At 35.0% G+C, this 72089-nt stretch overlaps 2 protein-coding genes, 1 long non-coding RNA gene and 1 pseudogene across 3 annotated transcripts; 1 reads left to right on the forward strand and 3 right to left on the reverse strand.

The window, feature by feature from the left end:
- Positions 1–17982: 17982 nt before the first annotated feature.
- LOC136200478 (stilbene synthase 4-like) lies at positions 17983–31922 on the reverse strand (annotated as a pseudogene).
- An 8541-nt stretch (positions 31923–40463) lies between these two features.
- On the forward strand, positions 40464–43207 carry LOC136201062 (uncharacterized). Its single transcript, XR_010673668.1, has 3 exons — positions 40464–40896; positions 41422–41501; positions 42564–43207. It is a non-coding gene; the product is annotated as an uncharacterized lncRNA (long non-coding RNA).
- Positions 43208–47792: 4585 nt separating this feature from the next.
- On the reverse strand, positions 47793–51480 carry LOC136200913 (uncharacterized). Its single transcript, XM_065991417.1, has 2 exons — positions 51430–51480; positions 47793–50902 (listed from the first exon to the last, which is right to left on the reverse strand). The coding sequence occupies exon 2, from the start codon at positions 50895–50897 to the stop codon at positions 49881–49883; it is 1017 nt and encodes a 338-aa protein (XP_065847489.1). The 5' UTR covers positions 50898–50902; positions 51430–51480; the 3' UTR covers positions 47793–49880.
- A 13033-nt stretch (positions 51481–64513) lies between these two features.
- Positions 64514–69477, reverse strand: LOC136235551 (ubiquitin-fold modifier 1). Its single transcript, XM_066025285.1, has 4 exons — positions 69337–69477; positions 69152–69249; positions 68718–68750; positions 64514–64841 (listed from the first exon to the last, which is right to left on the reverse strand). The coding sequence occupies exons 1-4, from the start codon at positions 69405–69407 to the stop codon at positions 64765–64767; spliced, it is 279 nt and encodes a 92-aa protein (XP_065881357.1). The 5' UTR covers positions 69408–69477; the 3' UTR covers positions 64514–64764.
- Positions 69478–72089: the final 2612 nt, after the last annotated feature.

A 72089-nucleotide genomic window follows, 5' to 3' on the forward strand; every position in this document is an offset into this window, starting at 1 on the left:
AATCACAAACTAGGGTAGCTATTTAGCCAGTATCCCCGCAGTCGTAAACCAGGGTAGCTATTTAGCCATTATCCCCGCAGTCGTAAACCAGGGTAGCTGTTTAGCCATCATCCCGGCAGTCGTAAACCAGGGTAGCTGTTTAGCCATTATCCCCGCAGTCGTAAACCAGGGTAGCTGTTTAGCCATCATCCCCGCAATCTTAAAATAGGGTAGCTATTTAGCCATCATCCCCGCAATCTTAAAATAGGGTGGCTGTTTAGCCATTATCCCCGCAGTCGTAAACCAGGGTAGCTGTTTAGCCATTATCCCCGCAGTCGTAAACCAGGGTAGCTGTTTAGCCATCATCCCCGCAATCTTAAAATAGGGTAGCTATTTAGCCATCATCCCCGCAATCATAAAATGGGGTAGCTGTTTAGCCATTATCCCCGCAATCTCGAAACTAGGGTAGCTATTTAGCCATTATCCCCGCAGTCGTGAACTAGGGTGCGGCCCGAAGAAGTCAGAGGACAACGCCGGAGCGCGCAGCGCAAAGGTCAGGTATGTTCCCTCCTACTCGTTACGTGTCTTTTACTTTTATATGTTTTACATTGCATGTGTTACGTTAGCAAAAAACGTTTTCGAAACACACACATCACTGTCAAAATAGAAAAGTAGGGGCAACTGTAGATACCGAGTCGGAGGACCTGTGACGAAAATCTAAAAACAAGACGGTCGAAGCGATTGATTCCGGAAGTTTTGAAAAATATATAAAGAATAATAAGCGGAGGAAAATTAACGGCACGGCGCGGGCGCGCAACGGCATCCCGCACGCGGACGACGATGGTCGAACGCCCGCTCGACGGCTCGAGACGTGCGCGCGGCGTCCGTCGGACGCACCGCGAGTGGCACGCTCTCGACGTCCGAGCGACGCCTGGGACCGCTGGCGATGCGCGCCCTCGTGGGCCGTTGAGCGCACGTGCCTGGCAGCGCGAGGCGCGCGTTCGGCAGCCGCGACGTGGAGCGTCCGGTAGCGCGGAACGCGCGCTCGGCGGCCACGGAGTGCACGCGTCCGACGGCACAGGGCACGCCCCGAGGGTCGTCGGGCGGGCGCCCAACCACGTCGGGCGAACGCCCGACCTCGCGTTGGGCGCTCGCCCAACGCCGTTGGGCGACCGCCCAACATTGTTGGGCGCCGCCCAACCACAATGGGCGACACCCAAATTTTTTTGGGCGTCGCCCATTGTTCCGGGATCCGTGGGCCTATATAAGGCACGGATCCCAAGGTGGAAAGGGGAGGCTTTTTGGAGGCCTTTTTTGGGAAAACTTTCTCACTCTAAACATTTTTAGAGAGAGAGAGTGGATTTTTTTTGAGAAAAATATTTTTTTCTCAAAAATTCCAAATTTCCTAAGTTCAATTTTTACTAAATTTTTATTAAAATCGGGAGCTCGCGGTTCGTGGAATCAATCGGCTTCGACTGTCAGATACCGAATCAAAGGTATTATCCGAGGACTAGACTCTTTATTTTATTTAATTTATTTCTCTCCTTCTATTTATTTTTTATGCTATAGTTTTTATTCCTTTAGTCATTTATTTATTTTGTCACGTTTTATTTAGTTAGCGTATTTATTTAATTTTCGTTTCGTGTTAAATAAAATTCGGTTTTGTTTTAAGATAAAAACCTCGTTTTGGATATCCCAATACGAACCGTGATCCGATAAAAAGGTAGTTCGGGTATCGAAAATGTTGTAATTATAAGTTTTTTTTTATTTAAAAGAGGTTTCCAAATAACGTTTTAAAATAAAAACATCGTTTTAGGAATTTCCGTTTTCGACTATGATCCATCTTTGGTAGTTCGGAAGTCCAAAACGATTGAATTAGATTTAATTTAATGCTTTTGAATAAATCTGGAAAATGTTGGAGTGCTGCTGTAATTTGCCAATTCTGTCACTAAAGGCTGTTTACCGACGGATTTTCCGTCGGTAAATCTGCCAGAATGTAAGAAATGCCATTTCGGTCCCCTTTTCTTAACTTTTAGACTTTTAATCCTTAGTATATATATATATATATATAATTATGTAATATATGATTTTCAAATTGTTTTAGAATTTTAACATATATAATTATTTTAGAAGAGTGGTGTTCCATTTTATTTTTATATATGTATGTATTATTTTCTCTTTTTTTATTATTATTTGTTTAAGTCACATTAAAATCTATTTTAAACGTTATTTACTTGGGTATTTTGTGAGACAATTAGTAGATATTAGGGGATAAACATATAGTCTTTTTGACATTAAGATTATATTAGTTATGTATATATATATAGTTTCGGAGTATATTTGGGTTATGTTAATTATTGATAAATAGAGTTATTTTGAGTGATAAATGCTATTTTCTTATTTATGAATTTCATCTACTATTTTCATATATTTAAAGTATAAATATATTATTTTCATTACTCTTTCTTATATATGTATTGGATAGTATACTTTCTTTTACTCTTATTTTATGTCTTTTGGGCTAAAATGTGTAAATATATATCTATATTATTTTCTTTATCTCTTTTGGCCATTTATGAGTCCATGTTTCTAATGGGCTTCACTTTGAAAAATTAATTTTGGGCTTAAATGTGGTTATTATCGTAACTACAATGGGTAAAGATTACATCAAATAAAAAAGGGAAAATAAATCACAAAAAAGAGAGTTTTCAATTGAACTATTTAAATTAATGAGTTTTTTTTAGATTTCTAATGTAAATAAATAGAGTCATTCTTGTTAACATTTCAAACTGTTTCTCAAAACACCACATTTTAAAACCTTAGTTCGTTCCAACGACGGATTAAGCGAACATTGTAATTAAAATCGTTTTCTATGCGAATAATAGAGTTTTGAACCATTTTCTTAAAGAATTTGTACCAAATAAAATTGACTTGTATGTTTAACCATGTTTTCTCATTAAAAGGTTTTTGTCTCAAACGTTTTCAAATACTCGAGTCGTTCCAACGCCGATTCGGGTAAACTTCATCAAACGGGGTTTTAAAACGCACCTGAATCGTTCCAACGACGATTAAGGTGCGAACCATGTAAATAAATCCGCTTTGGGGAAATAAGTTAGAGTAGAATAAACACATAACATAACATTTAATACGGTTGTAAATAAATCACTTCTTTCTTCCCCCCTCTCTGTGTATGTATAAACATAAATGGGTGATTCTTTACTGATGTGGCTTTTCAATATCATATGCTCAAAACGGTTTCTAAAAAGAGAAAGAAAAGGGTTTCAAATGAATTTTAAACTTAAAGAGGTATACGATTAGTCCGTTATCGCCTAACATGCTGAGTAGGAGGCCGGTGGTTCATAACCGGGCGATATCGGGGTGCCTAGTAGCCTTTCTCCGGAAAGGAGCTAGCCTTCTCGGCTCGTACCTAAGTTTTCCGAACCCACACCGGTCTCCCGCAAGGGATCGGTGTTCATTTTCCCATTCGTGGGTGGCGACTCTTCCATATCTCCGAGCTCCGGTCCTGCCGAGCAGCTTGATTCCACGATTGGTTGCTTTCGGCGCCAATCACCGCTTACGTCGCCATGAGGTTGTCCACCCCCCGGTCCGCCCGGGAGATTAGGCCGCGGCACCTCGTCTAACACCGGCACCAAAGAAGTGAGAGGGTTTCTGGGGCAGGTTCAGTATATCAGTCGGTTTATAGCGAGACTCACCGCAATCTGCGAGCCAATCTTTAAGTTGCTAAGGAAAGACCAACCCGCTACTTGGAATGATAAGTGTCAGCAAGATCTGGAGAGCGTCCGGAACTATTTGTCTAATCCGCCAGTGCTGAGACCGCCTAAACTGGGAAAGCCGCTTCTCCTTTATGTAGCAATTGAGGAGCGATCTACTAGGGCAATGTTGGCTCAAGAGGGAGACACCGGTGTGGAGCACGCGGTGTATTATTTGAGTAAGAAATTCCTGGAGTACGAGCTCAAGTACAACATGATCGAAAAGACATGTGTGGCAGTAGTATGGTTGACAAAGAAACTGCGGCACTATTTCCAATCGTATAAAGTGATCATTATTTCTCGGATGGACCCCGTGAAGTACCTATACCGAACTCCCTCCTTGACGGGGAAGTTAGCCAGATGGTTGTTGCTTTTATCCGAGTTTGACATTGAATATGTGACGAAGAAGGTTATCAAAGGGAGGGCCGTGGCAGAATTTCTGGCCAACCAACCCCTGAATGCAGAAGAGGAAGAGATAAATTATGATTTCCCCGATGAGCACTTAAACGCAATTGAAGTTATACCATGGAAAATGTTCTTCGACGGAGCAGTTAATTCGAATGGAGCCGGAGTTGGAGTACTACTTATTTCACCAGAAGGAGAAAGGATCCCGATGGCCAAGAAGTTATCCTTCCCTCTCACCAATAATATGGCCGAATATGAAGCGTGCATTTATGGTTTAGAGTCATTAGCGGCACTGGGAGCGTCATATGTCGAAATTTGGGGTGACTCAAAGTTGATCATGGAACAGGCACAAGGAAACTGGGAGGTAAGAGAAGAAAGACTACGTCCGTACCTCGATCAGCTAGAAGGGTTGGCACAAAGATTCAAAGAATGCCGTTTCTATCATATTCCTCGAGCACAGAACCAGGCGGCGGATGCCTTGGCCACTTTGGTGTCAGTTTGGGACAACCCCCGGAACCTTGCCTTGAAACCGTTGGTATTGAGGAGATCTCACAAACCATGCTACGAGGACGTAATGCTGTTAGAGGAAGATGAAAAACCGTGGTATTTCGATATCGTGAACTTCATGAAAAATGGAACATATCCGGCAGAGTCAGAACCTAGGGATCAAGCTGTGATTAGAAGGCTAGCTCGTCAGTTCGTCATCCATAATGACTTACTTTACAAAAGGCACATTGATGGGTTACAACTAAGATGCTTGGATGCGGGAGAAGCCCGCGAGGCAATGGAATCAGTACATTCAGGAATTTGTGGAGCCCATATGGGAGGAGCAGTACTAGCTAAGAAAATTATTAGGCAAGGCTTCTATTGGCTCACCATGGAAAGAGATTGTAATGAGTATGCGAAGAAATGTCACGGTTGTCAAATCCACGGCGATTGCAATCATCTTCCGGCCATGGAATTACATGTGTTAGCACCTATTTGGCCATTCGCTGCCTGGGGCATCGACATCATCGGCGAGGTAAGGCCTAATGCTTCAAATGGATATAAGTTTATTGCAGTCGCCATCGATTATTTCACCAAGTGGGTAGAAGCAGAGTCGTTTAGCAAACTGGGATCCAAGCATATGAGAAAGTTCATTGAAAAACACTTGATCACCAGGTTCGGAGTGCCTCATCACATGATTACGGATAATGGGGTCCAGTTTCAGGGGGAAGTAAGAAATCTTTTTCGAGAATATGGCATTGAACATCACAGGTCTTCTCCGTACCGGCCACAGGCTAATGGGGCAGTAGAAGCAGCTAATAAGAACCTTAAAAGGATTCTCGTAAAGACGGTGGAATCACATCGGAACTGGCATGAGCACCTCCCACTCGCGTTGTGGGCTTATCGCACGATAATTAGAACCTCGACGGGGGCAACGCCATTCTCCTTGGTATACGGAACAGAAGCAGTCCTGCCGATTGAGATCGAAAAGCGATCATTGAGAATCGCAGTGGAGGCAGAAATTCCCGAGGCGGAATGGGTGAAGAGGCGATGTGAGCAGTTGGCTCTAGTTGACGAAAAAAGGATGGAAGCGCTTTACCATGTACAGTTATACCAGAGAAGAATGGCTCGGGCTTTCAATAAAAAAGTCAAGACCAGCCCTATCAAAGAAGGAGATTTAGTGCTGAAACAGACCCGTGTGACGCACACCGACCCAAGGGGGAAGTTTAGGCCTAACTGTTAAGGGCCATTCGTTGTGAAGAAGATACTAAGCAAATGAGCGGTGAAGTTAACTACAATGGACGGCATGGAATTCTCCGAACCTACCAACCTGGATAGGCTTAAGAAATACTTTTCGTAAAAAAAAAAAAAAGAAAAAGAAAAATTCCCGATAGGTTGAAAACCCGCAAAGGGCGACCTATGCAACAATAAGGGAAATCCCAATGGGTGAAAACCCGAAAGGGCACTCATTTAAAAATTCCGGGATAGTAAAAGGAGAGGAGAAAAATCACCGGGATCCGAAAACCGAAAGGCGGGTCCTGGTAACAATAGTTATGACTTAAGCAATTACAAAAACAATGTATAAGAGACTAAGTATTTCTGTTGTTTGTAAATAAATAAAGGCATGAATATATTTGACGAGAATGATTGGAATCATCATAATCTACTGAATGCATGGTAATATGAATCACGAGTTGTACATTTCCTATCCTACTTTTCACAAAAAGCCTACCTACTATCCACCCCACTCCCTATACATCAGCTATACAGCGGGGAAACTCCAATAAAAGCTACAAAGCAATAATGAAAGCTACAAAGCAATACATAACGGGCCTAATACGGAGGGAAATCCCAATAGTCCTCAAAATCTCTCAAGTGGGATGCCCGCTCCGCAGATAGTGCCTCCTCAGCAGCTCGCGCTCGCTCATCAGCAACTTATGCTCTCTCCTCGGCAACTCGTGCTCTCTCCTCGGCAGCTAGGCGTTCAATCGTCTCATCACGTGCTCTCTCCTCAACGGCAAGGCAACCCTCGATCTCCCTCCGCATCACCTCCGACCAGTGGTCGTTCCGCTCTTGGTACACCTGGCCAACCCTGGCATCGGCCTCCTGCACCGACTCACTCCGTCTCCGCTCATGGGCGTGAAGATCGCTCTAAAAAAAGAAGAAAAACAGATGTGAAAAAAAAAGGAAAAGAAAAAGAAGCAGCATAGGCAAGAACAGAAATCATACATACATACATGCATTCCACTACACTAAAATAAGGCAAGGATACATACCAGGTGGTCGGCACAGCGCAAGCTGAGGCGGTCTCTTACACCAAAGTCGTAGTTTTACTATTCACGATGCATATAGCGCACATTCTTACACAAAAGTAAACAAGTGTTACTTGTAAGTGAAGAAATTCATGTTTTCTAGCTAAAGTCCTCTAAGGCAATCTAAAAGTTAGCATGCAAATCATGTTCGGATAGGAATACTAAAGCCTAGCATTTGAATCAAACAAAAGTGAGAAATCACTTACCTCGTTGCAGCGTGTCCGGCTCAGATGCGTCTCAGGGTCGTTGAAAGGGTCCACTCTATCTAGGTTCACGTAAACCTCATCCATGCCTCTCGTGCCATCGCATTCATCCAAATCCATCACGAGGATAATCCAAATCAAAGTCTAGAGAGAGAAAGAAGAGAGAGAAGGTGTGGGGTTGAAATGAAACCCCACCACCTTATATAGGAAGAGGGAATGACATTCCCGTAAATAGTGAAAAAAGTACGATTTGACATAAAGGTAAAAAGTAAATAATTAATTACTAGGCGCACAGACCTCCGATTCGCAGTCCATTTCAGCCTGCATTTCTCCCAGACATCAGCCAATATTGTCAAGATATGAACTCCAGACAACAGTCAATTTTTACAGAACAGTGACACCAGTCAAAATACAGACGACAGTCAACAGAAAAACAATCATTAGTCTATATCAGTCCAGACCAAAACACGTTCCCATTAAACCTCCAGGACACTAGCTCCAGTGAGAAAATACAGACAACGGTGTTTTAAAAGAATTCAGAAGCGTTAGAAAGAACCTTTTTGCCCTTGAGCCACCTTACCTACGGTTCACGACCAAAGTAGCTTTTTAGCCATCTTACCTATGGTTCACGACCGAGGTAGCTTTTTAGCCATCTTACCTACGGTTCACGACCGAGGTAGCTTTTTAGCCATCTTACCTACGGTTCACGACCGAGGTAGCTTTTTAGCCATCTTACCTACGGTTCACGACCGAAGTAGCTTTTTAGCCATCTTACCTACGGTTCACGACCGAGGTAGCTTTTTAGCCATCTTACCTACGGTTCACGACCGAGGTAGCTTTTTAGCCATCTTACCTACGGTTCACGACCGAGGTAGCTTTTTAGCCATCTTACCTACGGTTCACGATCGAGGTAGCTTTTTAGCCATCTTACCTACGGTTCACGACCGAGGTAGCTTTTTAGCCATCTTACCTACGGTCCACAACCGAGGTTGCTTTTGAGCCATTCTTACCCATAGTCAACGTACGCTAGATTCCGAGAGAAAAACATCCACCGACAGCCGATTTAGAGGCGACGATGGAAAGAATCGGAGAACGACACCGGAACGCGCAGCGCGAAGGTCAGGTATGCTCCCTCCTACTCTTTACGTGTCTTTTACTTTTATATGTTTTACATTGCATGTGTTATGTTAGCAAAAAACGTTTTCAAAACACACACATCACTGTCAAAATAGAAAAGTAGGGGCAACTGTAGACACCGAGTCGGAGGACCTGTGACGAAAACCTGAAAACAAGACGGTTGAAGCGATTGATTCCGGAAGTTTCGAAAAAAATAAAATAAATAAGTTACAGTGGGTCGCTGTTGTGATATGCGTAGTGCGAGTGCTTAGCGGCAGCCGACGCGCGTTCGACGACAGTCGGACACCCGCTCGACGATGCAAAGCGCGCGCTCGACGCTCGTCGGACGCACGCGTCCAACCACGAATAGCACGCGCTTGACGTCCGAGCAATGCACGAGCTTGGCAACGCGGGGCGCGCTCTCGTAGACCACGGGGCGTGTGCGCCCGGCAGCGCGAAACACACGTTCGGCGGTCACAACGCGTGGGCGCCCGACGGCGCGGAACACAAGCCCGGCGGTCATGACACGTGGACGCCCGACGGCGCGGAACATGAGCTCGACGGCCGCGGGGCATGCACGCCCGACGGTGCGAGACGCGCCCCGACGGCCGTTGGGCGAGCGCCCAACCGCGTCGGACGGACGCCCAACGACAGTTGGGCGCGCGCGCCCAACCTCGCGTTGGGCGACCGCCCAACAATCGTTGGGCGGTCGCCCAACAATGTTGGGCGGTAGCCCAACTCGAGGTTGGGCGGCCGCCCAACAATGTTGGGCGGTAGCCTAACGCAAGGTTGGGCGGCCGCCGAACATGCTTTGGGCGGCCGCCCAACCCTTTGGGCGACGCCCGATTTTACTCGGGCGTCGCCCATTGGTCCGGGGACCCGTTTGCCTATAAAAGGCACGGATCCCCATGCATTTGAGGGGGGGAGAATTTTGGAGCCTTTCTCACTCTAAACATTTTTAGAGAGAGAAAGTGATTTTTTTTGAGAAAAATATTTTTTTTCTCAAAAATTCCGAATTTCCCAAAGTTAAATTTTTACTAAAAAACACAAAAAACCGGAAAATCACGACTCGTGGAATCAATCGGCTTCGACTGTCAGATACCGAACTTGAGGTATTATCCGAGGACTAGACTCGTTTTATTTTATTTAATTTATTTCTTTTCCTTTATTTATTTTTATGTTATAATTTTATTTATTTTGTCATTTATTTATTTATCACGTTTTATTTAATTTTTCGTATTTATTTAATTCCCGTCTCGTGTTGAATAAAATTTGGTTTTACTTTAAAATAAAAAACCTCGTTTTGATATCCCAATACGAACCGTGATCCGATAAAAAGGTAGTTCGGGTGTTAAAAACGTTGTAATTATAAGTTTTAATTTAAAAGAATTTCCGAATAATGTTTTAAAATAAAAACGTTGTTTTAGGAATTTCCGTTATTGACTATGATCCATTTTTGGTAGTTCGGAAATCCAAAACGATTGAATTAGACTTAATTTAAAGCTTTTGAATAAATCTGGAAACAATTGGAGTGCTGCTGTAATTTTCCGTTTCTGTCAGTAATTGCTGTTTACCGACGGATTTTTCGTCGGTAAATCTGCCAAAACGTAAAAAATGCCATTTCAGTCCATTTTTCTTAACTTTTAAGCTTTTAATCCTTAATATATATATGTATAGTTATGTAATATATATTTTCAAACCATGTTAGATATTTAGTGTATATAATTATTTAGGATGTTTGTATATCATTTTTTATTCAATTTTTTAAGCATAGGTATATGTATATATATATTCTCCTTTTTTATTCATTTGAGTTATATTAGATTCTATTTTAAAAGGTTATTTATTTGGGCATTTTGGGAACTAATTAGTAAGTATTAGTATATGGATATATGTTATTTTTGGTATTTAAAACTATATTAGTTGTGTATATATATAGTTTTGGGATATTTGGGTTATGTTATTGTTTATTATATGAAACTATTTTGGATAAATGTTATTTTCTTATCTAATAAGATTTATTTACTATTTCCACCTCTTTAAAGTATAAATGTATTATATCTAGTATTTTCATATATGTATTATATAGTTTCTTTTTATTAACTTTTATTTTCATATTCTCTTTTTGATTTGAATGTATATATATATGCTTAAATTATTTTCTTTATTCTTTTGGACCATTTATGGGTCCATGTTTCAAATGGGCTTTATTTGGGAGTGAATCTTGGTTTAAATGGGTTTATTATTATAATTATAATAGGTAAAGAGTCCATTAAATAAAAGGAGAAAATAAATCACAAAAAGAGAGTTCTCAATTTAATTATTTAAACTAATGAATTTTTAGAGGTTCCTAACGTAAATAAATATAGTTGTTTTGTTAATATTTCAAATCGTTTTCAAAACACCACGTTTTAAAACCTTAATCTGTTCCAAAGGCGGATTAAGTGAACCTTGTAATTAAAATCATTTTCATTGTGAATAATCGAATATTTTGAACCATTTTCTCAAAAGAATTTGCACAAAATAAAATGGACTTGTATGTTTAACCACGTTTTCTTACTAAAGGTTTTTATCTCAAACGTTTTCAAACACTTGAGTCGTTCCAACGGCGATTCGAGTAAACTTCACCAATCGGGGTTTTAAAACGCACCTAAATCGTTCCAACGGCGATTAAGGTGCAAACCACGTAAATAAACTCGTTTTAGGGGGAAATAAGTTAGCATAGAATAAACACACATCATGACATTTAAATAAAGTTGTAAATAAATCACTTCTTTCTTCCCCCTTCTCCGTGTATGTATAATATAAATGGGTGATTCTTTACTAATGTGGCTTTTCAATAATATATGCTCAAAACGGTTTCCAAAAAGAGAAAGAAAAGGTTTCAAATGAATTTTAAACTTAAAGAAGTATACGATTAGTCCGTTATCGCCTAACATGCTGAGTAGGAGGCCGGTGGTTCATAACCGGGCGATGTCGGGGTGCCTAGTAGCCTTTCTCCGGAAAGGAGCTAGCCTTCTCGGCTCGTACTAAGTTTTCCGAACCCACACCGGTCTCCCGCAAGGGATCGGTGTTCATTTTCCCATTCGTGGGTGGCGACTCTTCCATACTCCGAGCTCCGGTCCTGCCGAGCAGCTTGATTCCACGATTGGTTGCTTTCGGCGCCAATCACCGCTTACGTCGCCATGAGGTGTCCACCCCCCGGTCCGCCCGGGAGATTAGGCCGCTGCACCTCGTCTAACAGCTATGTTCAGGGTACATCAGATTTTGGCATAGTCATGTCTGTCAAACCAATACAGCACATCCACTGCTACTCAGATAGTGATTGTGGAGGGTGTCCTGATGATCGACGATCCACGGGTGCCTTCTGTGTCTATCTTGGATCCAGCATTGTATCGTGGCAGACCCGCAAGCAACCCACAATAGCCAGATCCTCAACGGAGAGCGAATACAAAGCAGTAGCAAATGCCACTGCCGAATTGCTATGGCTCAAATCTCTTCTCTCGGATCTCGGATTTCCATTACCCACCCCGGTTCAGTTATGGTGTGATAATGTTGGAGCAATCTATCTCACCTCAAATCCAGTGTTTCATGCTCGCACAAAACACATTGAGCTAGACTATCATTTTGTTCGTGAACAAGTTCACAGAGGATTTCTCAGTGTCAGATTTATTCCAACCGATGATCAGGTTGCAGACATACTCACGAAGCCGCTAGCTCCGGCCCGTTTCACGATGCTACGCTCCCGCCTCTTCGTTCGTGCCCGCCATCGGCTTGAGGGGGGGTGTTAGAGATAATATTCTAATTATCCCTGTAAATAGATTCCTATCTAGTTAGAGTTTTACTCTGTCTATATTCCTAGCTAGGTAGAGTTCTAATACGACTATACTTATGTATTGTATTCCTATACAAACTATTATTGGCTCACTATAAATACAAGGCCTCTGAGTCAGAATCATTAAGCTGATTCAATTCATTATTGTGCCTATTACTTATCTGTCTATCTCCATAATTCTCTCATCTATCTAACCCTAGATTCAACATCGACATGTTCGTTCCAATGCTAATTTTTTTTAGTGATTTCTTAGCGCCAGATTATTTGGCAACGATTCTTTGTAAATCTAGTTTGGTTTCAAAAAAAACAAAAAAAAACCACCTGTTAATAAGAGTTGTTTAAGAGTGCTTTAGCTTTTATCCATCCATGCATTTTCATCTGCAAGGTGCTATTATACCTTCCAATATATATGAATGATTGTAAATCCTTTTTTCCCCGGTCAGGTAAAAAAATGCATCATTTTAATTTGTGTAGAGGTAAATTTATTTTTAAGCCCAATCTATATAAACCGAATTATTTTTTATTTTTTTTTGCACGCCAAGCAGTTAAAAATTGATTTTACTATTTATGTCCAAAATTGCTCTATAATAGCAATATTGAGTACGATTTTACAATTTATTAATGTTAGTAACAAATTTCAATCACCTCTTTCTAATTATTAAGTATTTTAGTAGCCATAACAATACTATTGTAAAATATGGAAATTTACAAAGAAATTCAGATTTGAAAAATTATTTACAACTATATCAAGTTTTAATTTAAATAATGGGAAATTAAAATAATCATTGTTTTTCATATATTATTAAGGATAAATTTCAAATAAAATCCATGTGGTTTCACTAATTTTCAGATAAATGACTGTTGTTTACTTTTTTGTCAAAATGGGGATTGAGGTTTCGCATTTTTAAGAAAATAAAGACTTTTTGGATTAATACTATTAAAACCATCTTTAACGACTTGAAAATGAAATTTTTTAGGAATTAAAGTTGTTCAATGTCATATTTGCTATGGTGCTACATTTTCGATTTTCGAAAATCATCTTTTTGGAACTTTCTCTCTCTAAACATTAACTTTCTCTCTCTTTACCAAACATCATCTAAATTATCTCAAAATAAAAAAGTTGAAGAATTAAAGTTGCTTAGAATATTAATAGTTCTTAAAATATGTCATTTTTAAAGTCGTCAAGGGTGATTTTAATAGTATCCATCGAAAAAGTCCTTAGTTTGCTAAAATTGAAAACCTCAGTCCTTACTTTGAAAAAAAGTAAATCACAGTCATTTATCTGAAAATTAGTGAAACCACATGGGTTTTATTTGAAATTTATCCTATTTTTAAAAACTATGTTTTATGAATTAGGGGTCTAAGATATATTTTTTAAGGTTTAGAATTTATGAATTGAGATCTAAAATTTATAAATTAAGGTATAAAATCATACTTTATTTGTGATATATAGAATGTAATATGATTTAATTGTGATTTTATAATCATATACGACTTTGAGGAAATTACATGAAAAATCAGATTTTAATTTTTATTTACAATTATGAAAATCGTTTTTATGTATTTTTATCATTATATGATTTTAAATCTTAAAATATCATAATATCATAACTTTATTTTTGTTTTTGTCAAATTTTCAGTTAATGAGTTGTAGGGGGAAAAAAGAGTTTTAAAAAACCCACCAAATTTAACATTGAAATAAATTTATTTAAGAGTTTGAGACACCTGTAAATAATTTATTAATCCTGACGATCGTGTAATTTAACCGATAATTTTCAGGGAAAATTACACAGAAATTCATATTCTAAAAACTATTTACAACTATATCAAGTCATAATTTTAGATTATTTCAAACTAGTAAAATCCGTAATTTTAATATATTTTAAGGATCAGAATTTATAAATTAAAAGTCTAGAATATATTTTCTAGGATTTATGATTTATGAATTGGAGTCTAGACTTTTTAAATTATAGTGTAAAATCATAATACATAGAGAAAAATGACATATTAAGAATTAAGTTTGGTGATATGACTTAGTTGTAATTTTGTACTTAATTATGATATTCATGTATTTGACCCTAATTTTCATGTAAATAGCCCTGTAAAATAAGACTCAATTTGAGCCCAAGCCCAAATTCTAACAAAACACATAAAATCAGTTTTGAATTTTTTATTATACTTTTATCACATATGTAGTTATTTTATTTTTTGGAATTAAAAAAAAATAAAAAAAACCAATTTCAACTGTGAAACTCCACCAAACCAAGCCTTTTTTTTTGTTTTTTTAATATGCTAAAACCCCTTTAATTTTGAAGTACTTGACATTTTAAGAAATTCTTTATAAATATAAGATAGTTCTAAATAATTAGATTAATCATGACTAATATGTAACTTATCCAAAAGAAAACTCTTAAGTCCAGGCCCAAATATCAGCAAAACACTCAGGTCCCTTTTATTTCTAATATTTAAACGTATTCTCAATTCTCGAATATAATAAGCCATTGATATGTTCGTAAATTTTTATTTTTGTCCCAAAAAACCACAGTATATAATAAAATTTGTATGTTTTTAAAAAAAGTATATATAATTTGGATTGAAAGATGAATTTTACTCATGCGAATTATAAAAGGTGAATTTAAAACATATTTACGGGAATTAAGGGTCAATTTGATCTTTGAAGTTGGCAAACAGATTAAGTTTAGTCTAAATCGAAATTTAGATATTAACTCATTCTTAAAGTTTTCAATATTTAATAAATTAGTACAAATAAAATAAATTTTAATATCTAAAAATTTATTAAATTTAAATTAATTTGCCAATATTAGCAACTTCATAGCTTATGATATCTATGTTTTAATTTAAATCAAAATGAATCTTTCTGAGACTTTTAGGGTCAAATTGACCCTTAATTCAGGAGAGTGCATGAATCAAATTGATAGGACTCTTTTTATTTGTTAAAAGTATAATCGATTATAAATATAGGTGAGGTGCACTGTTAATTTTTGGTGGATGCATTATTATCTTTTATCTCAATAATTTAATAAAATTGTAAAATTATTATATAATAATAGATTTTCAGTGTACGGTTGGCTTTATGCAATAATCACTGTATCTTCTTTTATTGTTTTTTTAGTTCATATATTTTATTGGAACATTTTATCTGTTTGATTGTATCTGCTCTCTATTATTCTGTCGTTTATGCTTTTTTTCGGATTTAACAAGAGCGAAAATGATTTATCTTGTCCTTGAATCAATAAATCTACGTGGTTGCAATAAAAAAGGACTTAGATCCGAATGTTCGGTATAGTCTAAAAGATAAAGTTTGGATTGGAGATATCTTTCTACAGAATTGGATTTACGAGAAGTATATGTTTTATTATTGTTTTGTATTTTTTATGCCTTTTATGGATTTCTTGTTTACTCTTTGTAGTCATTTTCATCCCTTCGTGAATATTTTATTTTTATTTCTTACATTTTACTTGTTATACTATTTTTTTCATCTAATAAAATAACAAGCATTTTCCTTTAAAAAAAAATTCACATAGCCATGTGCAAATACTTACTAAATTTGGGCTTAATTTACTTTAAAAGGTATCTAAAAATGTGTCCCACGCCTCTAAAAAATTAGGGCAAAGTAAAAAACAAAAACAAAAAACCCGCAGTTTACTTTATTTGTAAATATAAGTATATGGTTTAAAAGTTTGTAAATAAAGATATGTGATGTATTTTTTACAAAATAAAATATTTGAAATTATAACGTTAAGTTAATCAAAAGTATTTTTATCTTTAAAAAAAATTACATTTACATATTGATAAAATATATTTCTCCAAATTGAATTGTAGTTGTGTAAAATGAACGTAAACATCATTTTAGTTCATAAACTGTCTAATTGTACATGTTTGATCTGTTTACCAAAGCTGGTTTTAAACAAATCTATTTCGATCCAAAATCACACACTAGACCCATGTCGTTAAAGGAAAATCTTATATATTTTCTATGAATTTGCACCAAACGCGGCATCAACCTCGCCCTTCGTGATGTTCGTAGAAGTGATCCTTATGTCGAACTCAATATGGCAGCTAAGTTAATTTCTTAATTTTGTTAATTTTTCATATTTTTATTCAATTGGTTAGAATTTAGGGTTTTCATTCGATCACACGGTTAATAATGAATGAAATGTTGATTTGATTTATTCTTTAATCAACTTTCATTTTCTATCAAATTAAAATTTTCTTACATTTTGTTTGTGGTCTTGAGTTTAAGTTTTAAGGACAACAACATGGAAGCATATAGTTTGAATATTTGATAGTGATTAGAAATTGGGTTCTTCCAATATGCTAATTCTCAAACTCTAACAATAGTTTCAGTTTAGATTTATAAAATATAAAGGTCTCATTTGATACGTTGTAATGAACGTTGTAATGGGATGCCCTACAATAAATTTTCATTTCCATGTTTGGATTAGTCTATTGTTTTTGTCGTAATGGAATCACAATTACATCACTTAATTTTTTTTTTATAAATTTATGTAATAGGGATTACATAAAAATGGGCATGAATTCTCACTACGACTAGCCCAAATATATATTTTTATTATTCATATTTATTATCCACAATTCTTATTAAACGGTAAAACATAAAATGAGAAAAACATGAAAAATACGAAGAACGGAAAAAATATGAATACGGAAAAACATGAAAACACGAAAAATAGAAAAAATGGAAAATGTGAAAAACGAGAAAAAACATGAAACATGAAAAATGAAAAAATGAGAAAAAACGCGAAAGATTGGGAAACATGAAAATGCGGAAACGAAAAATGGAAAAGACGTGAAAAACTAAAAACATGACAGAAAAGAAAAATGCAAAACACGTGAAAACGTGTAAACAGGAAAAACGAACAAAAGTTAACAAGTTTCTAACATTTATATGATATTCCCATGCATATGAAAATTTGAGAATAATTGAAGTTTCTAACTACATTTGACGAAACAACCATAAGTATTGGAATAATAATTAATATTGTAATAGAATCATTATTATATTCTATTACATTAAAACTTTGATTACATTACATTGCATTACATCCTATAAAACGGGATCAAAGTATATTAAACTATACTATGGCGCCATCAAGATATAAATACTCTATTAAAATATTTACTGCCTCTTTCTGATTTTCTGTCATGTATCCTCTTTCTAATTTTCTATGTTGCTTCGGTTCAGAACTTCAAGAAGCAAGAAACTTTTTAGTTATACGTATATTTATTTACTGTTAGTAATGCTTTTACACCAAAACTTATTTATACTTATAGGTTTTTACTATCAGTAATGATTTTGCCCCAATGAATTGTTATTCAAACATTTGGGTATTGAATTCTTACTTAACTATTTGGATCCAAATCAAGATTTGTAGGGCATTTCACAAACGGAGGTCCACATATTCATCAAAATTAACTAACAAAATAATATTTGCACGAGTTTTCAACTAGTCAATCTTTACTAATAGAATTTCGAATTTATTTAGTCATATAAAAACTGGATACATTAAAAACAAAAAAAATGGATATATTTATTATAGATATACCCAATCACACTTTTTATTTTAATTAATTTCAGTCTAAAAAAAGCAATGAAAAACCAAGCAGATGATTCAATCCAAGTAGTTTATTTATGCATCAAACGGCGGATAAAATATACCAACGATCATTAAAATTTGGAGTTTATTTTAAAAATATTATTGATTTTCACTTGTTAAAAAACATTAAACTTCACATTTAATATGAAGTTAATTGATTTTCTTCAAAGAAAATAAGTTTCAATTACTTTTGTAAAATATATCCAAACTTGAATGATCGTTGTCCAAATTTACCCATCAAATGGCAATGCTGCGTAAAACAATGGTCTCAATGGTAATACCAGGCCCAAATGCCAATAAAATGCCAAAATCTAACCCTTGTCCAGTAGTTGTGTTTCTTTCATTTAGTGATGTTTTTCTCATCTCATCAAGTACGAAAAACACACTTGAACTCCTCGTATTTCCATATTCACTTAGTATGAACACAAAGAAGAAACTGGAAGTTTTATTATCAAAACTCTTAAAAAACAATTAACTAAGAATCACTGCTTATATAGTAAGTGAAATTAGTAATCTGTTACAAAAGAAGAATGAGCCAAAATGCAGTTACAATCTAACTGATTTAGCAAGTTGTTGAAACAGAAAAGAAAGAGAAAAATACACAGTTGTACAGCTGCTCCAACACGGCCCCCTCAAGAAGAATCGAGTTGAATACTGCGAAGATTCATCTTGACCAGAGCAGGAACCATTTGAGAGTGGCTGAGTGTTTTAGTGAACACATCAGCAATCTGTGAGTGTGTTGAGACATGAACCAATTTGATAAAACCTTGATTGACACATTCCCTTGCATAGTGGCAATCAATTTCAAAATGTTTGGTTGTATCATGTAAGACTGGGTTTTTGGCAATTGAAATAGCAGCTTGACTATCACAGGAAACCAGAATAGGAAGTTGAAGTTTGAACTTAAAGTTACTCAACAAGTAGGAGATCCACTTTAACTCAGCATATGTAGCAGCAAGACTTCTATATTCAGCCTCAGCTGAAGATTTACTCACAACACTTTGTTTTTTTTGTTTTCCATGATATTAAGGATTCTCCAAGGAATATGCAGAAGCCTGTTAAGGATCTTCTCATTATCTGGCACCCTCCCCAATCTGAATCACAAAAAGCCTGTAGAATATGTGTTGTATGAGAAGGATAAAAAAGGCCAATGTAAAGAGTGCCTTTTAAGTATCTAAACACATGTAGAGCTGCATTAAGATGATGGACATAAGGTCTCTGCATATGTTGGCTGAGTTGTTGAGTACAATAGGCAATGTCTGGTTTGCTAAAACCAAGGTACAGCAATCGGCCAATAATTCTTCTATAGAAAGCTGTATTAGAAATTTCTTCTCCTGTCATAGATAAGTTGATTCCTGATGGCAGAGGGCTATAAGCAGGTTTAGCATCCATCATACCTGCATCTTTAAGCATATCAGTAATATACTTAACCTGTGATAGCATCATTCCAGATGAAGTTTTGGCTATCTCAATGCCAAGGAAATAAGTGACTGATCCCATATCTTTTAAAGTAAAAAGACTATGCAAGAAAGTTTTGACATCTGAAATTTGTTCATCACTAGAACTGGTTATAAGAATATCATCTACATAGATGATTATGGCTGTAAGAAAAAATCCTGAACTGCTTTGCTTAATAAACAAGCAGTGATAAAAAAACAGAACGAACGAACCCAAATTTCTCCAAATTAATCGACAGTTCCTTGTGCCATTGCCTTCCTGCCTGTTTTAGACCATACAAAGACTTAACTAGTCTGCAGACTTGACCATTTTTAGCTTTCGAATACCCTTGTGGTGGAACCATATAGAGCTCTTCATCAATGGTACCATGTAGGTAAGCATTGTTAACATCTACTTGATGAACATTCCAGGAATATATAACAGCAATAGCAAGAAATAGTCTTACTGTTACTGTTCTTGCAACAGGGTTGAAGGATTCATGAAAGTCAATGCCCTGAACTTGATTGAATCCTTTTGCAACCAATCTGGCTTTAAACTTATCAATTTCACCACTTGGCTTGTATTTGATTCGAAAAACCCATCTAGATGCAATTGGCTTCTTTCCTTTTGGTAACTCTGTAAGTATCCATGTATCATTTTTCTCTAATGCTTCAATTTCATTTTTCATAGCTTGTATCCAGGCTGGATTTGCAGCTGCTTCCTGGTAAGTTGTTGGTTCTTTGTGTTGAACTAAATTAACAACAAAGGCTTTATGGTCTTTTGAAAAAACTGCAAGAGGAAGTAAGGAAGTTGAAACTTGTGAAGTATCAACTATAAGAGCATTAGCATTAGAAAATTGAGTGTCTGCACATAGATGGACATAATCAGTCATCCAAGCAGGTTGTTGTCTACGCCTTTCTGACCTGCGCAGAGAGCTATGTGGTATTGTAGGTGAAATATCAGAATTTGAGTGTTCATTTATATCATCAAAAATTAGCAGTCTAGAGGTTCCAGGCATAACAGATCGAGGCTCATAAATTGTACTTTGCGTATCAGCCGTGCTTTTCTGCAAATTAGAATAAGGTAATATTTGTTCAAGAAATGTCACATCTCTAGAAGTAAAAATCTTACCAGCCTCCATGTTGTACACCTTATACCCCTTTTTTCCAGGAGTATAGCCTAGAAAAATACCTCTTACAGCTCTCGCATTCATTTTATCAGATGAATTTGGATCCCTGTAGAAACAAAGGCTGCCAAAAATGTGAAACAGAGAGTAGTCTGGCTGAGTATTATGAAATCTGAAGTATGGTGATTGCCATCCCAAAATTCTGCTAGGAAGAGCATTGATGATTGTAGCTGCCATCAAAACAGCTTCACCCCAAAATTCCGCAGGTAGACAAGCATGAAGAGTGATAGCCCTTGCCATTTCAAGGAAATGCCTGTGTTTTCTTTCAACCACTCCGTTTTGTTGTGGAGTGTAAGAACAACTCCTTTGATGAATGATTCCTTTTAATCTGAACAATTCACTACATTGATTATTCATGAACTCTCCTCCATTGTCTGATCTAATAATCTTCACTGAGGCATTATACTAGTTAGATATCATAAGCAGGAAAGTTTCTATAGCTTTGTAAACTTGAGACTTCTGTTGTAAAAGCACAATCCAAGTTACTCTAGTGAAATCATCAACTATTGACAGGAAGTATTTAGCACCAGTAATTGCAACTGTATTGTAAGGCCCCCATACATCTAGATGAAGTAACTGAAATCTTTCTGTACTTTTAATTTCACTTCTTGTAAAAGAGAATCTATGCATTTTTGCACATGGACAAGTCTCACAACTTGTGGAATTTGATTTCAACTCAATGGCTTCTATGTGACTTAAGGAGTCAAAGGAAGCATGCCCCAATCTTAAGTGCCACATATCAACACTATCTTTCAGATTTTGTTCATCGGGTTTTACAGAAAAGGCTTTATGCACATTGCATTTTAGAAAGCTGTCAATTACCTTTTCTGAGAATGAAGTGTCATCTAAAAGATACAAACCATCAATCAACCATGCTACTGCAAGCACCTGATTGCTCTTAGATTGTTGTAAGGAACAACAATTATCATAAAAGGTTATCTCAACCTCAGATTGTTTAAGGAGCTGACCTACAGATAGTAAATTGTATTGAAAGCCAGGTACATAAAGGACATTATTTAATGTCAAATCTTTATGCAATAAAACTGAGCCTATATCACTAACATTCTGTAGTGATCCATTTGGAAGAGTTACACTTTGTGAAGATGTAACCCTTTGCAACTTATTGAACCATTTTCCATTTGAACACACATATGGGAAGTGGCTCCACTATCTATGATCCAGTAAGAAGAATTTGCTGTAGTTAAACCATTCTTATTTGCACATCCAGCAAAAGCATTGAAATCGAAGTTCTGTAAAGGAGAATCAGTAGAAACTTTACCTTTCATGAACTTGTACATCTCACTAACCATTCTGGCCATTTTTTTGGAATCCATCTCCTCTTCATCTGAACTGTCATTTCTGCTAGAGCTGGCTCCAGAAACAGCATTAGCTTTTGCATTCTTCTTCTTGTTCTTCATATCTTTCCACCAATCTGGATATCCTACCAACTTAAAACAAGTTGATCTTGAATGACCAGATGTATTACAATGATCACAGTGCTCATTTTTCTTGGATTTGTTGTCTCTAGCTTTAGCTTCCCAAGAACCATTGCCATGAGTTTTGCTTAAGCTTGCAATCTCAATATTTTGACTGTTCATAACCTCTCCTTGTTGTTCTATTCTAAGAACCATGGAATAAGCTTTATGAATGTCTGGTAAAGGATCCATTAAGAGAATTTGGCTCCTCACATGATCATAGTGATCATTTAGCCCCATTAAAAACTGCACAAGCTTATCTTCATCATTTATTTCTGCAATTCTTTGAAAAGCATTACAAGCACAAGATCTAGCAGCATTACAAATGCATCCTGGCACAGGCCTAAGCATGGACAATTCATCCCAATTTTTCTTCAATTTACTGTAGTAAATCATAAGGGAAAGGTTACCTTGGTTAAAAGCACCAATTTCTCTTTTGATTTTGTAAAGCATAGGGCCATTACTTTGCCCAAATCTTCTTTTCAATTCTTTCCACAAATCACGAGCTGATGTGATGTAGAGGAATCCTTCTGCCAAATCTTTAGAAATTGTATTCACAATCCATGAAGATACAAGACAATCCTTCTTCTGCCATTTCTTGAATTCTGCAGAACCCGAAACAGGGATTTCATTATCCTCCAAGATGTACTTGAGTTTTCCTTTTGCAGTTAACACTCGAACCATTGCGCTGCTCCAAGCCAAGTAGTTTGTACTTGTTAGAGCGATGTTTATCAACACCAACCCAGGGTTCTCTGATGAAAATGAAGGAGAATTTCCTGAGTAATTTCCAGAATTTGCAGAAGCTTTCTCTCTCGTATGAGAAGAATCGGAAACGTCTTCTTCGTTAGAATCGCTGGGAATATCAGAAACTTCATCTTCTTGGTTATTAGATCGAGTGAAATGTTTTTTCTTTGCAATATGCTTCTTCTTTGCCATGATCGAACCAGATTTACTGACCTAATTCTCTGATACCATATGAACACAAAGAAGAAACTGGAAGTTTTATTATCAAAACTCTTAAAAAACAATTAACTAAGAATCACTGCTTATATAACAAGTGAAATTAGTAATCTGTTACAAAAGAAGAAGGAGCCAAAATGCAGTTACAATCTAACTGATTTAGCAAGTTGTTGAAACAAAAAAGAAAGAGAAAAATACACAGTTGTACAGCTGCTCTAACACTTAGCACATGTCGACTTACCCTAAGCTTCTCTTTATCCAAACCAAGTTTTTCTTCCATCCCTCGAAGTATACTTGGACCCCCAGCATGAGCTACATAAAACAATGAATTCCAATCTTTAACTCCAATTCCGTCACAAGTTTCATTCATTATTCCCACAATATGGTCTCCTATAATCTTTGGTATTGCACGTGATAAATAATACGATAAACCCATTTCGAGAGTCTGTCCTCTTATTGCATCCTCTGAGTTTGGAATAGTTGTTTGAAAAGCTGAGATAAGTTGAAACAATGGACGTTCAATATTGATATCAGGATCTGCACCAACTATCACAGCTCCAGCACCATCACTGAAAATGGCAGCTCCGACAAGAATGTCCAAATGTGTGTGTGAAGGAGCATGAAATGATACAACTACATGTTCTGAACAAACAACGAGAACTCGGGCATTAAGGTTGTTTTCGGCAACATCATTAGCCAGACGAAGAACGTTTCCACCTCCAGAGCAACCTTGTTGATAAATCATGAATCTTTTGATGGAGGGTGGAAGGCCGAGTTGCTTCATTAATGCATAGTCTGCGCTAGGCATATTTACGCTCGAAGATGTGCAAACAATAAGGTGTGTGATTCTTGACATTGGTTGTCCCCATTCTTCTATAGCCTTTAATGCAGCTTCTTTTCCTAATCTAGGCACTTCAGGAACTAGAATTTTTTGACGCACATCTAAAGATGGAGCATTGTAGATTCCTATATTAGGATATTTCTTGATAAGATCTTCAGAAAGATGGAGATAACGTTTCTTTATTTTTTATTTTTCACCTGTACATCACATGAATTACTAATGACCAATAATATCGCATTTATAGTTATGTAATGATTCAGTAATTTATTTTCAAACTGGATGTCGATTCTCAACTCATCCAATCTATAAAAAATTATTTTTGTGGGTCATAATGAGTTAAATGGGTTGAATGAGTTCGTAAGCTTATAATGAATGGTCTAAAATAAACTATCCAAAAACTCATATAACCCATCAACCCGTTTAAATTCTCAATTCACTCATATTTTGTTCTTAACTACTCCAGCTAAAATTTAAGAAAGTACTGCAAAGATTGAAAAACATTAAAACAAAAATGAAGAAAAAAAATCGAAAATGCATTAATAATTACATAGTTTTTTTGGGCAAAAAATATAATTAAGCTCATGATCAATTATTTTTTTCGTATTGAATCCGTGATCATTGATTCTGTAAAGAATCCAACTCTAATTTAACTTTTCCGTCGAGTTTTGGTGGCACGCATCATTAGGGTGATTCGGCCTATTGACGTGGACAAATAAAAATAAGAGTTTATTGACTAGGATATATAAAGAGAATAAAAAGAAATTACACAAATCAATTTCTAGTAGGTTCTTCTAAGCTCGATCTTCTCCTTTCCCATTTCACGATTTCCAACATTAGAATCGCTAAATTGATCTTCTCCCCTAATACCAAAATCTGTTTCTACCAGGTTGTTCCAAGCTCGATTTCCATCTTGAAAGAACCTAGTGGAAATAAATTTCTGTAATTTCTTTTTACTTTTTACTTTCTCTTTCCTAGTCAAGAAAATTATTTTTTTATTTGTCCAGATGGAAGTGAAAATATCAACATCAACAGGTTGAATCTCTCATAGGCTCGTGTTGCCCAAACTCGACGGAAAAGTTAAATAAGGGCCGAATCCATAACAAAATTAATGATCAAGAGCTCAATATGGAAAAATAATTGATCAAGAGGTTTGATCCTTAAAACATACAAAGTTCAAGGGCTTAATTATGCTTTTTGCCTTTATGAATTAGTACTTGTGGCTTTTGTTTCAAAATATGGGTTCGTGGTTGTTTCTGTTAACAGAATTGATGAATTTACCCTCATATCGTTAAATAGCTGAAGTCGCACAAGGACTTTTTTGTCCAAATTTTTCTCTCTCTCCTATTTAATATTGTGAGGATAAATTCCTCAATTCTATTAACGGCAACAACCACATACAATGATTCTAAACAAAAATCACAAATACCAATGTAATCATATAAGGTTTTTTAAGCGAAAAGTACAAAAACAAATCTTGTGGTTTGACCGATTTGCAAAGATAATCCTCGCGGTTTAAAAGTTTGAAAACATGAATTTATGCTTTTGCAGTTTACAAACTGAATTATTCTGTCAAAAATTATTGTCGTGACTATTTACCTCAAAAAAAGCGAATTGGAGCAATTAAAAAGACGGACTTTGTAAATTATCCAAAATACACATTCTAACTTTGCAAATTAACTAAGTCACAAGTATTATTCGACCGAAAAATTGACTCACATCCAAATCCACAAAGTATATACCCCTATTCACAAACTTTTAAAACAGGAGAATTGTTTTACAAATGGAACAAATATACAGAAAGTAATTAAATATAACTTACAGATACGTTTGAACTTGTCTTTTAAATCAATCAAATGATCACTTTGAGTGACTTTGAAATAGAAATCAGGATAATCTGATTGGTAGAAGCAATTGGGTGGAGTTGATGTGCCAATAGCAAGAATTGAAGCAATTCTCTTGCTTTTTTCCATATTTTCTTTCCTCAATTAGAAAAAAAACAAATTGATGTATTATCAACTTCAATCCCTTCAATTATATATATGCATTCCTGTAATATGGAGAGGGCTCATGTGAGAACCCTTTTTTAGGTGAGGACACTTCCTTATGGTGAGAACACTCAAAACTACATAGTTTTGAGTATAAAAATCACAAAAAATCATTGCTGATGATGAGGGGATTCGAACTTGGGACCATTTATCTACACTCCACACTGCTTACAACTAAGATAATTGCTTTTCTTATTTATTGTGGAGCGCGCTGATTAATATACCATTTTCCATGTAACTTCTATTGTTTAATATTTGACACATGCACTTATTAATATCGACTAAATGTGTATAATAATAAATTATTAATGGAAAAAAAGAAATGTGCATAATAATGAATTATTAATAGAACAAAAAAATCCAAAAACATGCTCCAATTTTTTATTTATTTAATTCCTCTATATTTTTTGTAATTTATGTTTTAAAATGTTAAGGACGATGTTCTAAATAATGTTACATATGTTCTAAACTTTATAATTTGTGTTCTAAAAATTAAGTATAATGTTTAAAAAATCAGTAAATATCTCGATCATTTTTGCATTTGTTCTATAATATAATTTATAACTCATGTTCGAAAAAACGTAACGCATGTTCTAAAAAACATAATGTATGTTCTAAAGTTTATAGTTTGTGTTCCAAAAATTAAGTATAATGTTATAAAAAAAATCAGTAGATATCTAGATCGTTTTTTCATTTGTTTTATAATATAATTTATAACTCATGTTCGAAAAAATATAACACATGTTCTAAAAAAAACATAACGCATGTTCTAAAAAATATGTCGTACGTTCTAAACTTCATAGTTCGTGTTTGTTCTATAATATAATTTATAACTCATGTTCGAAAAAACGTAACACATGTTCTAAAAAACATAACGTATGTTCTAAAGTTTATAGTTTGTGTTCCAAAAATTAAGTATAATGTTCTAAAATTATCAGTAGATATATGGATCGTTTTTTCATTTGTTCTATAATAATTTATAACTAATGTTCGAAAAAACATAACACATGTTCTAAAAAGACATAATGTATGTTCTAAAAAATATGTTGTACGTTCTAAACTTCATAGTTCGTGTTTGTTCTATAATATAATTTATAACTCATGTTCGAAAAAACGTAACGCATGTTCTAAAAAATATAATATATGCTCTAAAGTTTATAGTTTCTGTTCCAAAAATTTAGTATAATGTTCTAAAAAAATCAGTAGATATCTGGATCGTTTTTTCATTTGTTCTATAATATAATTTATAACTCATGTTCGAAAAAACATAACAAATGTTCTAAAAAAACATAACGTATATTTTTCTTATATAACATAACTTACAAAAATATAAAGGAATTAAATAAATAAGAAATTGGAGCATGGTCTTGTATTTTTTCTATTAATAATTCATTATTATGCACATTTCTTTTCTTTTTTCTATTAATAATTCATTATTATGCATATTTAATCGATATTAATAAGTGCATGCGTCAAATATTAAACAATAAAAGCTACTAGTATATTAAGCAGCGTGCGTGATATAATATACAAGGGAAGTAATTGTCTTAGTGGTAAGTAGAGTGTAGTACAAGTGAAGTGGCTAGGGTTCAAATCCCACTAGTAGCAATAGGGGAGGGATCAAGTGAGAACCCTCCCTTAGGTGAGGACACTTTGATAGGTGAGAACCACCTAAAACTACGTCGTTTTGAGTAGGGAAATTAAAAAAACGCTACTGCTCAGGGGGTTTGAACTTGGGACTCTTAATCTACACTCCACATTGCTTACCACTGAACCAATTGCTTTTTTTGTGTGTATTATGTTGCGCGCTGCTTAATATATCATTATCCTTTTAGCTTCTATTGTTTAATATTTGACGTATGCACTTATTAATATCGATTAAATATGCATAATGATTAATTATTAATAGAAAAAAAGAAATGTGCATAATAATGAATTATTAATAGAAAAAAAAAGAAATGTGCATAATAATGAATTATTAATAGAAAAAAATCCAAGAACATGCTCTAATTTCTTATTTATTTAATTCTTTTATATTTTTGTAATTTATGTTATATAAGAAAATATATTTTTTAAAACATATGTTAGAACATATATTTTAACTTTCAAAACACAAACTATGAAGTTTAGAACGTACGACATATTTTTTAGAACATACGTTATGTTTTTTAGAACATGTGTTATGTTTTTTTGAACATGAGTTATAAATTATATTATAGAACAAATGAAAAAACGATCCAGATATCTACTGATTTTTTTAGAACATTATACTTAATTTTTGAGACACAAACTATATATTTTTTAAAACAAACGTTAGAACATATATTTTAACTTTTAAAACACGAACTATGAAATTTAGAACGTACGACATATTTTTTAGAACATACGTTATGTTTTTTAGAATATGTGTTATGTTTTTTCAAACACGAGTTATAAATTATATTATAGAACAAATGAAAAAACGATCGAGATATCTACTGATTTTTTTAGAACATTATACTTAATTTTTGGAACACAAAATATAAACTTTAGAACATACGTTATGTTTTTTAGAACGTACGTTATGTTATTTAGAATATGAGTTAGAAATATATTATAGAACAAATGTAAAAATGGTCCATATATTTACTATTTTTTTAAAACATTATACTTAATTTTTAGAACACAAATTATAAAGTTTAGAACATATGTAACAATCGTCCTTAACATTTTAAAACATAAATTACAAAAATATAGAAGAATTAAATAAATAAGAAATTAGAGCATGTTCTTGGATTTTTTTTCTATTAATAATTCATTATTATGCACATTTCTTTTTTTTCTATTAATAATTTATTATTATGCACATTTAATCGATATTAGTAAGTGCATGCATCAAATATTAAACAATAGAAGCTAAAAGCGCAATGGTATATAAAGCAGCGCGCGACATAGTAGACAAGAAAAACAATTGGCTCAGTGATAAGCAGTGTGGAGTGTAAATGTAGAGTCCCAGGTTCAATCCTCCAAAGCAGTAGCATTTTTTTTTAATTTTTCTACTCAAAACGACGTAGTTTTGAGTGTTCTCACCATAAGGAAGTGTCATCACCTAAAAAATGGTTCTCACAAGAGCCATCTTCTTTTATTATATATTCCACAAATCACATCATTCAAAGTGACAATTGTATGGGTAATTTTTTTTATTATATATTGTACAAATTGATTTAGATTCAATAATTGTTGGATTCAATAATTTGACCACACAATCAACAATTTAATGATACATAATATATTTTAAAAATTATATTTTAGGGTATAAGATTTATTTTTTAAAGTCTATAATTTGATATAAATAATTAAGTAAAGAATATTTAATTAATTGCACAATATTAGTAATTTATTAATTAGGATATGATGTGACACGAAATTATTAGTTTGACGTATTAATTAAGATCATGCCATCTATATATTAGACAATAATTTATATTGTCGATTTAATTGTGCAAATCAATCTTATAGAGTATCTGAGATTAGTTATTTGTTCATATTTGATGGGTTGAGGATCCGAGCAAGTGAAACCGTAAGGCAATAAGATACTTTTCTAAGACATTTGTAGTCTGTTGTCATCGTGGGAATGATTATGAACTAAATACTAGCATGTGCCTTGCTTGTTGATGGTGTTTCACTGGTCAATGACATTAGATGTCAGTCAAGGGCATAAGGGCTTATGAAATAGTAAGAACTCGATCAATGTTATTGCTCATTCGATCTTATCAGTTAAGGGCATAAGGTCATCGTCCACTTGATTAGTGAAGCTGAAAGCGTGTGGGCACACCAAATGAGACAATAAGTGTTATTGCTCATTCAATCTTATCAGTTCACTTAGAGATCAAGAATGTTTGAGCACTATATGAGGGTGACAATGTCGTGCTTCATGTTGGACTAAAAATCGAATAGTAAGGATCAATTTAAGATTACTATTAGGTTCTAATTCTTTTGACATGAGATATCTTTCTAGTTTGGGTTGTCATAACGGCTTGCTAGAGTTTGCTTATGACTTGTAGGAAAAAAGTATCCTTCGAGCCCACTATCAGGATTAGATAGACCTACATGATCGCACATATAGAAAGTCTGGTTGGAATGCACATTCAGGGTGGCTTGGAATATATATAATAGTTATATACATTTAAACAGATATATATCAATGATAAGTCGGACTTGAGTGAACTAGAGTTTAGTCGGATTAAAATCCACTCACTACTAGAAAATAGTTGACCTCTGACAGAAATTCCCATCAGAAATCAAACCATTTCTGTCAAAAAGAGGTTTACGGACGGATTTTGCAACGGAACCTGAACGTGGCAGATTCGTTCGACGCAAAACTTCTTTCACGTTTCTCCTGACGGGTCGGTGACAGAATTTTTGTCACCATGTAAGTCGGAATTGCTGGCGGAAAAATACATCACAATATGGTGACGTTTTGTAGTGACGTTTTTCCGTCACATAATCTGAGGGAAGCTGAAAGACAGAATGAAAAACGTCAGAAGAATTGCTCCGTACAAATCTTATATAGGACGGAAATATTCATCAGAAAACACCAAACAAAATTATCCCAATATCACGTCAGAATGAATTAGTTCTGTAACGTAAATATTTTTTTAATTATATATATACACACACACACTAATACAAGTAGATGGAACATCAATATAAATTTAATTTTACAAACATATATAGTTGAAGCATCCATATAAATCCAAAATCATAAGAAAATTAATCTAATTAATTAGATAATATTAGTAAAATAAAAAGTGATTAGGTCCGATATAAAAAGTGATTAGCTGAAACATCCATGTAAATGGAGGAAATCAAGATAGTGATATGATGGTCAACAAGCAAATAAACGACATGTGATCAAGTTAGATAAAAAAACGACAGTGCTAGCACAAGGAAGTGACAAATGTCAAATAACTACCAACACATGTTATTTTAGGCTGATTTGAATCTAAATACTAAGCTAAAAGACAAAATCGATACCCAAACTTAATTTTAGTTAACTTCCAATACTAAATTGATCCCTTTATCAACTGAATGAACCATTTGCCCAATAAATACATGAAAAATGAACATCTGAATGCCTACAACCAAAAACAAGAATCTTCTCCCACACCCATCACACACAGTAGACACAATGATCAACCAAAGATTAGCAGATCCCAAAATTATAGCAGCAATAAGAGCAGAATCTTTCCCAAACCTAACCGATTGAAAAAGAATAGGAGCATAAAAAGCAATAACATTAAACAAATGACAAGTTCAAATAGGAGTTTAAAAAGATACCCTGCGAACATATGCCATATTTAGACAGATGAATTATGTAAAATTAAAAAATCACATAAGATCCAAGGCCTATTTGTACTCCCACAATGTTGCTTCAGTTTCATATTTTAAATTCAGCGGATACAGACTACTTTACCATGGTTCTAGTACACCATAATTACAAGTTATAATTAAAATTGAAGCTCCTTTTGCAGTTAAATTCATCAAGAAGCATCTATAGTGTATGTATTTTTATTACTTGATAGAGAAAAGCAGATCAACATCAAACAATATTTACTTAGTCCTTATCCAAGGATAAACTCCTAGCCTTATCATATCATATTTACTCTTACTTATCCCATTTTCTATACAAGTGTGAATTTGATGAGTGAAAAAGCCATTGTGTCAAAGTACAATATAAAAAATTACCCACACTATAAAGGAATAAATATGGAATGGTCAGTAGTATATTAAAGTAAAGTAATGAGACGAAACTAATTAAAATTTAAGATCAAATTCCACAATAATAAGCAACAAGGTAAGAGAAAAATAATTAAGCTAAATTCATGCAAACTCTCATATCTCAATGGTCCATTTGTAGCTTTAAAAATAAACAATTATATGAATATTCTACAGAAGACTAAGACTATCAAATCAAATATAAATATTGAAGATGACACAGTCCCTAGAAAAAAAATTTAAATCTTCATTTCTATTTCTAGATAACACCAAATGAGTTTTATATTGCCTTTCAAATATAGTCAAAAAGGCAAAGCAGATTTGGCGATTTCACTAACCTTAATAAGGTCACTAAGTTCATTATCAACTTGTTCAATTCCTCTTACTTTGATTAGAGATTTTCTTGCTAGTTCAATTTTCCCTTGTTCTAAGAGGCTACATGGTGCGTCAGGGATGAGTAATGCACCTAGTGTCATTATAGATGCAAAAGCTATGGCAAGACCGAGAGAAAGACGCCAGCCAAGGTGAGTTTGGCAGTGGCGAAGTTAATGAAATTGGCTAATAAAACACTTAAAGACCCAAATTAACCATTGGATAATGTGCATATGTTCAATTCATAAGGAAATTTTAGAAAATAAAAACATTCGATGATCTCAATCATCAACACACTATTAGCGACCACGAAGAAGATAATTACCATGCACCACTCAACTATAACATCAATTAATCATGCAATTAAAATCAACCAAAAAAGGAAACATTATGATCCAAACAGTAAGGAAACATCCATTTGATCCCCATTTTTAGCTTATGTTAATTACTTTCACTCTGATTCTTTTTTATAGTTAAGAATATTGTACCTTTTCTAATTGGTTCAGTCCTGAGATACTCGTAGAATCTTTTTTACATCTTTAGCATCAGCTTATTGTATTCGCCTCGATAAGCATCAACTCAGCACTTAAAAAAGTTGTAATACTTGCAACTAAAAAGTACTTAATTAGATTGAGATGCATCCATCACAACTGGAATAAAATAAAACGAAGCAAAGGTGAAACACTTCAATTCAACCCAAAGACATTTCAGTTTAGAATTTATATATACTATCAATACTAGTGTTCTAACTTGCCAAATTAAATACAACCTTAACTTTAATCGGGATTCCCTATATCTACTTGTCAATTGTAAAGAAGCCCAATTTTTAGCAGTCATACATGATAACATGATATGGTCTTTACTGCTTGATGGAAACAATCTGATCATTACCATGATTCATTCTAAGCTTCTTGGTCACATCCAGCTATCAACCATAAATAAGTTCATGGTACCTTAATTAGGACTGGAGAACATATCGAACTCCTGATAAAATACACACAATTAATGCTTTTCAGAATATGTACACCTGCAGAACTATCAACCAGAAATAAGGTCATCTTTTAATCTGGCCATTAAAAGATGAGACAGAGAAAAAGAAGAGAAATTCAACATTATATAACTGTAACAAATGAACAACATTTAATAGGAATAAGCAACATCACAATAAGGCAATGACATGTTTAATTTCCCAATATGTGTTCCATAAATAAGAGCTACTCAGTATGAAGCAAAAGCTTCGGAAACATAGCACTTCAAAAATAAGTGTATACAAAGCATGTCAATGGGATTACTGATTAAGCTTGTTGCTCATACTAATTTTCACAGACTTGCAGTTTTAACAGGTTATTACATATTTTCAAATATAACACACTTCCTACCTTATGAAAAAAAAATAATAAAAAACAAATATATATAATTTTGGTTCAAAAATTTCATACACTATTGAACGAATCCCTTCCATCAGCACTTTCCTTAGACATCACCATGTGAACTTCAAGATTTATCCCACCACATGCCTTTACTTGTACAATCCCATTATTAGGCAGTGAAATTCCATTTTCCCCTTTTGGCTTCAAGATCTGTAAGCCCTCCACACCAACCTACATACACCTCATACAATCACAAATCGCAATAAGAGACAAGGAGACACAAGTAGATTATTGACGTAACAGGACCTAAGTTTAGAATCATCAAGATGCTAGTAAAATATTAGAGGGAATTACCTATGTTGTACTGTGACACCAACCACAACACAATCAACCAACAATGAAAATATAGTTGACTGAAAGGCGTTGTCGTCCAAGCCGAGAACTAGAGTCATCATCGGAGTTAAGCAAGGGGCGCCACCCATCACATAAAAAAGAAAAGAGGAAGAAATAAGGTTTGAGAGAAGAGAGAGAGAGAGAGAGAGAGAGGGGGGGGGGAGGGGCGGAACATCAATAAGAGGAGAGAGAGAATCAACTCCTTTTATATGCAAGAAGATAGGGTTTTAAGTTGGACCATCCGATCAAAGATGAATTAACGGTCTAGAAATAGTCTTCCAAGTAAAAAATTATATTTTTACCCCTCTATCATTAGCAGAATTATACATTGAAATCTTTCTTATTGTTTTCCAATTGTTACCTCACTGATTATAATTAACATTACACTAACTTTTCGTTATCATACTATTATTTACATAACATAATAACTTCTAATATAAATTAAAATAACATAAAATAAAATACAAAAAATATATAAAATATAATTATTATATAGTTATATTAGTATTATATATATGTAATTTTTTGAGAGGATATATGTATTATTAATGTTGTATTAATTTATATTTTATATATATTAATAAAATTACATTTATAAAAAATTAAACGAAATAAATACATATTCTGATTCCAAATTTAATACCAAATTTAACCTATTATATGTATTTAATAAATATAATAATATATTTTCCTTTCCATTTTTCACCCATAATTTTATATATATATATATATATATATATATATATATATATATATATATATATATATTAATTTGATAAATATAATAATTTATAATTTCTTTTACTTATCGGGTTTTAATCGCTAGATACTGATTATATAACAACTAGATTCCTAAAAAGACCACTCGCTCGTGCTAGTCCCGGTGAGCCAATAATTTAACCATCCATATTGAGAAAAATATATTAAACTTTAAAAACATAAGAGAAAAAAAATTGGTGTAATTTCCTCAAAATGTTTCTATTTTCCTTTTAAAACAAATATATATAATAACTTTGATGAACATATTAAACGTTACAAAAACAAGAAATAATATTTTCAAAATAAAATATTAACATCCAATTATTTAATTATAATTGATATACATAATAATCAAAACCCTACGAGGTATTTTTATTGGATTCAAGTTATATATATATTAATGTAATTTTAGTAAATAAAAAAATTATTAAACACCTCAAGAATAAGAAATAAATTCAAGTAAATACATTTATTTTCATAAAAATAAACATTTACATTAATACAAACATTTAATTTCTGACGGAATTCCGTGGTAGATGCTAGTGGAGTTTATTTTCCGTCAAAATTTCCGACACAGAGCTGACGAAATAAGTTTTGTCAAAACATTCCATCCTCGAAAAGTGGTGGGAATTTTCCCGCCATACTTTTCAGACGAAATTTTTATTCCGTCTGCAACATCCGTCAGCATTACAGACGATTTTGATTTGTGATGGAACTCCGTCTGGCATTTATGACGGAAATGTTTCCGTCAGAAATAAAAAAATTTCTAATAGTGACTTCAGCCCAAGCCTAGTAAATAAATATCAATAGGGGAATTATCTGATAGGAAATTACAGTTCAATTGGTTGAAGCATAAATAAGATAATAATATTTACAATATTGGATAATATAAATAAGAAAAGAAAATTATACTTCAACCAATTATATCTCTTTTTAAGAAAGATACTAATTAGGCATTAGAGAGTCCCATGTCGTCCATCGATATCTCTATTGTTTTGTAGTAAATAATCGTACTTTGAGGAATAACAAGACATCCGACCACCAAAAATCTACGAGATTTATCATATGATAACCAAACTAAATCTATTTCAAAACCGAACTGAACAAGACTATAGAAATAATCAAACAAAACTATAATTTTGGTTCAATTATCGGTTATCACCGACTTTGTTCACCCCTACATATGTGTGATAAGTATAGGCAGTATGTAATGGACTAGGACTGGTAATGGACCAGCAGTTTGTAATGGACTAGGACTGGTTATCTTAGCTTGTAGCAGTCCATACGAACTCAGATTCCTACGGTGTTGGGGTATGCCCTAGTCCCGAGACTTCATATTTAATGGTATCATTAAGAATAAGGCAATAATATGTTAAGTCATACTTACTATTGCAAGATGATTAACAGAGTATCCAAGATTAGTGATCTGCACATGTTTGGCGGGTTGAGGACCTGGTCAAGTGAAGTCGTGTGGCAATAAGATACTAATCTAAATATCCTTGCTCTATTATTATCGTGGGAACGAAAATTAACTAGTTTGTGCCTTGGTTGTGATGGTGTTTCACTTGTCACAAACATGGAGTGTCAAACTAAAGGCATTAGGGTTTATGGAAGTAAACTCTAGATCGATCCGTTATGAGAACACCACATGGTTATCAATGTCACATGTGGTTCTCATCTAACAGTCTTAGATGAATCCTTAGACCCAAAATCACTATGAGACCTAGATGAGACACTACATACTTTTGTTATCACTTAACAGACCATGGGTGAAGTGCATGGATTGATACTTACCCGAGGGAGAGCAGATATCACCGTCCATTTGATTAGTGGAATTGAGAAGAGTGTGGCCACACCCAAATGAAGCAATGTATATTGCTTATTCGAACTTATCAGTTCACTAAAAAATCAAGGAATGTCTGAACACTATATGAGGATGGTTGTATCTTGCCTCATGTTGAACATGATATCATTTAGTAAAGGATTATTATGAGGTTACTATTAGGTTATGAGTCTTTGAACACGAAATTAATATCTGAGTTGGATAGTCGTAGTGGTCAGCTAAAACCTACTGATGACTAGAATAGATGAACTGGAGGTTCGGTCTAACCACCACCTCTAGCTATACCTATTTGGATCTGTCGTGGAATGGAACTACTATGGAATCAAGTTTTTGCTTAAGAATGGATAGAATAAAGAGGAATTCAATTAGATTGAATTCAGTTTCGGTCTGGTCCAAATGGGAGATCATAGGGGCAAGTTCAATCTAAAGTTTAGTTTTCAATTTAATTAGATTAAATTGGAAACGTAAATTTAGAATATATATATATATATATATATATATATATAGTTGTATATACAATTAATATTATAGTTAGAACTTTATAATATAACATTAGATGTTACATATATAATTCTAATATAATATCTTAGTTTAAAATTAAATAATATTTATTGGATATTATTATTTTCTAGTTTTAGTAATTAAATACATGTTTAATCAAATTGGATTTGATTAAAAGTATTTGGATTAAGGGCCCACATAATCCATGTAGATTAATACTGCATATTAATTTGCATAAATTAATTTAATACATAGTTGTACGTATATAAGTTAATTAGATTATATTATGTTAAATATTTTGGATAATTAGAATATAAAATAATTTTTTTGGTAAAAGGAATATAAAATAATTGGATTATCTTAATTCTAATTAAAATTCAAAATATTTATAAATGGAATTAAGGGATAATGGAGTGAGATTTTTAAGGAAACGAAACGACCCACTTCTTATCCCATAACTGAAATCTTCGGCCATCTCTCGCGTAACTCACATGTGAATTCATTTTTCACAGACACAGAAGAAAAGAAAAGCTAAAAACACTTTGTTCTTAATTCAAGAAAAGCAAAATCAATTCATGTACCTGCAGATTTGAGCTAGAATATTGATTTGAGTATGAAGATTTGATTCTTGTGATTAGCAATCTATTGTTCCTATTCTGCGAGTGACGAAATGGAGGGAATTCGCCTTTCAACTCCTCAATCTCGTTCAAAGGGACATTCTTGCTCCATCCTTTGATGAAAGGTATTTTTCTTAACCTTAATCTTAACTGCATATGGTAGATCCTTCTGGATCGGTATTAATTTTATGCTATATGTGTTTTTAAAACCGTTAAAAGCATGTTAAAACTCCATCAGTGGTATCAGAGCTGATCGTATGCTAGTTTTGATTAGGTTAAAATTGGATTTGTTTTTAGTTTTATAGGGTAAATCTGTTTTCTGAAAAATGCAACAATTCATTTCAAGAAAGTGTTGTCTTAAGCTGTTTTAATGTTGTTTTTGGACAGATTATTAGATTCTAAAAGTGTTGCATTAGTTCTGATGAAAAAATCAAGTAGTTAAATCTAAGACTAATTTAATTAAGGTTATGTTTTATTTTGTTTGGGAAACAACATAAAATATAAATAACTTTAAATATTAAATTTAATATATATACATATGGTATATAAATATTAAATTGTAATATTATGATTTTATCAATATAAGTTTATATTAATTTATGCAATTTCATAATTAAATCACTCATGAATTATTATATGTAATTAAAACGTTTTTTTATATGATTGTTTCACTCATATTTTAATTTGGACCAATTTCGTAATTAATCTACTTAAGTTGGCCCAAATTGGTAAAATTAATAGAGTTGGGGGCAATTAGACAATTTAATTTGGCTTGGATTTGATATTATTTTGCCAATTATATCTTTTTCGTCAAAATGTGTGAGAAATTGGAAGTATTGGGTCGATTTGGTAATTTGCCAATTATTCTAGCTGAATTGGATAATTAGCTAATTAAATCAATGATGGAGCTGCACAAAAATCGTGGAAGTTGGAAAGTGGGGTATTGGAGCTGAAATATGGGTTAGTGGATGAAAGCAGTTATGGACATTCATTGCTGAGCAGTTACAGAACTTCCTTGCTGAAACGTGCAACTTTCTTTTTAGATAGTTTCCAACATACTTTTTACAGTAGAAAAATATAATTCAGCAACAAAAATAGTTAGTGGATGAGAGCAGTTACAGAAGTTATTGGAACTTCCTTGCTGAAACGTAGAACTTACTTTGCTGGACAATTACTTACTTATTTTTGTAGTATAAATACAAGTTTTGGCAGCAGAAAAAGGGATCCAACTCAATCAACAAACAAAAATACAACAATCAACCAAACAAATCTCAACAAGACTCAAAAGTCTCAGAAAAATCTCTACTACTAGTAGACTCAATTTCTTTCAATTTTCAGTTGTCTTAGTTCTACACTTTCTTTCAATTGTCAATTCTAAGTTCTTTCAATTCAATTCCTATATTTGTAATCCTTTCAATTTCAGAATCTTAATTTCGGTTATTCAAGCATTTCCTTTTATTATCAATTTCAAATTTGGCATCGTTTTCTTCAATTAATCTCGATATTCGTAGATATAATTGACGAACTTTAAGCTTTTTGTCATGTCCTTTAAGCTTTCACACGATCTTTTGATTTAGAAGTCAGATTTTCAATTTTTGAAGTTTTCAACAAACTATCTGGCACGCTCGCAATCTAATCCAATTCACTCAAAAAAAGGCAAATTGAATAAGATTGAGTGTTTGAATTGTTGGGAGACTAGAGCTAGAACTTACAAATTAAAAGTTGATTAAATTGAATAAACTAAGGCTGTAGATTTAGCTAAACTCCATAATTAGAGCATTGTTTGAATTCCATTTGGATTTGAGTTTGATTTTGATTTGATTTTGTTGATTCAGTTCAGTTGGACTGTTGATTGAGTTGGATCCCTTTTCCTACTGCAAAAACTTGTATTTATGCTGTAAAAATAAGTAGGTAACTATCCATCAAGTAAGTTCCATGTTTCAGCAAGGAAGTTCCAATAAGTTTTGTAATTGCTCTCATCCACTAACTGTTTTTGCTGCTGAATTATATTTTTCTGCTGTAAAAAATATGTTGGAAACTGCTCAGCAAGAAAGTTTCACGTTTCAACAAGTAAGTTTCACGTTTTAGCAAGGAAGTTTCATAACTACTTTCCCCCACTAACACATGTTTCAGCTCCACTACCTTACTTTCCAACTTCCACGATTTTTGTGGAGCTCCATCATTGATTTAATTGGCTAATTACCCAATTCAATCAGAATAATTGGTAAATTACCAAATCAGCCTAATACTTCTAATTTTTTACATATTTTGACGAAAAAGATACAATTGGTAGTTACGTAGCTAAACGTACATCACTATAAAACCTAGAATTCTACGATTTTATATCTTCTTCCTCATAAGATCTGCTAACTTAAACATCAAAGTGAGGTCATCAATTTCTGGCCCCTCCCTTTGATCATTTTTCTACCTTATTTTAGGAAAGTATCCTCTCAAACCAACCTCGAGGGGTTCCTCTTCATATTTTCTCACATCAAATTGGTGCATTGAGCATGGATCTATACCATGGCTCGCTGAAAGATTCATCAAATCCCCTTCAGTCACTAACCTTCCCCCACCAAATCTAGTTCCCTCTCAAGAGCTCAAGGCTTATCTGGATGCAAGTGGGAATCTCATCCAGTTCCCAAAAATCACTTCAGGTTTGAACAAATGTATGAATGAATCTATGGGCTTGTTAGACATAAAAATATAAAGTTTTTGGATGGGATGAGATTGTCTGAGACGCTATGAACAAGATCAAAAGAGAGTCAAGATCATCAAAATCATAATAGTTAATTCAAATTAATTATGTTATATGCTAAAAAAATAATATAAATGTGATTTTAAGTTAAATTAAAATCTTAATTATTTTGGTAACAAAAATAGGAATGCTAAATAATGTGGTTACTTTCTTTTGATAAAAAAATTACTTGAAATGAAATATAAAAAAAACATCAAAATTATCGAATCTATTACTATATTCTAAAGTTGTAGACAAACTGTCTGGCGTGTCGTATTCTTATTCTCTAGCGGCTGAGTTGTCATTTTGTAATTTTTTGTGATTATTTAATTTGTTCCACAATCTATATATCAGGATATTTAACGTTTACCGTTTCCAAACCCTTCTATCATGTCCACCTTCTTCATTTACGGTTTCAAAACCCACTCCATGCCATCAACTGTTTCTCCCTCTTTCTCAAATCCAAAACTGTCTCTCAATTATCTACTCTCTCTTCCTCAACTATGGCTTGGTTTCAAATTTCATCCATTCCTCCAGTCTCCCTCTCCTCGATTTCAATCTCTCTCTCAATCCAAATCAGATGGTAATTTACGTCCATCCTATCACCAGGTTAACTCTCACTCACTCTATCTATCCATCTACATCAAATACCAGAAAATTTATAGCAGTTCATGGTTCAATACTCTGCTACCCAGGCGAATAGCAAATGCCAAAAAATTATCGCGGTTCATGGTTTAATACTCTGATGCCCCAGGCGCAAATAAACTATGAAGATAAATTCAAATCTACCTGGTTCTTTTCCAAATTACCGTCGGGCAACTTTATTTTTCTTCTTCCTTTAATTACATTTCCATTTGGGTAAGTCATATCGATTCAACTGCATTTCACTTTATTTTACATCTGAATTTTTTGAATTATGACTTTCCAAACTACTTTGGCATCGATTTTGAAGATGAGCTGTGTATAGATAATTAAGAAGATTTTCATCATTAGTTGTTCATCAAATGCAATCTGTCCCTTTTAATGGCAGAATTTTTATTTTTATTCTAATGAAGTAGCAAGCTAATTGATACAATAAAATAGGTTGAAGAATAAGTTCAGTCAAGTTAAAGGGGTTTATGTTATGGTTTTGCTTTACCATGGAGAAGCAGAAAGAATTCGGTCCTTAAAAGAATGCATATACTTGGGACATTTTTTTCTAGCATTTTTTTTCTTGCTAATCTATTATTCTAATGGTTTTTAGGTTTCTGATTCCCCTAATTATGACTTCTTATTATCTCAACTAAATTCAGAACTGTAGATTTCAAGAAACTTATTTTGTAGATTTATATAGTTTTATGCATTTGGTGTATTATCATTCTGTTTATGTAATATTTATTGCAGATCATGGCTCTCATGGCTCTCATGGTCGCCCAGGCTCATCTTCTTCTATAGTAGCATCATTCAAAATGCGGATTCTGCAGGTGTGTGATACTATATTGTATTTGAGTTTTTCTAATCTTAATGAAATTGTCTTTTTCATGATAATGGTCATTATGTTATGTGTGTGTTCTCACTAAAACATGGGTTGATTTGGTGATTAATCTTAAGGTTATTTTGGTTTTTCTGGTGATGTTTCTTTAAAATGTGAATGCTAATTCTGGTTCCTACAGAAAAGAGAGTTCTACCTATGATGAAGATGGAGCCGGGCCTAATGTAGAGATCACATGTTGTATATTGGTGGATAGTGTACATGTTTGAATTACCCTCTATGTTGTTAAAGTGATTTTTTGTTTATTTAAGTTTTTTGCTTGCACACTTTTTTTGTTTGTGCTATGCTATATTGATAGAAAAACATGTGTGGCTGCTCGGCTGCTCAATTAATTTTTTTGAGGGATATATCCAAGTGAAGGTTTCTTCTGTGGCTGCTCAATTGATCAAAAGGGGTTTGTATGTAGTAAATATTTCCATCTTTTCTAGGGTAAAGAAAATGAATAATGTGTGTAGATACAACTTTCAGTACGAGTGATTTTCTTGCATGTGTGCCTTTTCCAAGTACAATGGTTTCGACACCATTGACTGTATTTATTAGTATTTCAAATTTTTTCTTTTAACTAAAACACATTTATGTATATCTCTAATTAATTGTTGAATTATCTCTTCCATTTTTTAAAAGTTGAATTATTCTATGGTTACACTTTGCTATTATTGATTGAGCTTTGGTCCAACTAATAATTTGGATATTGGATGGGGAAGTTTAATGTCTCGGTTTATGTTTGAGAATTGATTTTCTTTATTAGCATTTTAAAAGCCTTAGCTCATAGGCTTTTCTACTTTGCAGTGCTATCCTGGTGAAGATGATTTGGAATAAGCTATTGTCCATTCTGAGATGTTGAAATCGTTTTTTGTATGTTATTTTGTTGTGATTAAACTTTCAAAAAAAATTATGTGAAAATGGACAATTTCATAATTAGTAGATGCTTTCGTTATTAGTGAACCAAGACTAATTGATTTTGACAATGTTCCATTTTTTTTTTCTCTTTTAGGAGAAGCCAAAATCAGAAAATCATGTGAAAGTGGAGAACTTGAGGTTCAATTCAATATTTAGGATTGGTGATTGGTTAGTTTCAAAAGCTCATAATTTTCATTAAATAAATTAACTGTGAACAGGTGATACAATAAATAATATTAATTTCATCTCTAAATTTTGTTTCATAGCACCAAATCTGTTCTCACACTATTTTCGGTTTCTTACGGGTTCCTAATAAAAGTTTGTTTCTTTTTATTTATTCAGTTAAAGAAGCAAAGGTTAATCTCACTTCTTTTTAGTAATATCAGTTGTCTGAGTTCGATCCGATGCAGGACTCCCTTAGAAGCCCTTTTATATTAGATTTGAAAAATGAAGAGAAATCAGCAAAAGAACAAGGATATAGTTTTCAATCCGATGAATATCAATACAATTTAATTCCAGCGGAGAACTTGGAGCAACAGTTTCTGCAATTGATGTAGACTCTTACCAACTTACGGCTTTGCCTCTGAATGCAGAAAGATAATGCATTGATATGAAATATTTGCAGCTATTATTAACTTGATTTTAAGTCATGCACAATTTGGTTTTTCACAACATTATTTATTAAAATTCTACATATTTTTGTCTGGAAAAATTAAATAAAGGAAATTTTTATCTTTATTTTACAATGGATGAATGTTATTATTCATTCCTTGCTAGCCTGTGTATAACCACGTATGGAGTATAATATACCAATGCTTATTATTTTGTCTTCACTAATTTTGTTATATATCTTTTAAATGTTTTTTTCTTTATTTTGATGAATTGAGTTTGGATTAGCTATTCATGTGATTTTGCAAAGATTCAAGTTATTGAGTGTTTAGAAGAATCCCTAAAATTGATATATAATAATATTTGAGATCTTATAAATGTTGGTAATTTGATATGTAATGGATCGAAAACATTAAATCATTCCTCAAAAATGTCAAGTGGTAAGGTGTAATATCAATTTATAATGTTTAAAATGGTGTAATTTTGGTAATCAAAATTTCATCTTAATATCGATAAGTTGGATTACTTTTAGACAACATTATAAAATAATGAAAACTATATTAATTTTATGGACAACTTTTTATTTTCACAGTGATTTTAGTAATTAATATAAAATAGCTATTGTATTATTGTAAATATTTATTTGATTTTTTGATGTACGCTATATGAATGTAATATATGATGGTCTAAAACCTAATCCCGATTATACAAAATTATTATATACACCGTGCATTGCACGGGTAGAAGACTAGTTGTTTAAATAAGAGAAAGAAACATGTTGAGGCTATTTTTTTAGTTGATTAAATTTATAATTTTTCAATTTGATATATTAAGTGATCAATTAATTATAATCACATACATTCGACTATTAGATTAATTAATTATAAACATCAACCTTAATTAAAAATATGTTACTTATTCCTACCAAAAAAAATATGTTACTTATAATTATTTTTAACGGTTGAAAAATAATTATATATATATATATATATATATATATATATATATATAAAATATGGGTATACAATTTTTTCATAAAACTTTATATAATCTATAAAAAAAAATATAATTCCAAATACAATGATTTCCAAACTTTCAACTTGTGTTTAATTATTTTTACACTTTTCAAATGATAATTGTTTTCCTTTCTAGAAGCATCAAAATCATAATAACAAAAATAATTCTAATGATTATTTTGAACTCTATAATTATGTAAGCAGTCTTGATCACATGCACCTTAATGAGCATGTAAAATTTGCTCATTCACCATTAGATCTAGGCTTATTAGAATCCTAAAGTGGAGATTCAAAGCATCATGGGGCTTAGATTTAATAAGCCTAGATCTAACGGTGAATGAGCAAATTCACTTGCTCATTAAGGTGCATGTGAAAATTCCTGATTGTATCAATACCTAGTATAATTAACTGATAATAGATCAATAATTATTCCGAACATATGGATCAACGAGCGCGCAATTTAACCTATGCATAATTATCATTACTACGTGCGCTAATGAAAAAGAGCTTTCGATCTCGGTGGTATCAATCCATATATTCACATATATACCTAAGAGATGATGGTTTTGTCTGTCTAATCTCATTACCCTTCTTCACTATCATTACTATATGTGTCTCGAGTCTTTATCAAGGCGTACAAACTACTAAACTACCAAGACTACTTTTAACACCAAATAAATAGAAAAAGTAGTTGCGCGGCTAAAAGGTACATCACTACATAACCCTGAAATTTTACTATATTCTGCATCTTCTTCCTCATAAGTTCTGATAACTTAAGTATGGAAGTGAAATCGTCGGTTTTCGACCCGTCCTTTTCATCCCTTTTCTGCCTTATTTCAGGAAATTATCCTCCCAAACCAACCTTGGGGTTCCTTTTCATATTTTCTGACGTCATATTGGTGAGTTGCGCATGGATCCATAATGCATTCATAGCTCGCTGAAAGATGAAGGAATTTCTAGCACCCGATTAAAAGGCGGAAAACAATTTAATCAAAGAAAATATTTTGCCAAGATCAAACACGTAGATTAAGTTAGGAATAAAATACATTTCACCGAGGAGACATATACTAGAATTTAATTTAGTCGTTCCCTCTAAATAAGATTAAGAAGTTGATTCGAACTCCTCTATACCACTAATGTGGAGATGTATACTAGAACAATCCCATGTGCTAGTACTCCAAATTGAGAACACGAAAGAACAACGAACCTAACCCGAGGGAGAAGGGGCGGCTCCACTAGGGAGAGGAATTAATGAGAATAATTTTCTTAGGTTAGAAAAATCAATAATGAATCAATAAGTTCCAAATTTAATTCATGTATATATTTCTTTTAATCTAAACCTAATAAGAATCAACATAATAATCTTATTATTATAATTAGATTTAACTAATTAAAAATAATATCCAATTTATAGTTAATTAAGATCTAGGAAACAAATAAATCATCCATATTATCATAGGGTCCAATTTTTGCATAGGGAGAAAAAAGAATTAAAATCCAATTTTAACTCTTACATAAATCCTAATTCAAATTAGATTTATTTTTTCTCCTATTTTTAGGTTTAATCAAATCCTAATTTATATACATATTAATAATATCCTCTATATATATATATATATATATATATATATATATATATATATATATCATATTATATAACCAACTAGATGTTAAGTGTATATCTGATACCCTAATCTTTGCCTCACAAAGATAATTCAACGCACTCAGCTTTGGCACGACGCACATTTATCGATGTCATGACAAGATTCGTTTGAAGAGAACACTTTCCGATTTACTATTGAGGAATTTTATTTGATTTTATTGAAAGTAATTGTGCTTGCTTTCTCATTAATCTCAAAGGTATAAATAATATATTACAGGCTTAGGCTAAGGCTATAAAATAGGAGAAGATCACTCTAGAAGATACAGAGAATATTCACATAACAGAATAGGGAACAGAATAAAATATACAAGATATTTACATATCTAACATGCCCCCGCAGTCGAAGCTGGAGGTTTACGGATGCTTAGATTGTCTCGGAAATCATTGAAAAGAATTTATGGAAGTCCTTTAGTGAAGATGTCTGCAATTTGATAACGAGATGGCACATGGAGGACCGGACCTGTCCTCATGCGACTTTTTCTCGCACAAAATGAATGTCCATTTCAATATGTTTCGTTCGTTGATGTTGTACGGGATTGCCGAAAAGATAAACGGCACTGGTGTTGTCACAATACACAATTGTAGCCTTAGTACTTGGACAATGAAGTTCGGGCAGCAGATTACGAAGCCAACAAGATTCAGAAACCACATTTGCTACCCCCCCCCCCCCCGACACTCGGCCTCAGCACTAGAGCGAGAAAGAGTTGGTTGACGTTTTGAAGACCATGAGAGTAAGTTATCCCCCAAGAAAACACAATACCCGGATGTTGAACGTCTTGTGTTGGGACAATGATGCGGATTCCGTGAAGAACCCGATCTGAGGGATAAGTGTACCCCGTCGTTATCAAGTAATAAATTTCTGGTTTAAGTCCAGGTTATCGTCCACATGATTTATTTCTGCAAGTATCAAGCTACTAAGTCTCGGATGTTATCTAGGCTTAGGGGGTTTTGAGTTTGGTTTTGTTAAATTAATCTACTCCTAGGTTGAATTGTGCTAATCCTAGCTAAATTATCTAATTCTAACTAAGTTATCTAATTCTAGCTAAGTTATTCTAAGCCTAACTAAATTACTCTACCCCTAATTGATCTTTCATTAATGAAACTTATTCGAAGGAACATGGAATGATCGATAATAATTAAGATAGATTATCAAGTCTATTGAGTAAAACCTAATCCAAGTCACTTGTATTCAAGGCGATTAACCCTACTTACCCTCCTGAGGTTCCTAGCGCGTGATTCCCTAAGGCCGAAACTAGGTCTAAGGCTCAGTAAATTGGCGCTTAATCAACTAAGAGGTCGTCAATCTCCTAGGCTCTGACTAGGTCAGATTCAGCTCGCAATATGTGCCTACTAGATTTTGGGGCTTTTGAATGAGTTAAACCAATTGAATAAAGCGTAAGACAAGAATTAGACAATAAACATAGAACAAAACAAGAGCTAAATTATTATAAAGGCGAGATGATTGTCACAAGATACAATAAGACAAGTTCGGCAACTGTATCAAAGAGTACAAACATAGAAAGATGAAAGAAGATACAAAAATCCCTTTCAGGGAACCTGTTTACTCTGCAGCCGGCGATTTGATCTTAAGGACGGACCTTGATAATTCCTCGGTAGAAAGCTTTGAAGGAGCTTCAATGGAGTTTGAGGAAGATGGAGAAGATGGAGAGGAATTACAAGGGGAAAGCTTAAATAATTTACAAAAACGAAAGATCCCTAATTTACAATTGGAAATTCCTATTTATAGACGCGTCTCGGGCCTCGTTTTGACCTAATTTCGTGTCCTTGTTGGTGTAGGAAGACATGGGGCCGAATGTGGCTTTGTGGGGGCGAAATTGGTCTTTTTGACCAATTCCCGCAGGTCTGCTCGCCGAGCAGGAAAGGCTGCTCGCCGAGCAGAATTGCGACGAGCAGCCCCTGCTCGCCGAGCAGGCGCCTGGTGGCCTGCTCGGCGAGCAGAAATGGCCCGGGGGGCCCTGCTCGCCGAGCGTTTTCGCCCAAAGCGCGCTCGATCCGTGCCGGATGACTTCCAAACCCTTTTTCGTCCGAACTTACACCTGCACACGCATAAAAACTCCAGAAAACATTAGTCCAAAAGCCGAATTGATCCGTCAATCGCTTATTTTGAGCAAACGCTTCGTTTGGTGCGACTTTTGACGGACCAATTAGCTTCAAAAGATAACGGAATTCTAATATGCGTGTTATTTCGGCCGTATTTGCCTAAATTGATCACAAAACGAGCCTAAACGACGAAAAGTAAATAGAATGCTTCCAATTTCTAACTAACTCACACAAAAGCATTTAAATGCGAGAATTGCTCGCTTATTAGCCAAATAAACCTAAAAACCGTCCTAAAACCGTACCCAAAGATAGGGGTTTTTGACCCCTATCAAACCTCCTCGCACTTAAAACTTTACTTGTCCCCAAGTAAAGTAAAAAACTAAACCCGCCATCATAAGCAAGCTAGAAAACTTCCCAGTTTGACTAGGTGCTTGACACAATTTCGAGCATCTGTAATTACATGCATTCGGAAATACAAAGTAGAGACACGATATCCAAAAGCCGCATTTCAATTACAATAGGTCATAGTTTTAAGTAAAGGGACACATGTTCAATTGAACGAGCTTGAGGGGATCGCTAAGTAAAACACCTCACCATAGGTAGTTCACTCATTCACACAATTTTGGTGGCTAAAGTGTTTACTCTCGGCTTATATCTTGCTTAGGATTACGTTGATTTTGAACGTTCATCCGAGTTCCTCTACTATGCTATATGACTCCGATGATATCAAAAACAGCCTCTAATTGGGGTTGTAATGTGGTTAGAGGGTTAAAGGTACAACAAAGGTTAAGTGTTCTAGCGCTACAACAACAAAGTTTAAATGGCTTTAGCAAATATGAAGTGATTGAGCTTTTTATTCGTCCCTTATTGTTTTCTTTTTGGGATGTTTTCTTTGAGACGTTTTTGATTTTTCTAAGAACTGGGGAATGGAGTTCTTCCCTTTTGTTCGTCTCTTTTCTTTTCTTTTTCTTTTTCTGTTTTTCTTCTTCTCTTTTTTTTTCTTTTGGAATAGTGATGCTCATTCACTTCTTAGCCTTTTGGCTTGCTACTATAATGCCATAAACAACGATAAAGCGCTAGAGAAAAACAAAGGCTCAATTTGAGCTTTGCAAAAACAAAGGTTAAGTAGCGAATCAAGTTGTGGTTCGCAAAAACGGGTTAGAACGAAAGAAAAATCTACAAACTACAAAAATGTCGGCTCAAAGGGGCTTCCTAGAGTGGATGAAAAAGAAAAACAAGGTAAAGAAAAGGTTAATTCTAATGAGGCTGATTCATCGTTTATCATCTCAAATCATTGCATGTAGGTTCAACACAGTATTAGGTGCAAAATCTGTAATCTTCCACAAGTCAAAGCATTCACACAAAAATGTCAAGAAAAAGAGCTTTTTGATGTTCGCTCTTAGGCTCAAATTCAGCTCACAATTCTTTGGGTTTCAATTTGTGTTTACTAGTTTTCCCCAAACTCAAGTTTAATATCACATGCCTTCAATTCTTAAGTTATCTACCTAAGTAATGATTTTAGCATTTCTTCAAAAGTAGGGTCTAAATGCAAACTGTAGCTCATGCTTTTACAGATACAAGAGTTGTGTCCTACGCCTAAACTAGTTGTCATGCAATTTTAGATTCGGTTTTCAGCCCTTAAAGACAAATAACGAAGTTTAGATTCGAAGGAGGTTCACGGTTTTAGGTCCTAAATATGCAAAAACATAATAAAACGCCAAAACGCAAACCTAAACTAGACACGACGCAACAAAAATTTAAAAATTTATACAATTTTTGTAAGTTTGTCTACCCCTCCTCCTCACACTTAAAATATGCAATAAGTTCCAACATTGCATTATAGATCATGAAATACGAGTGTAAAAAGTTAGGGTGGAAAAGACAACTTACTGATCGGCCGGGGGGTAAGGCCAAGGCATGTTGTAGCACTCGCAGTAATCAGCCGCTACGTATTCAAGACCCGAAAGCCTTCGGTCCATATTCTGCTCAAAGTTGGTGAACCGTTGGTCCATCTGTTGAACAGTGTTAAAAGTCCGAAGGTTAAGATCCCGCATTTCTGCCATCATGGTGTTGATGGCTTGGAACTGGCCTCCGTCCCCGATGCTTGGTGTTCCCTTTGGTCTCCTGCCGTTGCAGGTTCTTCTTCCTCAGGTTCTTTATCCCTTCTCTGTTGTGGAACTCGTGCTCTTTTTCTTCCTCCTCCGCTGGAGCTCGCTCCTCCAGTTGGGTTCCTGTTTAAAACTTCTTGAAAAGTAGATTTCCCCAAAAACTTGGAGTTTAGCATAGTAGGATAAATAGCAATTTTGGGATTATCTAAGTTCTTGAATTGGCTCTCAAGCAGGTTGGTCACTAGATGCCCAAGGCCTAGGGAACCACGTTTTCTACTTGTTTGGCTCGAGAAGCCTTCAAATACGGCCTTGACAGTGTCCACGGGTTTGTGGTTGGCCACACACCATAATATGAGCAATTCCGTCTTTGAGACTTTATTGCTCTCGTTTTTGCCCAACAAGTTATGGGCCACAAACTTGTGGACGAGATTGAGAAGCGAGTCTCGGAGAGCGCCCGGGCTAGCAGTCTGGGAGTTAAAGCTTGATATGCCTGTGAGTTGCTCCCAAGCTATATCTTTTGTTAGAGGCAATTCAAAGTCTGAGATTGCCTCTGGGTGATTATAAACCCCTATTAAGGCTGCTAGTGTGGTAGCATCAATGCGGTAAGGTTTACCGTTTAACCTAAAGGAATGCTTCCCACCGCCCAAGGGTAGCTCCTTTTTCCAAGTTGTCAAGAATTCTATGGTGAAATTGTGATAAACCAGAGTCTGGGTTGTGGCTAGTCTATACCAGCCGTGGAATTTGAGGAGTTCATTGAAATCCTTCTTTAGACCTAGACTCGATAAATAGGTTTGATCGACAATTATATGTGTAGCAAGGTCTTGCTTGGAAAACCTATCATACAAAAGACCCTCACGCTCATCAATAAGGCCAAAGGGTGGATCATACTTAGCTTGGAGGCTTTCATCGAACTCGACCTCCGATTCGGCTTCGTTCTCGACGACGATCTTAGCTTTTCCTTTCCGACCCATATTTCCTGAGGAATAGACCAAAAATGGGAGAGTTACAAAATATTCTCAAGCTTCAACATAAACCCCCAATAAATCATTCATAGGCATAATCATAGCTTTAGGCACTTAGGGACTAAATCATAAGCATTTGGTCTTCTAAGTTTTTTACCCGAAATTCACAAAATTCATGCAAAATTGGAGATACCCAATGACTAAAACACAAAAAGAATGCAATTCCCAACCTTTTTGACAAGTTTCTAACTATAAATTGAATAGTTGAACTTTGAGTTTAAATGGGGATTTTGCCCAAATTGAGCAATTTCTCCAAATATTCACAAATTAGGAATAAAAATCACACCCAAACTATAGATTAATCATTATGTTAACATAAATTGCAAGGAAATCAAGAATTTAGAAGCAAACAAGACATTAATTTGAGAAAAGGGGAAAAACCCAAAACTTAGGTTTTCCTTAAATCTCAAAAATTATCACCCTAAGCTAAAATCTAGGCCTACAAACATGTTAGAAATCAAAAATAGGTAAAGATTCATACCTTATATCTTGAATTCGGGTTAGAATGAAGGATTTGGGGGGTTAGGTTTTGAAGAAGCAAAAGAGAAGGAGAAGAATGAAAAGAAAAAAAATTGTGATAAAAAAGAAAAGAAAGAAGAGAGAAGGGAAGAAGAAGGTAGGGAAGGGGATGATGAGTCATCCCCCCCTTTTTTTGTTTTTTTTTTCTTTTTCTTATTCTTTTCCTTCTTTCATATTTTTTTTGGCTCGGGATTTTTAAAATCCCGAACAGCCCTTGTCGGATGAGCCGGCTGGCTCGGCCGACCAACCCGGTGAGTTGGGCAGTGCCCAATTCGGCTAGGCTGGGCGAAATTTTTTTTTTTTTTTGTTTTGATAGAGTGCGGGGGAACAAAGTTTGACAGTAAACATAAACGAGATCAAAATTTAATTAACCAAAAATAATAAAAGGAAATAAGAGCAAAAGATAAAAACGAGAAAAGAAAATGCAGAATCAAATTGTTCAAACTTTGGATTAAAACCGAGGGGGACCCGATTTCTCCCCCTTACTCAATCCTTTCTCAGGATCTTTGGATTCTTCTCCGTTGTGCTCGGGAGAGAACCCTGTGGCCTTTCCTGCCTGTCCCTATTAATCTGAGCCACCTGATTGCTCAAGTCCTTGCAGAAGGCTTCGTTGTTGGCAAGCCTAGCTGAGATCTCCTTCAGAAGAGTGATCACTTCGTCAGATTCCTTAGGGTGTTGCATTGGCCCTTGATTTTGCTGTTGGTATGGGGGCATGCCAAGCCCTTGCTCTCTATGCTCTTGAACAAATCCGTTAGGAGGTCGGAGCACATTCTGATTTGAATTCCCGTAAGAGAGGTTCGGGTGCTGAGGCCTCCTGTAGTTGCCATTGTTGTTGTAGGAGTTGTAGTTGTTGGGGTTACCGTTGTTGTAATTCTGATTGTATCTTGGTTGCCCCCCAACATAATTTACCATCTCCACCCCATCTCCAGCGAAAGGGCTACCTGCTTGACAATTCTTACCATTGTGGTCACCGCCACAGTGCACACAGGTGGGAGGTCGGCTAAGCGTAGCCAACAGTACATCCATCTTCCTACTCAAATCTGCAACAACTGGATTTTGCTCCTGTTCTTCCACAGCAAATACCCGCTGCCTAGTGGGGCCGGCGAGCTTCTGTTCTTGCCACTGCACACTCTTTCTGGCCAGCTCATTGATCATGTCATATGCCTCTGCTGCTGTCTTTCTAAACAAATCTCCACCCGCTGCGGAGTCAATAATGGCTCTGTTGGTGGGTGTCAGTCCGTGATAGAAGACGCTCACTAATTGATGCTTGGGTATGTCATAATGAGGGCACATGCGTAGCATTTTCCTGAATCGAGTCCAAGATGTGTGGAGCGCCTCATGTTCAGGTTGGTGGAAGGATGTGATCTCACCCCTGAGCATTGCTGTTTTTGAGGGAGGGAAGTAGTAGGACAAGAATTCCTTCTCCAACCCTGCCCATGTTGTGATTGAACCAGGCTCCAGTGTTCTCAGCCATTCCAAAGCTTGCCCCGTCAGAGAGAATGGGAAAAGTTTCAGTCTAGCAGCATCTTGGGGGACCCCGTTGGTCCTTGCAGTGTCTGCGCACATTAGGAAGCGATCCAGATGATCATTCGGGCTTTCATGTGCTTCTCCTCCAAACAATCCAGTCTGTTGGATCAAGTGAATTATACCAGACTTGATTTCGTATGTGTTTGCCGGAATGTTTGGAGCAGCAATGCCTGACAGATGCTGATGTCGGTGGGGTGCCAGGATCTCACTCATCAGACGAGTGTCGCTCTCTGGTCCGGTGTTCTCATTGTTCCGTTCATTGTCAGTCATCTTGACGGGCTCGATAGGCTCGATGATCTCGTCTTGCTTCAGCTTTCCGATCTGTTTGCTCCTGCGAAGAGTACGTTCAAGTTCAGGGTTAAGAGGGACAACCGGTATTTTTGCTGATCTCGTAGGCATACGCTGAGAAAAGATAAATACAGAAATAAATGAAAGCTGAAAGAAAATCATACAAATCATACAGTTTTGTACAAGTATAAGAATGGTGCAGATAAACATATACAGACACGTATAGGTGAAGTTGATAGCTACATATTCGTACAAACGAATATACACAAGCGTAAGTATAAATAAGGATGGCTATCATAAATGAGTATATATAAATAAGTGTATACAAACAAATATAATCGGTATAGGTATGTAGTACAAAGAATCATGATTATAAACAAGTATATATGATATTAACAAGGAAAGTATTCACAAAGAATGCCTAAACTAACAAGTTGACCTTTGGTTCGATATTGCAGAAGAAATAAATCCCCGGCAACGGCGCCAAAAACTTGATGCGGATTCCGTGAAGAACCCGATCTGAGGGATAAGTGTACCCCGTCGTTATCAAGTAATAAATTTCTGGTTTAAGTCCAGGTTATCGTCCACAGGATTTATTTCTGCAAGTATCAAGCTACTAAGTCTCGGATGTTATCTAGGCTTAGGGGGTTTTGAGTTTGGTTTTGTTAAATTAATCTACTCCTAGGTTGAATTGTGCTAATCCTAGCTAAATTATCTAATTCTAACTAAGTTATCTAATTCTAGCTAAGTTATTCTAAGCCTAACTAAGTTACTCTACCCCTAATTGATCTTTCATTAATGAAACTTATTCGAAGGAACATGGAATGATCGATAATAATTAAGATAGATTATCAAGTCTATTGAGTAAAACCTAATCCAAGTCACTTGTATTCAAGGCGATTAACCCTACTTACCCTCCTGAGGTTCCTAGCGCGTGATTCCCTAAGGCCGAAACTAGGTCTAAGGCTCAGTAAATTGGCGCTTAATCAACTAAGACGTCGTCAATCTCCTAGGCTCTAACTAGGTCAGATTCAGCTCGCAATATGTGCCTACTAGATTTTGGGGCTTTTGAATGAGTTAAACCAATTGAATAAAGCGTAAGACAAGAATTAGACAATAAACATAGAACAAAACAAGAGCTAAATTATTATTAAAGGCGAGATGATTGTCACAAGATACAATAAGACAAGTTCGGCAACTGTATCAAAGAGTACAAACATAGAAAGATGAAAGAAGATACAAAAATCCCTTTCAGGGAACCTGTTTACTCTGCAGCCGGCGACTTGATATTAAGGACGGACCTTGATAATTCCTCGGTAGAAAGCTTTGAAGGAGCTTCAATGGAGTTTGAGGAAGATGGAGAAGATGGAGAGGAATTACAAGGGGAAAGCTTAAATAATTTACAAAAACAAAAGATCCCTAATTTACAATTGGAAATTCCTATTTATAGACGCGTCTCGGGCCTCGTTTTGACCTAATTTCGTGTCCTTGTTGGTGTAGGAAGACGTGGGGCCGAACGTGGCTTTGTGGGGGCGGAATTGGTCTTTTTGACCAATTCCCGCAGGTCTGCTCGCCGAGCAGGAAAGGCTGCTCGCCGAGCAGAATTGCGACGAGCAGGCTCCTGGCGCCCTGCTCGGCGAGCAGGCTCCTACTCGCCGAGCAGGCCTCTGGCGGCCTGCTCGGCGGGCAGGCCACCAGGGGCCTGCTCGGCGAGCAGAAATGGCCCGGGGGGCCCTGCTCGCCGAGCGTTTTCGCCCGAAGCGCGCTCGATCCGTGCCGGATGACTTCCAAACCCTTTTTCGTCCGAACTTACACCTGCACACGCATAAAAACTCCAGAAAACATTAGTCCAAAAGCTGAATTGATCCGTCAATCGCTTATTTTGAGCAAACGCTTCGTTTGGTGCGACTTTTGACGGACTAATTAGCTTCAAAAGATAACGGAATTCTAATATGCGTGTTATTTCGGCCGTATTTGCCTAAATTGATCACAAAACGAGCCTAAACGACGAAAAGTAAATAGAATGCTTCCAATTTCTAACTAACTCACACAAAAGCATTTAAATGCGAGAATTGCTCGCTTATTAGCCAAATAAACCTAAAAACTGTCCTAAAACCGTACCCAAAGATAGGGGTTTTTGACCCCTATCAGACAACCCCCCCCTCCATAATCAGCATCAGTATAGGAGAATAGATCAGAAACAGGTGATTTATAGAGATGGAGTCCAAGGTTGAGTGTACCTTTAATGTAGCGAAGAATTCGTTTTAGTCCTGTCATGTGGTCTTCCTTTGGGTCATGCATATGGAGGCAAATTTTTTGAACAGCGTAAAAAATGTCCGATCTTGTGAAGGTGAGGTATTGAAGACCACCGGCCAGGCTGCGGTATTGAGTGGGATCTGGGTAGGAATTGCCAGAAAGGATGCTTAATTTGCTCTTGGTGTCAATAGGAGTGGGGCACGGTTTGCAAGAGTCCATGCCTGCCTTTTAAAGGAGTTCCTGTGCATATTTGTGCTGACAGAGAAAAAGGCTGTCTTTGTGACGGGTAATAGCAATACCTAAGAAGTAGCTCAAGGGCCCCAAATCTTTCATTGCAAATTCAGAGGCAAGGAGTGACATTATTGATATCCGAAGGTGATCAGAAGATGTGGTAAGAATTATATCATCAACATAAAGTAAGATATAATCAATGTCAGTACCATGATTAAAAATAAATAGAGAGTTGTCACAAGTGCTATGTTTGAATCCAATTGTGGAAACAAAATTGGCAAACCGTTGGTAACAAGCACGGGGAGCATGTTTGAGACCATAAATGGATTTCTTAAGCATGAAGACATGAGTAGGAAATTGTGGATCCCGAAAACCCGGCGGTTGCTGCATATAGACTGTCTCCTATAGGTGCCTATGTAAGAAAGTGTTTTGGACATCTAGTTGGTGAATTGGCCAAGATTTGGAGATTGCAATACTGAGAACAGTCGAATTGTCGCGAGTTTGACGACTGGACTGAAAGTTTCATCACAGTCGACACCAACCTGCTGAGACCTGCCATCACAAACAAGACGAGCTTTGTATCGCTCAAAGGTACCATCAGAATGTCTTTAATTCGATAAATCCACATTGAACGGGTTATATTAGCATGAGTTGGACGGGGCACCAAATCCCACGTCTTATTTTTAATAAGTGCACTATATTCATCTATCATGGCCTCTTTCTAATTCGGGTTCGATAAAGCTTCTTTGAGGTTTTTAGGAAGAGGGGATGGTGCCACTGAGGTGGTTAAGCTAAGAGGAGCTTTGTGTTTGGTGATGCCATGCATGCTGCGTGTGGTCATGGTTCATGTTTGGGTGGGTGGGGGTATAGTGTGTAGTTGAGGAGGCTGTATTGTAGTGCATATAGGAGATGGAGAGGGCAGGGCATCACGACTTATAGGTGTGGAAAGGGGGATAAATGTTGGGGATGTGGCTAGAGTGGGTGAGGAAGGTGGATGTGTTTAGTTTGGCCTAATGGGGGCTGGTTGAGTAGGAGTTGGTGGTACGGGTAAGTCTTGGGCAAGACTAAGGTTATGCAACAGGAAAGGGTGGATATCAGTATTGGCAGCTATAGTTGGCGTAGGAGAGGAAGCTTTATGTTTAGCAAAAGGGAATTCTTTTTCATTAAAAATCACATGTTTGGAAGTTATAATTTTACCACTATTTATGTCATAACATTTATAACCGCGATGGGTTTGTGGGTAACCGAGAAAGACACATGGGGTGGATCGAGGCTGAAGTTTGTTTATGCTAGTGGAAGGGAATAGTGGGTAATAGAGGCACCCAAAGACTTAAAGGTTAGTGTATGAGGGATTCTGATTGTATAAGAGTTGTGTGGGGGAGGAATTGGACAAGAGTTTGCTTGGTAGTATATTGAGATGGTAGGTGGTCATAGCCAAGGCGTGATGCCAAAAGGAGAGAGGTAAGGAAGCATGTGTCAAAAGTGTCCGAATGAGATTGTTGATGGTGCGTACTTTTCGTTCCGCTTTGCCATTTTGAGGGGATGTGTGTGGGCAAGAGAAGAGAAAAATCATACCATTATTTTGACAAAAGATATGAAAGGAGTTATTATTGAATTCTCTACCATTGTCACATTGCAGACACTTAATCTTTCTATGAAATTGAGTATGTATAAAATTGGTAAAAGAGTCAAAAATAGAGTAAACTTGTGATTTTTGTCCAATAGGGAAAGTCCAAAGAAAATTACTGTAATCATCAAGAAATAAGACATAGTATTTGTGTCCAGCATAACTCAAAATTGGAGAAGTCCATAAATCACTGTGCACAATATCAAATGGCGTAACAGTACAATTAGAAGATGGATAGAAAGGCATTTTAATCATTTTGCCAGTCAAACAAGAATCACAGAAGGAGGAATTCGAACTTTTATTACAAGTAATAAAGTTTTTATTATTCAAAAATTGCAAGATAGCAGTTCTTGGATGGCCCAAATGGTTATGCCATAAATCAAAAGATAAAGTAGTAAAGGGAGGAGCTAGTGGCGGTTTAGATTGCAGTAGGATGGTGAGGGGATAAAGGTCGCCAGTGCTATTACATCGCATGAGAGGAGTTGTTGTCTGTAGTTCCTTCACAGTAAAACCAAATGGATCAAACTTAATGGAAACATTGTTATCTTTAGTGAAGCGACACACATAAATCAAATTTTTAATCAATTTGGGAGCATGCAGGACATTATTTGGAGTCATAGGGGGGTATGGGAAGGGGAGGTTAGCTTTACCAAAACCATGAATTGGAATTTCTTGGTCACTACCCACAATAATAGAAGAATTAGTGCGCATATTAAAATAGGACGAGAGATTACCTGGTGTGGCTGTCATGTGAAAGGTTGCTCTTGTGTCCATATACCAAGGGGTATCCAGAACATTTAATATCATAGTGTGCATAGCTTCTTCAATATCAGTAGGTGCATATGTTGATGGCGGAGAGCTATGTGTAGTATATGCCTGCTGAGGACGGCTGCCAAGTATGCCAGGCTGTGAAGTTACTGGTCTTGCCCAAGAGGATGTTGGATATGGGCAAGGTGGAGGAGTCCAAGAGGTCCACTGTTGGTATGCTGCCCAATGAGGGGTTGTCATATTCTAACCACGAGGTGGAGATTGACGGTAATTTCCGCCATATGAATTATTGGAGCGTCCTCGGCCTCGATAACTGGAGAATCTACCTCGGTGGTTGAAGCGAGGCTGATTCCGTCGAGGTGCAGAATTATGTCGTCCAGCAGACTGTTCAGTATTGAAAGGGGATTTGGACATATCAGATTCAGTAGTTGTGAGAAGGGCGGCGCTGACGGAGGTTACGACAATTGATGCTTGTTTTGCTTTGCAGGTTTCCTCAAGAATAAGGCGAGATCGAGCTTCATAAAATGGAGGGAGAGGGATGCTTTGTTGCAGAATGGTAGCCACACCATCATAGTTTTCATTCAATGCTGCAATTAATTGCAGCACTAATCGTTGATCGGAGACCGGAGCATCAACATTAGCAAGTTGATCAGAAAGTATCTTTAATTCTTGACAATAAGCAGAAATATTAGGGAAATCATCAAGTTTGACGCGAGTAAATTGGTTTTTGAGATAGAGAACTCGAGTGTGTTTGTTATCCTGAAAGATTCCTTCTAATATTTCCCATGTTTTCTGAGCAGTGGCATTAGGTTGAATGATTGTATTGAGAAGATCCCTTGAAATAGTGCCATAGATCCATTGAAGGACGACGGCATCAAGACGAGACCAGAGATCATCATCGTCTGCATCATCAGTGTTTTCGGCATTGGTGGTATTTGTAGCCACAGTTATTTTTTTAGGAGGCATGATGTGATCTATGACTTGATAGACGCGTCAATGAATCTTGAAAAGTTCCGCCCAAAAGGAGTACTAGATGTTTTCCATTTCAAGGGTAATAGTAATAAATTTTTTGATGTTGTTGACGGCTAGGGCAGGATGAAATTTTGATTTGTCAGCCATGGGGGAAAGAGAAAGAAGGGATTGATTTCAGGAAGAAGAAGATTTGATTAATTTGATTGCAGTCGCCTTAAAGAAGCACAGAAGAACAATTTTAATTGGAGATAGGAATTGAAGACAGAGGTCGGCGGGAGCAAGAAGAAGAGAAGGAGAAGTTTGCAGGATCAAGAAAAAGAAATTAGGTTTAAGGCTCTGATACCATGAAAGTAATTGTGCTTGCTTTCTCATTAATCTCAAAGATATAAATAATATATTATAGGCTTAGGCTAAGGGCTATAAAATAGGAGAAGATCACTCTAGAAGATACAGAGAATATTCACATAATAGAATATGGAACATAATAAAATATACAAGATATTTGCATATCTAACATTTATTAGCGGCTTTTAAAACCGCTTATAAGACTCATGGATTTTTTACACGTGATGAGAATGAAAAAAATAAATTGATACTGAAAAGTAAAAGCAAATGACATGGTATTACAACCTAGAAAAAATTCTAAACTTCTTAGAATCTTCAATCTCATGTCTCCAACTCCAACTGTGGGCCTGGGCCTAGGCTTCTAGATTGGACTACATTGCATACCATATATATCACTCATAACATTAGAGGCTATGTTTACTTTTTCTTTTTATAAAGTAGGGCTTACTTTGTGTATTTTTATTATTGAATAATTCATCCAATGGTAAAAACACAAAAAGTAAACCTTATTTTGTCAAATATAGAAGACACCTAACATTTAATATAATATAAAAACGTATTGTTTTATTTAAAACATGTCATGACCTATTTAATTAAAATTGGGTACTTCAAATCTTCCAAGATCAATCGAATGATCTATTTATCCAATAAATGATTCGAATATGTAACTAGAACATTCTATGCCTTATAAACTTTCTTAGTTCAACTTCTTAAAAAAAAAAAAGTCTTTCTTTAAAAATTTTAAAACCAAATAATTAAACCTTGAAAACTTAGTTGGAATTTTAATTTTGAAATTCACATTTTTATTATAGACTTTTATTAATGGAATTTTAATTTATCCTTAACAGATTCATTTAAACCAAAATTACGAAAAAAATAAAAGCCAATTTGAATCAATTTACATTCATACTCAAAAATCATTCAACAGAAATGAAAAAAAAAAGTTTTTGTTTCAGTTTTTCACACTTGCCAGCTTTTCACGGTTTTCTATTTTTGCGTTTTGCCATTTTTCATATGTTTTCCGTTTCACACTTTTCTTATTTTTATGTTTTTCACATTTTAATGTTATTTTCATTTTTTAGTGTTTTAATCATTTTCACATTTTTTGTCTCTCGTTTTTTCACGTTTACCATTTTTTTTACCTAAGTTGTTTATTGTATAGGTTTTTTTTTTTTTTGAATAAAACCGAACTCTTTATTAGCTAGAATCAGCAAGAAGAATCGAAACCAAAAATGGGGGAGTGTCAAACCACTCACTACGAACAGACGAAGAACTAACTGCTCTAGCAAGACTATGAGCCGCAAAGTTCGCTGAACGTTTTACAAACGAGACGGTAACATTACCTATCTCATGAATTAAATCTAAACATTCACTAACAATATCAGACATATAGGAACAATTTTGAGACTTGTGATTAATGTCTTGTACTACCACCAAACAGTCAGATCGAATATCAATATTCCTAAATCTGCTTCCCTTCAACCAGGACAATGCCTCCTTAATCGCCATTGCTTCCGCCACAGCAGGCTCAAAATACCCTTCAAGTTTTCCATGACTAGCATAGACGCAATCCCCCTGATTATTACGAATAAGGAAGCCGAACGAACAAAAATTCCCCTCACTGAACAACTCAGCATCCACGTTACAGGCAAAATTCCCAACTTCTGGTCTGATCCATCTGTTTACGCTACCATCGGTGGGCTTAATCTCAACATGTCGCAATTCCAATGCAGTCTGCCATTCCGAGTAATCCTTAGCAGCAGCTCTAACCACTTCAATTGAAGAATCACGACGGTGGTTCCAAACTTGACGGTTTCTATTTTTCCAAATATGCCAAAGATTATAAAAAATCTTACATGTTAGTCGCTGGTCTACAATTGATAACACGCTTTCAATCCACTCAACCGTATCAAGAACTGTATTCATCCTATCATCCTCAAAAAATAAATCCCAAACTTATCTGACCTCATGACAATGAATAAGTGCATGAATCTCATCCTCATTATGTTCATCACAGAGCGGACAAATTGGGAATAAATCGCTATGCCGAGCTTGTAAATTACACATGACAGGTAAGCAACCAGATAGAATTCTCCATACCAGATTCTTCAGTTTGGGTGCAATGTGAAGTTTCCACAAACTCTTCCATTGTATAGGTTATAGTTGGATCAAACAAAATAAAAAAAAATGGATGAGAAAGTCTGAACTGAAGAAAAGGTTTAGAAAGATGTTATATTCTTTTAAAGGGTAAATTACATACGAGATGTATAGCTTTTACCTCATATCATATTTTAGTATATAACCTTAATTTTTAATACAAAAGTACCCCACTTTATGGTACAACCAGTCAACTTAAATTAATATAAGTTTACAATTTCGTTCGTGATTATAATACTTTACGTTCTATTTTTTAAAAATGATATGCAAACTCATCATGTTGATTTATTGAAAAAATTTCGATAAAAATACTTTTCATATATTTTGGACAAAATGGTTAAGATTAGGGTTTTGGTTGTCGCGATTTTACCAAAATCATCAACATGGGTAGCAAACTACCAGCCGAGAAATTTTACAGTATATCCGAAGTAATACACCCGACCAAGGTTGTAAAAAACGCTAGGTACTAGTCGGGCGAACAGGGCCCTCGGAGATTAGTCGGAATTAATCGAATTTGTAATTGTGTGTTTTTAATTTGTTAATCAACAAATTATTATATAAATTCAATTAAAATATGTACTATACTATCTAAAAATAATAATATAAAATTATTTAATATAGAAAAACATGTATATTTGTAACATATATCTAAAAAATTGTACAAACATCAACATTTCAACAACAATATCATTGAAACAACTTAAAATTGAATTATAATAAACCAAAAAAATAAATTCATAATAAAAATTATTTTTGTTCATTGTCGCTTAGGTGGTATCTAAACGGTCTAGGTGGCGTTAAGGCGGCCTAGGCGGAGACAAGACGGCTAAAAATCACCTAGGATTCAATAAAACGCCTAGAGGGACTCATTGGAGAAAATCACGGCGGATTCTCAATTTCGAGCGCCTAGGCGGGACCTAGGCAGTCCAGGCGGCCTTCGTTTCGAACATTGCACCCGATCAATGAAAATCATTTTGAAATGTCACTACATGGGCATGATGGTGGACATTTAAATTGTTCGCAAGTATTACTCCGGGAATATCCTAAAATTTTCCCTACCAGTGACTTCCAAGATTCACTAACAGACAGTTTCATAGAGTTTTCCAACTAAAACTGGATAAATTTCATCAATGGTGTACAACTTTTACCCTATTTCACACTTTAGTGTACAACCTTCAATTTGTCTCACTAATATGTACGAACTTATATAGGTGACTTCCCACTTTAGTGTATAGCCGGTTAAAATGACCGGTCAACCTAAAGTCAACCTGACAGCTCATCATTTTTTTCTTATCCATTGATAAAAAGGGACCCACACATGATATAATTACAAAACTACCCTTATTTCTAAATAAAAAAATACTATCTCTCTTCATCTTTCCCTTTTTTTTCTCTCTATCTTTCCTTTTTGTTTTGTCTGTAAATGCTTTCTCTCTCTAACTCCTCTCTCTTTCTTCTAACGTTGAATTACCAATTGAGTATAATTTTATTTTCTTAGACCTGTAATAAGTAATAAAAATCTAAATTGAATTCAAAACAGATGAGCCATAGAACAAAATCCTGGAAATAAACAACAAAGCATCTTCATTGTTTCTGCTATAAAAAAAATTCAACAATGGTTGATTTCCAAGCCTGCGTCATGCTCTTTCTTGTGTGGTTAATCTCAACCTTGCTATTTCGAGCAATCATATCCAAAACACGACCAAAATCTAAACTTCCACCTTCTCCAACCTTGTTATGGCGAAAGAATTCCTGAAAATGCAAATAGTTCTGCAGTCCGTCGTCGACAGCGGCCATCCAGTGGTTGACTTATGACGGCGATTTAGACTTCAATTTTTGTTCTTATTGGGCTTATTGGAAAAGTTCATGAAATAGATATGAATGACACAGCTTCTAGGGCAGAAAATGGTGGAGCAGTTTGCTGAATTGAGGGAAGAAGTGATAAGGGATTTTTTGAAATTGATGTTACTCCACCTTTTCTTCTTCGTTTCTCGGCGATTTCTTTACTAAAAGTGCAGAAACTTGAAGGAAAATCCTAAATTTCATCATGTTTACAAGTTACTCTCTATTGGTCATAAAATTGTAATGGAGATCATTAATTACCTCTAATTTCAAACAATGAATCATTCTGTATGTTCCCAATTTGAAATTGAACTACAATGAGTTCCTTCTCAGTTCTCACAAAAATCAGCCCCCCAAATCCACACTTAACCCTAAACCATTTTTTGGATTAGACAGTTCAAACGAATACAATGATGCTGCAAAACAATATGTCACTCAATTTAATCCTTCACCCAATGTAATCCCGCCCAAATGGGATCATTGCTTCAAGATCTTCATTTTTTGTATAATCATGGGAGCTGGAAGTGCTTTTATTTTATGGCTCATCTTGTGCTTTGAATTCAGTTTTTATTACTTATTACATGTCCAAAAAAATAAAATTATACTCAAGGTCAACATTTGAAGATAGAGAGGAACTAGAGAGAAAGAATTTGCAGACTAAAAAAAAAGAGAGAAAGAGATAGTGTTTTTTCATTTAGGAAAGAGGGTATTTTTATAATTAGACCATGTGTGGGTCCCATTTTTATAAATGGGTAAGAAAAAAATGATGAGCTGTCGCGTTGACTTTGGGTTGACCGGTCATTTTAACCGGCCATACACCAAAGTGGAAAGTCACCTATAAGTTCGTACATATTAGTGAGACAAATTGAAGGTTGTACACCAAAGTGTGAAATAGGACAAAGGTTGTACACCATGGATGAAATTTACCCACTAAAACTTCATGGAGTTTTCCAACTACTAGCGAGTAGTCAAGCCCCTATGATCCCCTTGGATCCAGCACTAATACCTACTATTCAAAGTAAAACAGTAAAAATGAACCATACAAAAATTGTTTGAACATAACACAAAAATGTATAAACACAGGGATTTCTAAACTATCTTTTGGTATTCCATGAAATCATTTCATACCAAAAAGAAAAGAACCACCGCTGGCTGATTTCAATTCTATAAGTTTATGTATCAATTACAACATTATGAGTATAACCAAGACCAACAAGACTCTCTCATTAACCTTTGAGATCAGAAAAGATACCAGCTAGACAATTATATGTTTTGCTTCCTCCTTTACTCTGTAGCTGTAGCTCCAACCCTATCACGGGGGATCAATCGCAGTTCCGACCCATGTTTAAGGAACACATTTCCTAACCAAATCACAATCAAATGGTTAACTTATTTTTTTTTTTAATTTGCACAAAATGTGCTTACATTAAATAATAATAATAAAAACTCCACCCAACCACATGCAATTCAAACCCATGACTTCTCCGGTCATAGGTGAAGCGTCAACCACTAGATCAAGAACATCAACACAATCAAATGGTCAACTTCATGATTACCTTATTGTATATATGTTGCACAACCAACTACAATATAGTCACTAAATATGTTCGAGTAAGCAAACATATCTAGGTCCTTGAGCTCATGATCTTTTGATTGGGTAGATTACATAAATGGCCTTCTTTATGACCCATTGCCATAAAAACCGGACATAAAAGTCTCTAAACTTTTCCCTTTCACTAACATAAAAGTCCATTAATCTTTTACCATTTGGTTCGGAGATAAAAAAATAATTGTTTGAAGAGACTGAAAATCCAAAATAGTGGTTCAATGGGAAACGTAGTCTATTAACTTTAATTCTTGGATTTTTCCATTTTGAGACCGTCATCGGTCATTTTGAAGACGTTTACTTCTACAATAGACTTTTATGTTAGTAAAGGGCGAAAACAGGGACTTTTATGTCTGATTTTGAAGGTAAGGAGCCATAAAGAAAGTAAGGCCAAAGGTGAAGGGCCATGGGTGTAATTTACCTTCTTTTAATTTGATATATTGAACCCACGTTCAATCCAATTCTAATCGCACAAATTAAGCTCATGCTTGCAAAATTAGTTAATTGTGAAACACAAATTCTGTTAAAAGAGTGTTACAGAGTTACTCATTTTATATGCGATTAGAATTGTGTTTTTTTACAATTTAAAATAAGGTTTTACAGTTTCTTTATATATACACCGGTATATATATATTCAGCTGTTAAAAATGCAAAATTCGAGTTTTATGTTCAAAACAATTTTCTTGGCGCAAAGGTTCGAGTCTTAGGAGCAGCCTCTTGCCAAAATATTGGCAAGGGAAGGCTTGCCCCCAGTACAACCCCGTGGTGGGACCCCTCCCCAGACCCTCGCTTAGCGGGAACGCGTAGTGCACCGGGCCGCCCATTAAGGGCTTAATGTGTGCAATCATAGTTGTGAAAGGCGACCGAGGCGATCTCCTGAGGCGAGAGGCGGCCCAGGCGATCGTGCCTCCGCCTTCTGTAGTGTAAGGCGGGCGAAATTCGAAAGGCGACCGCCTTTTCATCTCAGGCGCCAGGCGGTGCAAGGCGAGAGGCGGTCGCCTGAGAGTTTCAGGCAAGATTAAGTGAAATTAGGTCAAAAGTAAGAATATTTATGCAATATGGAACTTCATCTCCTCCACCAGACTTCTTCGACAACTCCTCTTCATCTCCTCCAGACAACTTCGACAACTCCCACTTCATCTCATCCAGACAATTTCGACAACTTCCCTTCCACCACACTGATCTAAGTAACAGGTACGTACATCTCTTCTCTGTTTATAATTTCAATTTCTTACTTCATCTCTTCTCTGTTTCTAAATACACAAGACAATACTTCTTTCTCTCTTCTCTTCTCTGTTCTATTTGTTACTTCATTTTCTTACTTCATCTAGTCTCTTTTCTGCCCAAATTTTTGTTCTTGGTCTAAATGTTATGCTGCCCAAATTTTTATAAAAATTTGTGAAATTTTTACAAGTTTATTATTAGTTGTTTGTGTTGTGCAAAATTCTTATTAGTTTTGTTTAATTTAATTATTAGTTTTCTTATTTTCAATCTAATAGTTTGCAACCTTTTATTAACTGTTATTGGAAAACTTTTACAGGAAAACTTTTGGAGGTAAAGAGGCCAAATTGGTATTGGACTCCATGTGCAGCTCATTGCATTGATTTGATATTGGAAGATATCGGCAAGTTGGTCCTTCGTTTAATATATTATTAAGAATTAGGTGTTATTAGGATTGATGATGATATGTTATTAGGATTTGGAACTTTTTTTGTGTGTGTATGTGTTTTACAACTTTAGAAGTTAAACTATTAGATTTGAGTTATGATTTTATTTTTTTGTGTTTTTCTAATTTTTTGTCGCCTCACGTGCGAGAGGCCGTCGCCTCGCCTCAAGGCGATATTTTGCCCTTGTCGCCTCGGCTCGCCTTTCGCCTTTCGCAACTATAAAAAAAAAAAAAAAAAAAAGGGCGGTCCGGTCGCATTACGCGTCCCCGCTGAGCGAGGGTCCGGGGAGGGGTCCCACCACAAGGGTGTATTGGGGGCAAGCCTTCCCTTGCCAATTAAATTGGCAAGAGGCCGCTCCTAAGACTCGAACCCGTGACCTCAGGTCACACGGCAACAACGTTTTTACCGTTGCGCCAAGGCTCGCCTTTCGCAACTATGTGTGCAATTAATTGATCAATGACTCAATGTGTCAAATTCTAAGATCAAGCCTTAATCAACAAAAATTGAAAAGATGAAGGAACTCAAAATAACATACAATAAAACTATTGAATGCATTTCTGTACGTTGATGATCATTTCAAGCAAAATAGAGACTGTTTCCATCAGATTGCTGGACTAAATCCATAATAAATAGAAGATAACAAAGAGTTTCTGGGACACTATACTAAGGAACTGACTTGCCTTCATATTCTTTTCCCAATTCCACATTACCATAACGATTTCAAGGGTGCTCTATATGTATCGTAAAAGGTTTAACAACTATGTTGTAAGGAAACTCCTCTTTAGTAGGAGTTTGTACTGGTTTCCAGGCACGGTTCCATAAATAATGAAAATAGGAAATGCTTCTGCCAACAAAAACAATCCAATTCCAATTCCAACTATGATTCTAGCTAATTGAAACTTCCACTTTAGCTAAAATTTCTTAATTGATGATAATTTTTAGGGTAATTAATTTATTAGTCCCTATATTTTGACAAAACACACTGTTTAGTCCCTGTATTTTCAAAAACACATGGTAAGGTCCCTAACTTTTTTCTCAGTGAACTGTTTAGTCCTTCTGTCTGTTTGTTAGATTTTTTAACGTTTATGACTTCGGAAATGACTAAATTATCCTTTACTATTTACCCTCAAACTTTAGAAGAGGAAATCCAATTTAGAAAAAGAAGTCGTTTGTATGGAGAACAAGAAAAAGAACAGACCCAATGCTTACGATTTTAAACGATTAAAAAGAAAATCAAGAAGAAGAACACTCAAAGTTGATTTCAGATGCATTAGAGTTTAAAGGAAAGGAAAATAAAGGAAAAGAATAACACAAATCCAAATTGACTAACAAAATTTTCATGAGAGTCTAACGGCAGGGACGAAACAGTTCACTGAGAAAAACATTAGGGACTAAACAGTTCATCGAGAAAAAGGTTAGGGACTTTATCATGTGTTTTTGAAAATACAGGGACTAAACAGTGTGTTTTGTCAAAATATAGGGACTAATAAATTAATTACCCTAATTTTTATTCCATAATTTCTAATTATTTCTATTTTATGCTCAATGTTGTAATAATTCGTAGAGTATAAAATACCAGCTTTTTTATTATTATACTTCTAATATTTACACGTTTCCCCGGCGTTTGCCTTTCCTATGTTTTTTACAAATAACGTTTCCCAGTCTACTGTATCCCTTTCCGTGCAACATAGTTTTTAACAAAAAGCCGCAAAACAATGCAACACCAAATTTTGATCCCAACAATTGCTAAAATCCACCATTATTATAGTCTAATATATTTTTAAGCATCAATGTTATCCAAAATAAGCTATATAACTAGTAGCATCATAGGTTATGAAATGACCATCTATAGTTATGCAGCTATTAAAATCTAATTATTGACAAGAAAAACAGTGTTAACTTCTAACATCAGGCTGATTTTATATATCTAGAAGTTAATGAAGATAAAGAGAATATTAGCATACCTGCACTTTGCTGAGGATTTATTCCTACGCCATCTGCAAATCAAAACAATAGCCTTCAATTTAAGAAATGTTGAAGAATGAAATCATAACTAAGATACTGTATTCAAGGCTGATTAATCTTTATTTTGCAGGAGAAGCTAGACAATCCCTTTCAATGATACACACAGAGACTAATATTCAGTAGTTCATCTTTACATAACCCAAATTTTCCCCCGTTATCTGATTAGTTTTCACAACTCATTACGATCTGAAAAAGGATTGCTCAGTCGTTATCCAAAGCCAATCAAAAACAATCACAAGCAGCTCAATGAGTTGAGATACCAATAACAATCTTCCATAAACTCGGGATCGATCATAATCAATCAGCAATTGGATCATAATCGTTCCCTAATTGCTTTATTGTTAGAAAAGAAAATGGAAGAAGAGGGAAATACCGTTGGTGATGATAGCGCTGGTTTGGGGAGGGACTTTGAATTCTTCTGCAGCGAATTTCAAAACAGCAGTGAATGGAGCAGCTTCTGGTACGCTAAAACTGAAATCCCAAATCCGCAATCAGTCATCATCAAAACGCAATTCCAATAACAAGGAAGAAGAACGAATCTAAAAAAATTATACGTACACTTTGAAAGGGAGCTTTGGATCGGAGGTGAGCGTCACCTTGAATGAGACCTTTCCTCCGCCTGCTGCCATTTTCGATTCGGACTTCGTGATAGATTTTTCTTCCGGTTAAGAGTCTGATTTAGTGGCGTATCAGCACCGCGTAATTCGAACGCAACCATAGCTCAGGAAACAAAGCCCATTATTGATTCAGGTTGGGCCTAATGGGCCAACTTCAGTACCCGGTCGAGTTGGATTTCATTGATGGGCTCCTTTTGGTATTCTCTTATCTTTTGAATTAAGTATTTGAAATTGGGCTTTTCCACAAACATAGCATCAACTCAGGCAGTGATTTCCTATCCCATAGGAGTAGGCTGTAAATGAGCCGAGTCGCCCATGAGCAGTTCGGTAGTCGGCTCGGTTCAGCTTGATTTATAAAAAAAATACTCGCAAGCACGATTTAGAGGCTTGATTCGTGAACGAACCGAGCTTGTATATCAAAATTCGGCTCGAAAGCTCGCAACCAGGCTCGATTATAAGCTCGTGAATATGTTTATGTACAAGTTCGATAAAAACTCTTGAAAAATATAGAATAAAAGTTATTTGATATTATTTATATATATTCCCATGGAAAAAGAATGAGTCTAGGTAGAATAAAAATAAAATTACAATTAACATACTATACAAATAAATTAGTAATAGGGTTAAATACATGAATATCATAATTAAGTAAAAAATTACAACTAAGTCATATCATCAAATTTAATTCTTAATATGTTATTATTCCTTATATATTATGATTTTACACCATAATTTAAAAATTCTAGGCTCCAATTCATAAATTATAAACCCTAAAAAATATATTCTAGACTTCTAATTTATAAATTCTAATCTTTAAAATAAATTAAAAGTACTGATTTTACTAGTTTGATATAATAAAAATCTAAAAAATATATTCTAGACTTCTAATTTATAAATTCTAATTTTTAAAATAAATTAAAAGTACTGATTTTACTAGTTTGATATAATAAAAATTATGATTTGATATAGTTGTAAATTATTTTTAATAGATGAATTTCTATGTAATTTTCCCTTAGTAATACATGTACAATACACACACCTCCGGCCCAAGTTACAATTTACAAATTATAATTTGATAGCCCATTATATCAAAATAACAAGCTACTCGTGAACAAAATAAATGAACTGCTCATGAACAAACTCATGAACAAAATAAACGAACTAGCTCGTGAACAAACGAGCCGAGCTTAAGCACAAATTGAAGCTCGAAGCACGGCTCAAGTTCGATAATATTATACCGAGCGGAGCTTGGGTCATTTACAGCACTAATAAGAGATTCGGCCCCAAAAGAGACGAAAAATCTCCATTAACTTTTTTCACATAGTCGGGATAGGGGGCAAATCACTCAGAGACGAGGATAGAATAGGAAGTGAAACCTCTCCTCCGCCAAGGATTGTCATCTCCACAACCACCATGTTTCCATGAAAAATTTCCGTCGTAAAAAATATTATATATATAGTTTATTATTATTATTATTATTATTATTATTATTATGTTTCTAATAATGATATATTTTATAAAAATTATTTTGGTTTACATAAAAAATACAGTAAATTAAAGTCTAAGAGTCCAACCTAACAATGAAAAGACATAGTAATTAAATTAATATTATATTTAGTAGATTAATGTATTTTTATTTTAGACGATTTGTAGTTTATATGGATATTTAAATATTTATTTTTATATTTGATAAATTGATGTGTTACTTGTTAATTACGATTGATGATTTTTCCATATCACGTATACTAATGTTTTACATAGTATATTTGTCTAATGGCAAAATTTTAAATTACACTAAAGAATAGAATTGGAGTATTATGGAATGGGGGTTCCATGGGACCCAAATTCGATGAGAACGATTTGCAACCCTAATAATGGTTGAATCATGTAAGCGCATTTATAAATTTGCAATTGGACAAACAAGGTCAAAGGATCCTTGTCCGGCTAACTCGCTACGATGCTAAGTCAGTTTGAAGTAAGACTTAAGTATGAATACAACGGTAAATCAAAATTAATATGTAATCTTAATGAATGCATGAAGTAATGTACCTTGAGTTGTTCTTACTCTATTTTATAATGTGATCGAGTTATAGAAGACGGTCATGAGTATAGTAGCGAGATGTGCTACGTGTCACCTGTTGATAGGTGAACGTGCTCGGATATGGGGGTTGATATCCATCAACAGGTAAACATGCGCCTAGATATCGGGGGTTGATTTGCCTTAAGCCTAATAGGCCCGTGATTTACATGATCGGGCGTGATTGCTATAATGGGTGAATATTTGAGTGTCTTTTGAGACTTCTTGAGCCAAGACTCTCAATACAGAGTCGTGTTGATCAGTTTTACAATAGTGATGCCACTTGTTCTCTTTTTCTGAATGATGATTCGACTTTCGTAAATGCCAAGTGATGAGTTTATATTCTCCTGTCTCCAAGAAATTTAGATCGGGTGCTGAATTAGCACCCCAAAATTGGCTCACGTCCTGTTAGGTCATCTCTAAATCTAAAATTCTATTTTTTTTGGTATGTTAGGTCATCTCTAAATCCTAAATTCTATGTTTTTGGTCTGATAGGCCTTCTTAAATCAAAATTTCTAAGTTTTTTGGCCTCTAAACCCTTCTTAAATCTTTTTTTTTTTTTTTTTTTTGCCTATTAGGCCCTCTCCTCCCTAATTCTGATTTTTTCTATTAGAGAA

Source organism: Euphorbia lathyris, chromosome 7, assembly GCF_963576675.1.
Source record: "Euphorbia lathyris chromosome 7, ddEupLath1.1, whole genome shotgun sequence".
NCBI classification, from domain to species: Eukaryota; Viridiplantae; Streptophyta; class Magnoliopsida; order Malpighiales; family Euphorbiaceae; genus Euphorbia; species Euphorbia lathyris.

Excerpts from the sequence above, each read along its gene's own strand:
- LOC136235551 (XM_066025285.1), bottom strand. The coding sequence starts at position 69,407 with ATGGCAGCAGGCGGAGGAAAGGTCTCATTCAAGGTGACGCTCACCTCC. Across the intron at positions 68,751-69,151 it reads CAGCGCTATCATCACCAACG|ATGGCGTAGGAATAAATCCT; the intron begins GTATTTCCCTCT and ends TTTGATTTGCAG. Across the intron at positions 64,842-68,717 it reads AAATCCTCAGCAAAGTGCAG|GAAATGTGTTCCTTAAACAT; the intron begins GTATGCTAATAT and ends TGATTTGGTTAG.
- LOC136200913 (XM_065991417.1), bottom strand. The coding sequence starts at position 50,897 with ATGGGTCGGAAAGGAAAAGCTAAGATCGTCGTCGAGAACGAAGCCGAA.